This window comes from Gossypium hirsutum, chromosome A05, assembly GCF_007990345.1.
Source record: "Gossypium hirsutum isolate 1008001.06 chromosome A05, Gossypium_hirsutum_v2.1, whole genome shotgun sequence".
Classification (NCBI taxonomy): Eukaryota; Viridiplantae; Streptophyta; class Magnoliopsida; order Malvales; family Malvaceae; genus Gossypium; species Gossypium hirsutum.
The window spans coordinates 5,184,743-5,249,006 of NC_053428.1; the positions used below are offsets into that span (position 1 = coordinate 5,184,743).

General features: G+C 32.7%; 5 protein-coding genes, 2 long non-coding RNA genes and 1 pseudogene across 10 annotated transcripts; 4 read left to right on the forward strand and 4 right to left on the reverse strand.

The window, feature by feature from the left end:
- Positions 1-11,670: 11,670 nt before the first annotated feature.
- LOC107958918 (two-component response regulator ORR24) lies at positions 11,671-15,384 on the forward strand. The gene is made up of 6 exons (XM_016894833.2): positions 11,671-12,309; positions 12,624-12,776; positions 12,983-13,366; positions 13,474-13,550; positions 13,776-15,032; positions 15,119-15,384. Exons 1-6 carry the CDS (start codon positions 12,162-12,164, stop codon positions 15,191-15,193), a joined length of 2,094 nt encoding a protein of 697 aa, XP_016750322.1. The 5' UTR covers positions 11,671-12,161; the 3' UTR covers positions 15,194-15,384.
- Positions 15,385-15,585: 201 nt separating this feature from the next.
- LOC107958919 (uncharacterized) lies at positions 15,586-17,318 on the reverse strand (annotated as a pseudogene).
- A 123-nt stretch (positions 17,319-17,441) lies between these two features.
- LOC107958921 (lysosomal Pro-X carboxypeptidase) lies at positions 17,442-25,788 on the reverse strand. 3 transcript variants are annotated; one of them, XM_041112965.1, is made up of 10 exons: positions 25,280-25,788; positions 19,835-20,015; positions 19,474-19,607; positions 19,263-19,375; positions 18,802-18,925; positions 18,536-18,691; positions 18,210-18,362; positions 18,006-18,085; positions 17,841-17,846; positions 17,442-17,764 (listed from the first exon to the last, which is right to left on the reverse strand). In XM_041112965.1, exons 1-10 carry the CDS (start codon positions 25,661-25,663, stop codon positions 17,749-17,751), a joined length of 1,347 nt encoding a protein of 448 aa, XP_040968899.1. In that variant the 5' UTR covers positions 25,664-25,788; the 3' UTR covers positions 17,442-17,748. The 3 variants fall into 3 exon arrangements, with proteins under 3 accessions (XP_040968899.1, XP_016750323.1, XP_016750324.1); XM_016894834.2 differs by having other exon boundaries at positions 17,841-17,890; positions 25,280-25,785; XM_016894835.2 differs by lacking the exon at positions 17,841-17,846 and having other exon boundaries at positions 25,280-25,783.
- A 3,113-nt stretch (positions 25,789-28,901) lies between these two features.
- On the forward strand, positions 28,902-30,078 carry LOC107961369 (uncharacterized). Its single transcript, XR_001701272.2, has 2 exons — positions 28,902-29,359; positions 29,663-30,078. It is a non-coding gene; the product is annotated as an uncharacterized lncRNA (long non-coding RNA).
- On the reverse strand, positions 29,151-29,729 carry LOC107961370 (uncharacterized). The gene is made up of 2 exons (XR_001701273.2): positions 29,592-29,729; positions 29,151-29,404 (listed from the first exon to the last, which is right to left on the reverse strand). It is a non-coding gene; the product is annotated as an uncharacterized lncRNA (long non-coding RNA).
- A 3,395-nt stretch (positions 30,079-33,473) lies between the features above and the next one.
- Positions 33,474-34,652, forward strand: LOC107958923 (temperature-induced lipocalin-1). The gene is made up of 2 exons (XM_016894838.2): positions 33,474-34,195; positions 34,317-34,652. Exons 1-2 carry the CDS (start codon positions 33,824-33,826, stop codon positions 34,500-34,502), a joined length of 558 nt encoding a protein of 185 aa, XP_016750327.1. The 5' UTR covers positions 33,474-33,823; the 3' UTR covers positions 34,503-34,652.
- A 319-nt stretch (positions 34,653-34,971) lies between these two features.
- On the reverse strand, positions 34,972-39,547 carry LOC107958922 (VAMP-like protein YKT61). Its single transcript, XM_016894836.2, has 6 exons — positions 39,119-39,547; positions 37,444-37,541; positions 36,797-36,901; positions 36,603-36,668; positions 35,601-35,687; positions 34,972-35,222 (listed from the first exon to the last, which is right to left on the reverse strand). Exons 1-6 carry the CDS (start codon positions 39,309-39,311, stop codon positions 35,172-35,174), a joined length of 600 nt encoding a protein of 199 aa, XP_016750325.2. The 5' UTR covers positions 39,312-39,547; the 3' UTR covers positions 34,972-35,171.
- Positions 39,548-43,334: 3,787 nt separating this feature from the next.
- Positions 43,335-47,050, forward strand: LOC107958924 (glycerophosphodiester phosphodiesterase GDPDL6). Of its 2 annotated transcripts, XM_016894839.2 has the most exons (10): positions 43,336-43,498; positions 43,723-43,895; positions 43,978-44,274; positions 44,366-44,475; positions 44,556-45,054; positions 45,147-45,179; positions 45,263-45,544; positions 45,631-45,770; positions 45,850-46,321; positions 46,394-47,050. In XM_016894839.2, exons 2-10 carry the CDS (start codon positions 43,724-43,726, stop codon positions 46,702-46,704), a joined length of 2,316 nt encoding a protein of 771 aa, XP_016750328.1. In that variant the 5' UTR covers positions 43,336-43,498; position 43,723; the 3' UTR covers positions 46,705-47,050. The 2 variants fall into 2 exon arrangements, with proteins under 2 accessions (XP_016750329.1, XP_016750328.1); XM_016894840.2 differs by having other exon boundaries at positions 43,335-43,895.
- The last annotated feature ends 17,214 nt before the right edge of the window (positions 47,051-64,264 follow it).

The window sequence follows — 64,264 nt, forward strand, 5'->3', positions numbered from 1 at the left end:
ATCATCGAGGGACTGGCAGCCATGGTTCCTTGAGCTTTGATGTTGATCGGCTTCTATGAGACATTTTAAGCTGATAGGAACCATAGATATATGTAGTCTCTTTGATTTTGAACCATTTATGGCCGCCCAAGTGTTCCATCAGAAAAATCTATCACGGAGAACATATGGTTCTTGGTCTAGGGTTTCGTGTACAATTTTAAAGTGAAATATAAATGCTCCTCGAAATTTCACTGGACTAAGGTCCAAACCTCCGTTGAAGAGGACCCAATATGTGCATAAATTATTGTCTTCTATTTATACCCAATTCCACAAAATCGGGGACCGACCCATCATTTCTATCTTTGGAACAAACTCAGGTTTGAAGACCAAACGAGCAAAAATTAATGATTATAATGGTAAGCGAGCAAAGATTGAGTGCTATCTCAGCAACTCGAGAGGAGAAGTGGCTAAAGAATTAAGATTTCGGACTTTTTTTTTTCTCTAATATGATATGATTACTATTTTTGATTAAACAATAGTGAAGATTGCGCTGCATGGCTGGAACCGAGCTAGTTTATTGGCAAATTGGATAATGATTTGTAAACATGTCGCCCACAAATCAGCCACTATATACACTAGAAAGAGACGGCTATAAAGCAAACTAGTAAATTAAACATTTAGAGAAGGTTTGCTTGAAATCGATGATTTACAACTATAATCATTAGGGGAAAAAACCCTCTTTCTCAACCATGGATTTATACATGACCACATTAAAACAAATTTCGAATAAAATAAATTATTTGATTTATTAAATTTAAAAATAAAAATAATTTTAGAATTAAGTTCAAATAATAATTGGAATGAACTCAAATTTATTGGTATCAAAATAAGATAAGTTTAGGGTTACTGGACTAAAATTTATTTAATTAATTTTTTTAATTGTAAATGGATCACGGTCTTCCGTTTCTATCATTTCAGTGTTTGATGTCGGAACAACAAATGACAGCTAGCTAAGCTAGATTTGCGATATCTACAACCAAGAAGATATACGTGCCAATTAATGTTTCAATAATTTTAAGCAAATTTTTTGTTACCATTCTTTAATCAACATCTTAGCACTTCACCTCCACCCCACACCCCCCCCAAAAAAAAAAAACAAAACAAATTATTCATTAATAATTTGTATCAGTCATTATTAGCTCCTAACTCTAAGATTTAAGATAATGTTTAGAGTACTACAATTAAATAAATAATTTATCCTTAGGTATTAGTTAAATATTTCTTTTTATTGAATTCGTCATTTTTATACTTGTTAAATATTATGTGACCTGACTCTCGTTACTTATTAAAGAAATAAATACAGTAGTAAAATAAGAGGATTTGTGGGAGCGGGAGTGTGGACTATTAAGCACAAAACTGGATCAAGGTTGCGAGTGGAGGTAGGGGTGGAGCCCTCGCGGTACGGACCATACCGCACAAGTTGAGTCCATATAAAACTATACTTCTACTATTTTACTTTGATTAGAACTGAGTTTTTCAACCCTTAAAATGATCGATATAGTTAAAATCTGCCAGTGATTTTTTCCCAAAAATATTTTCATGTAAAACCTGTGTTCTTATTTTTTTTTATTGCTTTGCAATCGTACTACTGTCATTATCGTCTTTAATTATAATAATATTAATTAGAAAGATAATAATTTAGTTGATTAAGTCTTAACTTCATTAACATTGATGTTATTGTAATATATTGAAGGACATAAAATTAAACACGTTTAAGCATATAACATCTTCAATTTAGAGATTCTAAAAAATATATTAATAATTTAAAAAGTTATATAAAAATATTAATTACATTTTTATAATAATATATGATTAACACTTCTATTAAATAAACAAACTGCCAACTTCCCCACCTTTTAAGGATTCCAAAATACTTTTAGTGAAATGCTACATCTGTATTTTGTTTTTAAACTCCTCACATGGGTAAGGCTAAGTTACATTAATTACTTAAATATAAAGTTTATAAACAGTTATGCATTAAAATGGAAGCTCCTAGGAAGCCCACTTCTCACCATGCCATTAATTATAATGTAGCAATAGAGAATATTCTTGTGAAAGACACTGACAACATTAGGGCAATTTCTATTTTCAATTTTTTTTTATAATTAACTCCAATGCTTAGAATCATTAATCAACAAGGTTAGTAATATTTATTATTAAATGGACTTCATTTTTGAAATTTACAAACATCATTGTAACTATTATAACCACATTATTTATTTATTTAGACCAAAATATTATACAGTTACATTTTTAAAAAAATAATGGTGAAAACTTGTCGTAAATTAAATTTAAATATATCACAGAAATAGAAATAGAAAAAAAAAATACATCATGTACCCGTGAGTCCAATGCATGTCAAAAAGAAAAAGCATGTAGTGTACGAGAAATTCCTACACCAGGGAACATGAAAGTTTTTGGAAGACATGCAGACAAAACAGCATAGATTCTTTGACGCCAATGGCAATGAATACCAAACAAGTGAAAGTCATAACCAACAGAAGATATCATCATAAAAGGAAGGTAACGTGAATTCTTTTTTCTTTTTATATCAATTTATATTTGATAATTGATTGTGTATAAATTTATACATTAATGATGAAATTAATAGATTTATCCCGATCTTATCAAAAAAAAAATATTCTTATTTTTTTTTTAAATTTTATTAAAAATATTTAGTTTAATGTAAGTTACGTGGATATACTACCTTTAATATTATATCATTTATGGCTTAATCATTTATATTATGGCATGAGTTCGAATCATGTTACTTCTATCCCTACTTTCATATTATAGATAAGTTATATAAATTGTCACTCAATTATGCCTGCGTCTTTGTTTTAGTCTCTTAATTTTAAATTTTTTTAATTTGGACACTAAAGTTTGAATTTGTTACTGTTTTGGTTACTCAATGTTAAATTGATAATGGAATGTCTTTTTCTAATTGGTATAATAACACATTTAGTCTTTATACTTTCATATTCTATCAATTTGATCCTAATTCTAAACAATTCAATAAATTAATCCTTCACATTTACAAATTCTATCAATTTAGTCCTTAAACTTCCTAACTAAAGCTTTCAAACTTTTAAAACAGAGCATTCCACTTCTATTAATTATTTTATTTATGGTTGAAATTATCCAATTCGATACATAACTCTTTTTGTTTATATTTCTATAAAGTTAGTGTTAGAAATTAACTAAACACCATTAAAAATAATAGAAAATAAAAATTTTAAAAATATAATATATATAATAAAATTATATAGATAATTTAATATTTGTAAAATATATATATATTTTTTACTCTGGCTAGCATAATTTTAAAGAAAAAAATAGAGAAAATCGGTTCAATCGTCAAATTAATGAATTTTTTAGGCCGACTCAATTGGTTCGCGGGTTGATTGGCTCAATCTTTTATTTCGAATCAGTACCTTGATAGGTTCTAGATCCAACTTCTTAAAAGACATTTTTAAAATTATGCTAGTCAAAGTGAAAATTATTTTTTAAAAAAATAATAAATTATTTATATAATTTTATTATATATTATATTTTTAGAATTTGTATTTTCTATTATTTCTAATGGTGTTTAGTTAATTTCTAACACTAGCTTCTTAAAAATATAAAAAAAGGGTTATATGTCGAATTGGATAATTTCAACCATAAATAAAAAATAATAATAGATGTGGAATGCCTCTGTTTTAAAAGCTAAAAACTTTGGTTAAGAAGTTTGTAGATCAAATTGATACAATTTGTAAATGTGAAGGGTTAAATTTATTGAATTATTTAGAATTAGGATCAAATTGATAAAAAAATATAAGTATTGAGGACTAAATGTGTTATTGTACCAGTTAGAATAAGGCTTCCCATTGTCAATTTAACCATGAGTGATTAAAACATGAACAAATTCAAAAGTTAAAAGCCTAATTAAAAAATTTTAAACCAAACATAATTGTGTAACCATTTGTAGAATTTACTCTTATATTTTTGTTCCCACTATCAAATTTGATTTTTATTTTCACAACTTTGAAAGCGTAAATTACAACTAAGCACACTTAAAAAGTGAGCTATGCCTTTAAAATTTGTTTTATTTTAAATATTTTATTTTTTAATATTATGTATATTTATTTTGCAATTTATATTCAGAGTTCGTGAGCATTCTTATATTTAAAATCGTAACCACATTTTCTCTTTGGTATCATTCCAAATATTATTGATTAATTGCGTGTTAATCTATTCCTTGTACATTAATGACATTCACATTAGTTACTTTCTAAAAAAACAGGAACATGTGATCCAACCCGTTATGTAGTATACTAACTATTACTTAAAAAAGGACATCCACTTTGAAAAAGTGTTACTTTTAATAGAAAAAAGTAATATTTATTAATAGCAAGCACGTTAGAAAGGATGGCTTACAACAAGCAGCAACAAATTGGAAAAAGAAAAGGGAAGATACCCCAAGCCTAGAACTGATACAAGCTTCTTTCAAATAAATAATATACATGATAGTATATGAGTTTCACATTTTTTTATATAATATTTATGTATTTATATTTTATAAAAGTTATATATTTTAATACTTTAATGTCTAATTTAGATTTTAGAGTTAATTTGATGAAAATATCTTAAAGATTGTATTTTGACAAATTAAACATAAAATTAAAACAAATTCATAATTAGTAACTAAATTTATTTTATTAACAAATAATGAAAAATTCAAACTTAATAATATTAGCAATCAATTTTCAATAAATTAATCTTAACACCTGAATTAAATACTAAAAATTACTATTTTTATCTTTAATTAACAGAACATATAATTTTTATTAAATAACTGATTTGTCATTTCTGATCATCGCGTTTTCGTGTGACATATCAAAATGAAAAGTCATCCTTCATGTTGTTTAAAAGAGTAGATTTTTTATTCTCGCTCCCTTATATTGAGCTTAGCTCTTATGGTTTGTAAATATTGACTTTCACTTCAAACCAAATGGATTCCGTTTCTTCAATAAAAGAGCTTCCCTGCATAAAATAAAATAATAAGTCATCCACAATCACATGATCCACTTTGCTTTTCTTTTCTTTTTTAGAAATTCACCAAACAAGTTGTTTGAATGTTTAATTACGATTCCATTCTCAAGTCATAAATTTATTTTAAAGATATAACACTTAATATTTTAATTACTGTTTTATAATATTTATCCTATTTTTAAATCTATATATATATAAGTTAAAAGACAAACTGAAGATTAAATTAGCCATATATTTTTAAAAAATTATCGATCAAATAAGTCGATTTTTTAAAATTTAGATAAATATGTTATTTTTAAAGTGTGTGAAAGCATGTTCAGTTGGACGATTTTTCTTTGTAATTATCGGAAAATGCATTTAACTAGACACATTTTCCTTGACATGTCAATAGAAAAGCTTGTTCAACAAGACACACTTTCACACCTCTCTTAAAACGGTCTATTTCAGTTAATTATTATTATTTAATATACTCAACTGATTTAGCGAAAACTGGATTTTGGAATATACCATTCTTTTCAAAGAGACATTGAACTTTTATTAGACGGAGTGAAAATGTAGATTGTGATTAGTAACACATCCAACTATGAATTATGATCTTAATTAATGAGAAAAAAACACTAATATTTTCTATATAAAACTGAAAATTTTAACTGAAAAAAGGTTGTAATCATTAAGATAATTTTATATGATCCACAATTAAGGGGAGAATGGAGTAAAAAAAGTGATAAATTACATGATTCAGATTCAAAGGAGAAAATGGAAATTCTGATAAAATTATAAAGCTTGCGAGGAATTTAATTTCAATAAAAAAGGATAACCAAACTTTTTTATTTGGGATTAATTATGATAGTTTCATGGATCTGTTTAATGTTTCCATGAAGTGCATCACCACTCATGTGGACCAATATTAGTAAGCTTTACTTTTGTTGTTGTATTACTTAAAGTGAATTGAAAAATCAAAATCTCACTCAAATGTTTTTCTTTATTAATTTTATCATTAATCTCACAACCTTCCATCAGTTCATTGAAAAATTTGGAATTATATCCATGTTTGTTGCACATCTATGATAAAAAGATGGCCAGATTGTTCGATGAAATTGAGTCTGCCCTACAGCCCTAGTGTGATTGTTACCCCTCAGATCCCATCATAAATTTTTGGCTACAGCTGGACCAATTTGAATTTGATCAAATTTTTTTACAGTAAAATTATTTGTTGAAACTCGTTTTGATCTGTTACGGTTTTTTGCATTCTTTGAGTTTTTGAATTTTAATTCTTGTTTTTTCATCTGATATTTAAAAAAATAAAATTCAATCAATAACTATTTTAATCAACTTTTGATAAGTGCAAATGCATGATATTTTAATTTTTTTAAAATTAAAATTTAATTAATAATAATTTTTCAAAGAATATGAATAAAGCAAAAACTCGAAACAGGTGACCAAGATTATGTGAAAATTGTTGTGGGCATAGATCAACCCTCTTTGTCGGCCTGCATCACCCGTAGCAGCTCCTCCGGCGGGTGTTGAACCAGCTGTAAACCCATTCCTTGTTCAGTGGCTAGTTTAGCCATGAGGTTTGCCACTATAGTAATTTACTTTTTCCAAAAATATTATATTTAAATAAGAGCGAGCCCAGTAACTAATCATTCACATTCTATAGGCCTATTAAGGGGTAAATATTGGCCATGAGTTTTAAAGCTACTTTATACCCAATACAAAGATTGAACCCTCAACCACTAGTTAAGGTAGGAGAGACTTTTACCGTCTTACTTAACTCCCATGATTAATAGAACGACTAATTTTAGTGATGAATTAAATTATATTAGATTAACATTTGTTTATCTAGAGAATAAGTTGTCCCTTTCTTATTAATTTCCTGTAGCTTGCTTTACATTGGTATAACACCACACTTGAAGTTTTCAATTATCAAATCAAACAGCAATGCTGCGTTCCTAAATTAAAGGCTAATCCAACCACCAAATATATTCAATTAGACTAATTGTATCTCAATCCAAATGAAGCCATGGCAAGGACTAATTTGTGAGTTTGAAAGAAAGACTTGACCCGTAGGCTAATAATAATATTATTATCATTCATATTAAAATAAAGAAAGCCAATCAAAGCTTTGCTGTATTTAGCTGGATGGCAACCAAAGTTGTGAAAGATTTGTCATGGCATTAAAGTATTAATTAATCATTAAGCAACTTGCTTCATCACATTATACATTTCCCCCCTTTGTTGGTGTCTATTATGGATTGTTAATTATTATGACATGACCCTTCTTAATCTTTCATTAGCATTTCTAAGCTATGGTTCCTTTTTACATATGCAATATAATATTATTACTTTGAGGTTAAATTGAGGTTCACATGAATAATAACGTCAATCTCAACATATTTTCATTCGCCACTTGTAAGTTGTTGGCATGTAATTAATGGTTGTTTTAAATCTTTAATTAAGAACACTTTATTATATTAAAATTATTGGACCTAAATAAAGAAGAAAACAACTTTATATTCAATCTAAGATCTAAAATCAGATTTACAATATCCCTCTCTCTATAAATAATAAAACCATTCCAATCTCTAGTTTATAATTCCTTTAATTTCTCTATCTTATATCACTAATTTACTAATTTTATAACTTAGAATTAAGATTTAATTACTATCGCAGATTGAGTTTTAGCTCGATTGGTATTAATATAATTGTCATTGTAGAAAGAAGTGTGTTTGAATGTGCTGAAATGCAGAGGCGTAGCCAGGGGGTTGGCATGGGCCCCGGCCCCTCCTAAAATGAAAAATTATAAAAATTTAATTTAATCCTTTATAAATTATAGAAATATAAACTATAAAAAATTAAAATTTCAACCGACCCACCCTAAAAAAATTTTCTGACTTTACCCTTGCTAAAATGTATTATCCCCTTATCTAAGAGTTGAAGAAGAACTATTGATAATTCAAAACATTATATAAAAATAATAATAAATAGAGACTGACATCAAATCTAATACGGTATATACGTATTGTAATACTATACACATACGAGTAGTGTGGAGACTGAGGGTTCCAAATTCCCAGCAAACTTTAAGTCTCTGATATCCTGCGACCGATGTGTCATTATCAAAAAAGGCTGCAACAAGCATAGCATTTCATTCTGAGGGTGGGTCCCACCTATAGGCGGTTTAAGCCAATAAATTGTAAACGTGAGTGATAGCAGGGCAAGGGAATGGGGGGGCGACCACCCTGTCTTACACAAAAAATAAAGTGTACTTTTTTGTGGTACTTTTGGTTTGAGGGCATGCTGACCTATTCCCCCAAGAACACTAGGGTAGGGTCTCTCTTCTTTTCTTATTGCCTGGGAATTGCCCCAAAATAATTTTGACTAATTTATAATCATAACCATAATTATTTGGTATGGTAACGGTGATAGAAGTAAATCTGTAGTGTATCTTGTCTAAATATCTAAAAGAATTTATTAAATATATTGTTATTGAAAGTAAAAAAATTAAAATAAGATTAAAATGATGATGAGTGTCTTAACTATTTATTTTTTTAAATATATTTTATTTGAAAATTAACTATTTATTTACAAAATAAATTATATTATTATATGAATGTTTTTAGTTTTTACATAAAATTTAATAAAAACTCACACGATAATGTTAGAACGTAACACCATAGTTTTTAAAATTTTAACTTTATAATTTCATCAAAGTTTTCATAGATTATAATAAAAATATTTTTATATGATTTTTTTTTCATGTTGAAAGTATATCACTATTTAATAGTCCTAAAAAAATTAAATAAATGAAAAAATATATATAAGTTTTTAAAATCCACTCGTACAATTGAAATAAATTTCATATTTAAGATGTTAGGTAATAATCTTAAGGATAAAATATATTATAAGTTTATGTACTTTTTAAAAATTAAAAATTTAATTTTTATATTTTTATTTTTAAGAATTTAGTTTATGTAATTTTTATATTTTAAAGTTTAAGTTTTACTATTAATATTATTAATTTTATTGTTAAATTTGTCGTTGTGACTTTTAAAAAATAAACTCACTTGATAATTATGTAATGAAAAAATGACGTTGAAATAAACTTAAATTTAAGGACAAAAATTAACAATATTTAACAGTTGAACCTGAATTTTAAAATCTGAAAAGTTGAGTGACTAAATTCCTAGAAATGATAGCATATTTTTGCATAATCCCTTTTTCTATTTATATAATGTTTATAATTACTCATAAATTATTTTTCTTTTTGTTAAATTTGTTAGTATTACATTTAAAAAAAAAACTCATTTGATAGTAATGTAACTCAAAAAATGACAGCATAGCATAATTGAATTTAACAAAATAATTTTAACAGTAGTAACAAGTAGACCTTAATTTTGAAATATAAGTAGAAGAACTAAATTCATAGAAATAAAAATACAAATATCAAATATCAAAATTTATGAAGAGTAAAAAGATTTATGACATATCTTAACCAGAATATTACATGTTGAATTGATGTAAAAAAAAAAGCAATTCACTTTAGTATATTTATTTGATATTTAGATAATAAACATGAATAATTGTAATTCATTAACTTAGATCAAGAAATTACATTACATAGAAATGGAATTAAAAATATAATAACGAAATAAAAAATTTTGGTCAAATAAATTGATTCTTTTATGGGTAAGATAAGATTTGAAAAGTTTTAGATGGGTATATTATGAAATATTAGAATATTTATTTGATAGTAATATAATTAAAAAATAATATTATAATAAACTTAAATTTAATAATTGAATAAAAATTTTGAAATATGAGTAGAGAGATTGATTTAATAAAAATAAAAATAAAAATATTAAATTTTAAAATTTATAAAGAGTATAAAAATTTATAGCATATCTTAATTAAAACGAATAGTTTTTTCTAAAAAACAAATTACATTATAATAAATTTAATATTTAGAAAACGAAATATTTATTAACTCGGATCCAGAAATTACATTACATAGAAATGGAATTAAAATTATAAAAAGGAATCAAAAGAATTTGGTCAAATAGTTTGATTCTTTTACGGGTAAGAGAAGATTTGAAAAGTTTTAGACGAGTATATTGCAACTTTTTGCTGCGAAAAAAAATAATATTTTGAATTTAATAAAATTAAATAATTTTTTAAATTATAATAAATTTGGGTTAGTATTTGATATGGTGTATTTTCTCTACAATAAATTTAAAAAAATTATCATGTGTTTTTTCTTTAATATTTATATTTTTAATATTTTATTACATCATTAATATTTGTCAATTTCTTGACTCAGCTTGTGAAATCGAAAAATTATATTAATAGTGTACAAAATGTTATTCAAACAAAGTAATGCATTTGGGTGTATATTACTCGAACTAAAATACAAGTTCAAGCAGCAATTCTAATTACGTACAACATTTCTTGTGATAGTTGAAGACTCAATTTAATTTATTTAATTTTATTATTTTTAATTATATAAACCTGTTTTTTTATAATTTGTAATTCTATTAGTTACCAACAGTTTTTCTTTAAAAATAGATTGCCTTTCATCAGCTTCTTAATTTGTTTATGTTTAAGACCTATGTTGTTTTAAGTTTCATATGTTTTTTTTGTCTGTTTTCCATTGTTTAATAAGTTTTTATTTTTAGAAGTATTTATCTACTCTTATAGTATGTTTTTTTAGTATTACTTATACATGCAATATTACTTTTGCAAGTGATTTTAGAGGTAATTTTGCCATCGTCTTCTTAAAGTTGGTGGATATTTGGTTTTTTTTGTTGATTTTTACTTGTCGCTTTGAAATATATGGGGCTGATTTCTTTATTGTATTAAGTACTTACAGTCACTCTAAATATATTGTGCTTTAGTTGTGACAGAGCCGATGAGTGTTGGTTGTAATTTTTTCCTTAATTGTATAGTCCAATCCATAAAATGAATTAATAAATTTTCTTTAAAAAATTAAATTGTAGGGTGAAATATCATATTGGAAAACAATATAAAAAATTAAAAATTGTTGCAATTACGGAAATGCAATTACTTGATTAATAATTACACGTGATAAATTTATCAATTAAGCAGCTTGAATTTAAACAAGGTAATTCTCAGAATTGTGAAAAGAAATTGATGTGGGAGGCTATAATTAGCTTCCCAGAATAATGGTAATTAGCAATAAACATCAAATTAGTTACCATAATTGGTTTAGCTTTTAGCGCTAATCTTTTATAATAAAAGCATTTAAGTAATTTAAATTTTAAAATTCGAAATATTTAATGTAAAGGCAGCGATGTTAATACACACTTAAAAACTATATAATAAGGAAAGCGTGCCTTTAAAAGAAGTTTATATTAATTGAAAAATATTTATAAAACCGTTAAACTTGTATAGGATTAACCCAAGCCGACGGTCAAGATTATATAATTGATGGAGTAATGCGGCAGAGATAGTAAGGTCCATTTATAGTAGCTTAGTAACGTTTCTACAGAATCATTAGCGGGTGAAAATACAGTAGAGAAATAATAAAGAATATGTAAATGTCGCAAAAAAAAAAAAGAATGGAAGGTTTTGAAGAAAAAAAATATATATAAACAAGCTCAATTACCAAAATAATTCCTCAAAAAAGAATAAATAAAATAAAGAAAAGATGCTCTGTTCTGTTGACATGAAAAAGCTGAAGACAAATACAGAGTAGAAAGAGGGAGAGAAAAAAAACCTGAGACAGAGAAAGAGCGGAGAATTGCTTTGCATCCAAAAGTTCAAAGGAGGAAAATAAAAATAAAAATAAAAAGAAAGATTTCTGTTGTTTCTGGGAGTTGAGGCATTTTGGCCATCAACATCATCATTGTCTCTTTGTACAGCTTTTACTTGCAAAGCTTTTCTTTCTCCCACAGTTTTATCTTCCAATTCACTCCCACTTTCAATTCTTGTCTTTCTACTATCTGGGATTTATTTTATAAGTTTAAAAAAGGCAGTGGATAAACTTGAAAAGATTGAAACTTTGGGTTTCTGATCTCTGTTGTTGCTTTGTTTTCTCATCTGGTTGTTTGGATTGTTTATTTTTATCGATGACTATGGAGGAGAAACTGGGTGGTTCCAATGGTGAAGATGGTGGCAGGGGCAGGTTTCCAATTGGTATGCGTGTTTTAGCAGTTGATGATGATCCTATTTGTCTCAAAGTTTTGGAAAATCTCCTTCGTAAATGCCAATATCATGGTTAGTGGTACTTTATCTTTTGAATTCTGCTGAAAATTTTCTTCCAACTTGAAATTTGCTTCTAGATTCTGCTGACAAGTTACGTGTTTACTGTTCTGTTTATTCTCAATCCTTAATTCAAAATTTCATTCATTGTTCTAAAAATGTTAAATAAGTATTCTTAATGTGTTTCTGTCAGGAAGATCTGTGTGTTGTGCTTAGCATGCGTTTAGAATTAGGTCTTTGTAATTGTAGTATGCAAGGTTTGACTTTTAACAATGTTGAGACAGTGGGCTTCTGTTTGACATATCATATATGCTTTCTTTTTCCTGCAGTTACCACAACCAATCAGGCAATCACGGCCCTCAAAATGTTGAGGGAAAACAGGAACAGATATGACTTGGTTATTAGTGATGTTAATATGCCAGATATGGATGGCTTTAAGCTTCTTGAACTTGTGGGGCTTGAAATGGACCTACCTGTAATTAGTAAGCATTAACCCTTTTTTCCATTTTATTGCCTGAATTTTACTTTTTTTTCCTTTTCCCCTTTTGTCTTTTGATTTCTTTGTGAAATGAATGAAAATTTCTATTTTTTTGGGTGAAGCTCGTTCCCCATAATTTTCTGGATCTAAATTTGATTAATAGAGCAGAAAGTGACGATATTGTCTTTTTTTTTCATGATGAAATTTCAGTGTTGTCAGCTCATAGTGATACCAAGCTTGTAATGAAGGGGATTACTCATGGTGCTTGTGACTACTTATTGAAGCCGGTTCGCATTGAGGAGCTAAAAAACATATGGCAACACGTCGTGAGAAAAAAGAAACCTGACTCTAAGGATCAAATTAATGCATCAAATCAAGATAAATCTCGGGGAGGAACCGGAGAAACTGGTCCAACATCTAGCAGTTCTGACCAAAAGGTCAGTAAGAAGAGGAAGGACCAAAGTGAAGATGAGGATGAAGAGGGTGACGATAATGGACATGAGGACCCTTCAACCCAAAAGAAGCCTCGAGTTGTTTGGTCTGTAGAGCTGCATAGGAAGTTTGTTTCAGCTGTCAACCAATTGGGTCTTGAGAGTGAGTTTTATGCTGTTGAGATTAATGTCTCTTATTATGATCTAGTGATTCTCATGCAACTTGCATTTTAGTTCTAACCTTTTTGTTTCCTCTTTGTTTAAATGCAGAGGCTGTTCCGAAGAAAATTCTTGACCTCATGAATGTCGAAGGCCTTACAAGGGAAAATGTAGCAAGCCATCTACAGGTAACCTCCTTAAGAATGTTGAGGGCCCACAAGGGAAAATTTAACAAGCGATCTGCTAGTTTCATGTTACAATTAGCACATCGTTAATGAAGTTTTACAACTTCAATTCAAGCTTTTGTAAGAGTTAGGCTGGGCCGTAGGCATGGGAGAAGTGCATATACTTGAATTATGAGCTTTTATAAAAGTGTGCAGTATTTAAGCTTACTATCTTATGCTGTCTTGCAGAAATATAGGCTTTACCTAAAAAGACTCAGCAGTGTTGCAACTCAACAAGCTAACATGGTTGCTGCATTAGGAAGTAAAGATCCGTCTTACTTGCGCATGGGTTCACTGGACGGCTTTGGAGATTTTCGCACATTGACTGGACCTGGAAGGATTTCAAGTGCCTCTCTGTCATCTTATCAGCCAGGTGGATTGTTTGGGAGACTGAACTCCTCTGCTGCTTTAAGCCTACGTGGGATTTCTTCTGGTGTGATTCAGTCGGGACATTCTCAAACATTGAGCAATCCGATCAATGGTTTTGGAAAGATCCAGCCAGCCGTGGTACCTGCAAACCAGAATCAAAATGGAACTTTGTTTCAAGGGATCCCAACATCAATCAATCAACTGTCGCAGAACAAGCCCACCAACCACTTTGGAGAATTTAATCGCGGTAATGATCCAAATGCTTTTGGTGTTGCTACGAACTTCCAAGATGCGAGAGTCACGGTTGGTGGCTCAAGTAATACTCTACCTGTTTCCTCGGGCAACCCTTTGTTGTTACAGTCAAACACACAACAGACACAACATAGTGGTGCATTTGGAAATCAATCATCATCCCTTGGTGTGACATCACTGAATCAGGAACCATTTGACATGAACGTTCGTGGTTCTTCTAATTTTCTTGATCATGGTAGATGCAGCGAAAATTGGCAAAGCGCTGTTCAATTATCCAGTTTTCCTTCAAATGCATTGTCAACAAGTGAAGCTTTCAGTCATGAGCAATTGCCGAATAATAATTTGCAAGAAAGTATTTCTTGGACGAGCTCTCACCTTAGTAGCAGCCCTCTTGATCTTTCTTCTTCCATGGCAAATCCAGCAAATTTGGAGGACTCTAGAGGAAACATCTCCCAAGTCAGTCTAAATAATAATGTCATTCAGAATATTGATTACACAACAAAGCAACAATGGGGAGATAGCAGACATGATTACAACGGCAATATGAATAATTCATTCAGCCGAGGAGACTCCCTGGTCCCTGCAAGTGGACCTATGATGGACCAAAGCAATCTCATCAGTGATAAAATGAATGATGTTTCTTTGTTCAGCCAATTTAGTGGTGACAGTACTTATGTTGTTCCACACCTTGATGGTGAGAAATCAGCTTTCGACACAAAACCAAGATCCAATGAGGACTTCCTATTTGAGACAAAGCCACAAAACGGCTTCAATCAAAATAGTTTTGAACCTTTGGAGAATATAATGATGTCCATGATCAAATCGGTATGAAAAGAAAACTTCCATTGTTGCTCTTAATTTTGAACCCTTGTGAGCATAGTGGCTTAAAATGACTAAACTTTTTTATGCAGGATCAAAATAATGAGACCCCATTGATGGATGGGGAATTCGGATTCGACGCGTACTCTCTTGGATCTTGTATATGAGATGGTTGATGCTGATTCTGAGATAAAAGACAATACAAAGGCATAAGTCTACTCTTTTTATGGGAATCTCTGTTGCTTCATTTAATATATTGAAATTGATGGCAACATCCTCCTTTTTACAATTTCTTTCTTTCATGTCCTTTCGAACACATTGATTGAATTGTAGTTTGAGAAATTTATAGTTTCTCCTAGTTTTAGTTTCATTTGTATTTTGTTTTTCCTAGTTTCATTGAAGGTAACACAAGAACTTGGAGTTTCAGTATTTCCACAGCTGAAAACATAGCTTTTAGATGGAACATGAAAAGCCCTTCATGTGTGCATAACAACAGTGACTGAATATAGTTCTGAATTCGCAATTGCTGTGTGGCTGATGGGTTTTTTTTTCTTCTTAATTTCAAGGTTAATTGAAATAGCCTTCTTTCTGGTATTGGAAGTTCATAGTCCTAACAATGAATAAATAAATGATCAAGGTGATATGCTTCAAGTAGTAGACTATGTGATATTTGACTGAATTAAACAGAGAGTTGTTCTTATTCTCCTTCCCAACCCATTTCCCTAGCTCTATGTTCCCATGTTGTAGTGAGTTTCCTCTCTTTGATCAGCAAAGCCTCAGCCTTTTCTCTAGCCCCCTCACAGGTTTCCGTGGCAGCAATACATTTTTCAGCTTCTCTTTGGTACTGGGAAGCCACCCTTTTCGCTTCACCAAAGGTGATGTTCATATGGCGAGCATGCTCTTCAGCAACAGCCTCTTGCAACTTCAATTCCTCTGTCAGAAGGTCTATAAATTGCTTCTCCATCTCTTGCTTCAGATCAGGGTCATTGCGTCCACAATCTGTGTCATCACGCTAACATGATATTGGATGAATTTTTAAAGAAATATAACCAATTTGAGTTTATCTAAAAAAGGAAAAAAAATCTCCAACCTGTATCTGAGAGATTGGCCAACCCTGTTAAAATAATAACAGTTAGAAATATATGAACTCAAATTTAGTTTTTACTTAATTCAAATGTATGCAGGATAATGACCAAGGAAATATGCACCACAATAATTAGCAGCAAATTGAAGGACCATGGATTTCCAGAATCAAATGTCAAACAAACATGAATTTTATGCAAAATTAGCAGCAAAAAACAGATCAAGATCTCAAATGTCTTAAATGGATATTCCTTAACTACACTCCAATGAACAAACAACCAATCAGAATCAAAATTTGAGAACAACTCAGAGTTACAAAGGAAATTAAAAAAAAAACATGAAATTTGAATAATAGTAATAAAATGGCGTAAAGAGGGAGGGAGTAAGTACAAGGGGCAATCTTGACAAGGGAAAGAGGTTGGGGGCAATCACAGATGCAAGGAGGGCAAGAGAATTTGGAATCAGCAAATCTGAGAGTTCTCTTGAATCTCCAATAAAGAGCAGGTCCACACACTCCCAATGCTGAAACTAGTGCAATATCACTAAACACGACCTTAAACATGTTCCTGATCGGCGTAACATGTTTCTTTCTTGTCTCTCTTTTTACTTGTTGATTCTCTCACTGTCAGTGTTCTATGGAAACCAGGGATTCATTGATTGATGGCTCAGCGAATATATGAATCTACTGCTTCAAGCTTCACCTATCTTTTCAATGTTTGCTGCATCTCATGTTTGGTTCTTGACTTCTTTCATTGCATCTCAGTTTTTCCCCCCAAATCTAAAAGGCTTGGATTAGATACGAAGGAAAGCTCTCCAGGCCCAACCTAATCCAAGTTGGCGTTGGGCTTGGTTTATTCATTTTATTTGGGATAACTCAACATTTAGTCCCTGAACTTGGTAATGTTTCCTAATTTGGTCACTGAATCTTTTTTGGTCCACAACTTGACAATCTTTCTCAAATTTGATCCCTATGATGATTTGGAATTTTGAGATCATCCCACATCATCACCTAAATTTTTTTTAGAAAAGAATTATATTTTTATATGATGATATGGTACAGTATACATGGACCAAATTTTGGAAAACTTGCCAAGTTCCAAGACTAATGTGAGAGAAATTGTCAAGTTTCATGACTAGCGTGGAGAAAAAAAAGTTCAAGGACTAAGTTGAGAAAAGTTTCCAAGTTCTGGGACTAAGTGATGCTTTATCCCATTTTTGTGTTATAAATAGAAGAAGCAAAAGCCTGGATTAATCTGGACCACTAATCTTGTTGGTAAAATGTTAAAGCTTCATGTTAGCCTTGGACGATAAATATTCATTCATGCCAGCACATTTATGAAATGTAAATTATGTAATAGTATTTTAAGACAGTGGACATAGTTTGTCATACAAGTAATGAAAATGGTACATTCCTGTATCAGCCTAAACAATTAGATTAGAGGATTTCTGCAAATTTGAGTTTCAAAACATTCATTCAATCCAAATAATCTAGTTTTGCCAACACAGCTTCTGTCAGTCCTTAATTTAAGCATGTCTGAGATCCACATAGTACTCATCTAACCATCTTTGGATGATTTCAACTTCTTGCCGCCTTTGTTGTATAAGCCAGTCCGGATCGTCTTTTGTGGCGGCTCGGAAATCAACATGGTGAGCTCCTAATACATACCAATGAGAGAACTTGTTTAAGTTGATGACAACTAAACAAAAATGCTTAATCATAAATTTACATACCTTTTTCTGTGACAAGAGCAATGATAGTGGCGGATATATTTCTCAGCACACTGTATATATTTCATACCATAAACCAGTTTCATTGTGATTGAAATTGATTATAATTTTGGCTCATGTTAATTCTAATCTAAGAAGCTAACCAGCATACTGTTTCTAACATCTTACCCTCCTCTGCTCCATGGATCCTGCATTCCATTGGAAAATATGATGTTGCTACCGAATCTCTTCAATACTTTCTCGATTCTCTGCATACGAAAGAGACATTAATAGTTCAAATCGAGTATGGGACCGCCATATTTCTCGAAAACGGTACATCTATATAGAAAGAACCAACAAGGAGAAGCGATGAAGAAACAAAAATTAACTCACTTCGCCACCGAATTCAGTTGTGATCCAGTGTGGCCGAGGCAAAACCCCGTATTTCATTCGGCATTGTTCTGCAAACCTTTTATAATCAAAGCCAGATGGAGGAAACATGCTCTCATTAGAACAAGTCATTGGCATAACCATCTCCGTGCATGTCTGCATAATCATTTAGAGAATTACTTTCCGAACACTACGATGCATTAGGGGAGTAATCAAACTCTACTTTTAGCTTTTTATATTATTCCAGTCAACATTCGATCAAATGATACCGATTATCGTTCATCAGTTTGCTCCAGCATGTATATACACTGATATGATAGCAAGTTTACCTGCCAGTGCCAACCATGAAGACCATGCGGATCAACTTCATATTCTACCTCGAAGCAATTTTCCGTCTGAGAATAGTTGTAATATAAGCTTGCTGCTGCAAAAGCACGACTAAGCTTCGTTTCCCCCGATGGAGATTTATCAATTATCTTGCACATCTACGTGTAAAAGGATGGTTTAAGTGTCGAAAAATGAAATCAATAAGAGGATCTTCGAAAATGTTAAAATTTAGAGCTTGATGCAAAACAGCTTTATTTACACGTCTTACCTGCTGCACAGGATAAGCAGGTAATGGCTTTAGGAAATTTGCCTCAGTTGGATAGTTAACCATGGCTGTATAAACAAAAGCAGTCCATAGCCACTCTAGAACAGAAGCTGTTGAATGAAGGCTCCTGAAATTTGAACAAATAAATATGATTAATTATAAGGAAAAGAAAAAAAAAAGTAAAACATGCACGGTAAAAATCGGTTCATAACATTAGAAATGCTAAATTTCTTGTGTGATTGCTGGTTATCAGCTTGGATGAAGGTAGAAAGATTTTTACGGAAAAACTAAATAAACAATTGCTTAAATGAAAGTTGATGTAACAAGATTCCCAGAATTCTAGGAAAAGACTTTGAGAATGTTTACAACACGAAAATAGTGCCTCATGCATAAATAAGCAGCTTGCACAACAATCTAACTCAGCAGACAAGTTTACTTAATATACTTCCATTTCCATGACTCACTTGCAGGTCCTGAAAGCTTTGCTTAGTTCAGCCAAGGCTTGTTTCCGAGTTGAAATTGCCACCAGTTCTGCCCAGCTCCCCTTTATCACTTCATAGCAATTCTGGCTTACATCCTGAATCCCCCATTTTAGTTTTAGTTGTAAAGGAGAACTCAGAGATATATACAGTTTAAGCACAAATTCATCCATATGTGAGAACTAAAAAATGGAACCTTGAAATCCAGGGAGACAGCATCGTAGAAGCTTGACCATGGGATTATCTTATCGAACTGTAATATAGGGGCTGAAGAAGCCAATGCACCAATTGCTATATGAGGGTATTTAAGTCTAAACCATGCTGCCAACACTGTGAGAAAGAGAATGTTTTTCATAATCATAACAAAATGGCAGTTTTCTTTAATGAAATATTTCCATGAAAATTCTTTAATATCATCAGAAAGTTCCATTCAACTAGCAGAAAAGGATGTTCTAGCTAATTATTAGTACCAGTATTGTCATATTAATCCATAAATCAGATCATTAACTTCTTGAAAAAACACTAAGAAAATGGAGGGCCATATGGTTTGAACTTACATCCTCCATAAGATCCACCGAAGACCACCACTGGGGATGCTTCAGATGACAGGTTCTGCTTCAAGCTTCTTATCAGAACTGCTAAATCAGCCAAGGCTTGCTGTGAATTTAAGTACCCCAGGGTCTTTGCTGACTGGTATGAGTCTTTCCCAAATGGCATTGACTCCCCACAAAATCTATGCTGAAAAGTTCCCAATAGAAACAAACCCATTAACATTGATTACAAAAAGAAAAAAAAGAAAAATCATGTTTTGGAAAAAGATTTGGGTTTTAGGATGTGCTCTCAGTCTTAGAAAACACCCACAGAGTTAAAACAGAGCAATGTATTTTCTGTGTTATTACAAAAACCAAGAAACTATTTTTGAGTAATGTGAGCTATTCCTCGACTAAAACTTCTTTTTGTTACAACTGTTGGTGCAAGAGGCAGCAGCAAGCTGTTTCTAGTCTTGCTTGAGTAGTAAGGCTCGAGGCTTGGTGAAGAAGCAAACTCGGAAGCAGGAAAAACAGAAAGATGAAGCTAGCAAGTGAAAACAGAAAAGAGAGAAAAGAGATTGAATGAAAATGAGCTGATATTTTTCATTAACACATGAACAAGGCATTAAGCCATTACATATATCAGTCAATAAGTAAAACAAACAAGTAATCACCTACTAACATACCTAACACCACTAAAATGCCTAGTAACTTGGTAAACTTGATTGAAAAACAAAAAAGCTTCTACCTAAGCTTGTCATTCAGCACCTAATTACATCAAAATGCAGCTACCAACTAAGTTTGATCCTAACTAAATACAAAACATTCAATTAAGGAAACCAAATGAATAGCTTCAGCTTGCTGCATCAATTTGCTGCTGAAGCACGTTCCTTGCATGGCCACCTTTGCTGCTATATGGGAGCTGACTTCAACACTCCTCCTCAGCTTCTATGCAGCAGACTCCTAGCTTCCTCTTCAGGCTTAGATATCTTGATACACCAAGAGGCTTTGTGAAGATATCGGCAATCTGATTTTCAGAACTGCAATGGATTAGCTCAATTTCTCGAGCTTGTTCCATTTCTCTTATCACATGGAGTTTGATGTTGAAATGTTTTGTCCTGCCATGAAAGACAGGATTTTTAGCAATAGCAACTGCTGACTTGTTGTCACAATGTATCACAGTTGCTTCATTCTGCTGTAGATTCAAGTCACTCAAAATTTTTCTCAGCCACATGGCTTGATTAACAGCATTGGCAGCTGCTACATACTCTGCTTCTGCTGTCGATTGAGCCACCATTGTTTGTTTTCTTGAGCTCCAACAAATCATAGCTGAGCCAAGTGTAAAAGCATAGCCAGAAGTGCTCTTCATGTCATCCTTTGAACCAGCCCAATCGCTATCAGTGTAGCCAATCAGTTTCAACTCTTCAGCCCTTCTAAACTGTATTCCATGGTTTAAGGTACCTTTAATGTATCTTAGCACCCTTTTCCCAGCCTTGTAATGTTGCTGGTTACAGCAGTGCATGAACCTTGATAGCATGCTTACAGCAAACAAAATGTCAGGTCTTGTTGCTGTCAAATACAATAAACACCCAACAAGGCTTCTGTAATCTGTTTCACAGACAGATTCATGTTCCTCCTGGCTTGATAGCTTTATGCCAATAGCCATTGGTGTGCTCACTGGTTTACAATTCTCCATTGAGAATTTAGCCAGCACTTTCAAGGCAAATGTCTTTTGTTTCAAGAAGATTCCTCCTTCTATTTGATTGACTTCCATTCCTAGGAAGTATGTCATCAATCCCAGGTCTGACATCTCAAACATTTTCTTCATTCTTGCTTTGAAATCAACCATCATAAGCTTGTCTCCTCCAGTCACGAGAAGATCATCAACATATAGTGACACAATAAGCTGTGTTTCAGCTCCATTCTTCTTAACATAGAGTGTTGGCTCACTAGCACTCCTTTCAAATCCCAAACTGACCAAATATGAGTCAATCCGAGCATACCAGGCTCGAGGGGCCTGTTTTAGGCCATACAAGGCCTTTCTTAGCCTATACACCAATTGTTCCTTACCAGGCACTATAAAACCTGGGGGTTGCTCGATGTATATCTCTTCTTCTAGAAATCCATTGAGGAATGCAGACTTGACATCCATTTGGTGGATTGTCCACTGGTTCTGAGCAGCAACTGCAATCAGCAATCTGATTGTATCGAGTCTGGCTACTGGAGCAAATGTTTCCATGTAGTCCAGACCACACCTTTGACTGAAGCCCTTTACAACTAGCCTGGCCTTTAGCTTGTTTAAGCTTCCATCTGCATTGTGCTTCACTCGATAGACCCATTTTACACCGATAGTCTTTCTGTTGGCAGGCTTTTCAACCAACTCCCATGTCTGATTCTTTACAATCATGTTGATTTCATCAACCATAGCTTGTTTCCAACCTTCATCTGCCTCAGCCTCTTCAAAACTGCTAGGTTCTGCTAATGCAACCTGTGCCCTTTCATAAATATCTTCTAGGGGCCTTGTGCCTCTCACAGGCACATCATCAACATCCATTTCAGGTTCTAGCTGCTCAAGTTCAGCTTGATTAGGCACTAGGTCTTCTGAAATTGCTTCTGGCTCATTTTTCTCCCAATTCCAGCAGGCTTTTTCATCAAAGATGACATCTCTGCTCACTTGGACTTTGTTTGTCAAGGGATCCAAAACCCTGTAGCCCTTTTTGACTGAGCTGTAGCCTACTAGAACACCTGGTTGAGCCCTTTTAGAGAGCTTATCTCTCTTTGCTGCTGGTATTTGTGCATAACACAGGCAACCAAACACCTTCAGGTGTGCCAAGGAAGGCTTGAAACCAAACCAAGCCTCGAAAGGTGTCTCGGATGCAAGAGCTTTAGTGGGAAGCCTGTTCTGAAGGTAAACAGCAGTGTTTACTGCCTCAGCCCACATGGTTTTGGGCAGTTTCTTCTCAAACAGCAGACATCTGGCCATATCCATCAGACTTCTATTTTTTCTTTCAGCTACCCCATTCTGCTGAGGTGTGTAGACATTTGTAAGCTGATGTTTGATACCAGCATCATTGCAAATGGCTTGAAACTGAGCTGAAGTGTACTCAGTGCCATTGTCTGTCCTTATCGATTTCAGCTTGCAACCTATTTCTGTTTCTACAGCATTTTTAAACTTCACAAACACTTGAGCTACCTCAGACTTGTGTTTTAAAAAGAAAATCCAGCAAAACCTTGTAAGATCATCAATGAAGAGGATGAAATACCTGTTTTTGCTGAGTGATTCAGTCCTCATCGGGCCACATACATCAGAGTGCACCAGCTGCAGTCTTTCAGTAGCTCTCCAAGCTGAATTTGTAGGAAATGGCAGTCTTGCCTGTTTCCCCATTTGGCAGACTTCACACACATCATCATGCTCCGCTGAGCTGGTGAAGTTCTCTGCCATGCCCTCTTTGGCCAATCGAGCCATTGATCTGAAGTTGGCATGTCCAAGCCTTTGATGCCAAAGCTTGGAGTCTTCAACAGAGGCTGTGTATGCTGAGTTTGAGTCATTTGCCCAGTGAACCTCAAAGCATTTATCAGTCATTGTGACTGTCATAAGGCTTGATCCACTTGGATCAGTAATATGGCATTGTTTATCCTTGAACACAACAGAATAACCTTTCTCGAGCAGTTGAGCTATGCTGAGAAGGTTTCTGTCAATCTGTGGTACCAACAGCACATTTGGAATGATCTTGTTGCCTGTGGGAGTAGATATCAGCACTTCTCCTCTTCCTTCAGCCCTTATAAACTGACCATTTCCAACCTTGACCTTGGTTTTATAACTTCTGTCCAAGGTTTTAAACAAGGAGGCATCTGGTGACATGTGGTTAGTGCAACCACTGTCCAGCAGCCAGCCTTTGGAGCATTTCTTCTCTGAAGCTACACAGGAGACAGCAAAGACCTGTTCTTCTTGGTCACTACTGTCCTCAGCTACTCGAGCTTCAACCTTTGACTGCTGAAATTGATTCTGCCTTGGCTTACTTCTGTTTTTGCAGACCCTTTCAACATGGCCCTTCTTCTTGCAGTGTTGGCATACTGCATCTGGCCTAAACCAGCATCTGTCTTCTGGATGGCCAGGCTTCTTGCAATATCTGCAGGGCTGGTCATTGCTCCTTGCAGCATCAGGCTTAGGCCTGTTTTTCCAAGGCCTTTTGCCTCTTTGAGCATTAGTGCTCGAGGTTTCTCTGGCCTTGGCTTGAAATGCACCTTCTTGGTGATCTTCAGCTCTGCTAGCTCTTCTTTGTTCCTGAGCATAAAAGGTATTGATTAGCTCAGTCAAAGAGATGCTAGCAAGATCTCTTGAGTCCTCTAGAGAGGATATCTTGGCCTCATATCTCTCAGGCAAAGTGGAGAGGACTTTCTCCACAATTCTTGCCTCATCAAAGTGCTCACCTAGGAGCCTTATGCTGTTAACCACTGCCATAATTCTATCTGAGTACTGCTTCACTGTTTCTTCTTCCTTCATCTTCAAATTCTCGAAATCCCTTCTCAAGTTTAGCAGCTGCTGTTGCCTTGTTCTCTCAGTGCCTTGAAACTCCTCCTTAAGTTTATCCCAGGCCTGTTTTGGAGTCTCACAGGCCATGATTCTGGTGAAGATGACATCTGACACACAGTTCTGGATGCAGGACATGGCTTTGTGCCTTTTGGTCCTCTCATCAGCATGTTGCCTAATCTGAGCTACTGTGGGATTAGCCCTCAGTGGTGCTGGCTCAGTATCTGTGTTGACAACTTCCCACAGATCAAAAGCCTGTAGGTAAGTCTTCATCTTGACCAGCCATATATGAAAGCCTTCTCCATTGAAGACTGGTGGGGCTGCTAGTGAAAATCCTGAAGAAGCCATCAAGATCTTTGTTTTGAAGCAACAGGTCCACTAAGACAAGAGCTCTCGATACCAATTGTTGGTGCAAGAGGCAGCAGCAAGCTGTTTCTAGTCTTGCTTGAGTAGTAAGGCTCGAGGCTTGGTGAAGAAGCAAACTCGGAAGAAGGAAAAACAGAAAGATGAAGCTAGCAAGTGAAAACAGAAAAGAGAGAAAAGAGATTGAATGAAAATGAGCTGATATTTTTCATTAACACATGAACAAGGCATTAAGCCATTACATATATCAGTCAATAAGTAAAACAAACAAGTAATCACCTACTAACATACCTAACACCACTAAAATGCCTAGTAACTTGGTAAACTTGATTGAAAAACAAAAAAGCTTCTACCTAAGCTTGTCATTCAGCACCTAATTACATCAAAATGCAGCTACCAACTAAGTTTGATCCTAACTAAATACAAAACATTCAATTAAGGAAACCAAATGAATAGCTTCAGCTTGCTGCATCAATTTGCTGCTGAAGCACGTTCCTTGCATGGCCACCTTTGCTGCTATATGGGAGCTGACTTCAACAACAACTCAGATAAAAAAATCCTGAGAAAGTGAACATTACCTCAATGAAGAGAAGGAGAGCTCTGAACTTGGGAGCAATGTCAAGCATGAACCCTGTGTTAGCAGCAAACCACTCAATATCTCCTTCATTCCCGGTGTAGACAAAGATAGGAGAGCCTTTGTGCCAGTATTGAGTGTTAATTAGGTACTTTTGGTAGAATATTTTAGAGCTCTTGGGGTGGAAACTGAAATGGTCTAAAGTCTGAGGGAAATAACGAGTCTTAAATGGAAGCTTTGGTTTTCGAGTCTTGGCATGTTTGATTAAAGATTGATAGGCAGGTCGAGGGAAAAATGTTTGCAATGAAAAATGCCCTGCTGCTGCTGCTGTTAGTGTTACACAAAATGTGATGATGAATAGAAAGAAAATAGATAGGGAAGGAGCCATTGGTGGTTCTACTGGGATTGCTGCTTTTCTGGAATTCAGCAGCTTCACTCTTTTTATAAGTTAGAACAGTGGGGGAAAACTAAAAGGAAAAGTTGATGATTCTATATGTACATGGATGATGGTTATGGCATATCTGACATGGAGCATGATGAACCATGAAGTAGGCTAAACATTTTTATTTGAGTTAAACAATAATTTGTCACCTACCTGTCAACTGCCAGCTAAGGCAAACAAACAATAGCAGATTAGCAGCAGGTTATTGGATGAAAAACTGTCATAAATAAGCATCAATAAGATAAACTGATGTCATTGATTCCAAGCTTCCAACAATCAAACTGTTAGTGTTATCTCTATTTTACCCATCACAGTATCACACAGAGTAAATCAACGTATTGGAGACACTGTTTAGACCTTAGAGAAATTGGCGTCTTAATCATCAAAGACTATATATTAAGAAAAAAAGGAGGTAGTTTCAGGGTTGGCTTCAGAGGACTAGGCCTAGAATTTGAGTCAATGACCCTAGAGAAACTAGGGTCCAATACATAAATTATTTGTTTACTTATCAGAGCTTCAAGAGGCAAAGATACGACATGCCCTCTCTGCATCCCACTGAGCACCTTGGATTAGTATTAGAATCTTCAATGAAATTCTCTGGCATCAACATTGTTCTAAATTTTTGGTAATTACTGATTTGCTTAAAGGACAACTAGGTGGCATTCAATATCAGGTTTAAGTGATAAGCAGAAAAAAGATTAATTATGTTAGGTCATTTGCTTTGAATTTATGATACCCTAAAACCAAGACCCTCGTTTGCATGTAGCAATAATTAGAAAAAGCCAACTGCAATGGTGGGGGCCCACAGGATCACTGCCCTGATCCCCTAAGAGCTTGTCCACTGAGGTCTTTTTGTCTTAGGATAGAAGCATATTGTAAGATGAAAGATATGAAGACAGAACAAAAGAATATCTCAGTTTTGATGTGATTTAATGGTGTTGCAGTATCTTATTTATAGTAATAACATTATATTCATCAGTTTAGTCAAATAGTAATTTTTTTAAAACAAATTTCTTAAATTTTCAATTCAATTAGAGACTGAAGTTTGGCAAGGACAGTAAACCTTGGTACCTTACACCATTAATTGGATGGGATACCAATTTAACTTTCTTTGATATTAAGAGCTTCAACCATACATTTCAAGGTTAGATGTTGATGAAATATTATCAAAACCAAAAGAAGAAATATAGCATTTAAAGTTAAAAAATCACAATAACAGGCATTTATTTTCTGGATTGATGCACCAACATAATTGAATTCTAGTTTGCCCCTAACCCAACCTACATATCTTACTCCATTAATGGTTTCCCTTTAATTGGGTGAAATATCAATTTTTTTTAAGAGCTTCAATCATATAGAGAAAGAAAAGAAAGTTAAATATATTTAGCAAAATATTACTAAAATCCACGTATGATGATTTGTGGGATATAAAGACTTACACATAAAGTTGTGCATGATAGATCATGTTTACTGATTGATTAAGACATCATTAGCTAAATAATGATTTTGAAAATCAATTGATACCTTATAATCCAACTGTATAACATAATTTTCTTGACAAGGCTAATGAGGGGAAATACCTTAAAAGAGAGCCAAAAGCAATGCTTTTATAACAGTAGTCTTTTGAATTTCTTGGCCAGCCTAGCAGGCATTATCTTTGGGTTTATGATAGTAGTATGTCGAAACCATTTTTAAAGAGTTTTGAAAAAAATGAGAATCGACTTTTAAAACGAAAGTTTGGAGTCACTACTAATTTTTTTTTATTTAGGTGTGATCAGACCATCTTGAGGTTGATCATTTTAATAAAACATTTGATTTATTAAAATAATAATTTTAAGTCTATAAAAGTTGAGAAAAAGGGTTCGAGAGTCAGTTACGCACAAGGAAGGGTTAGCACCCTCGTAGCGCCCAAAATTGGTACCAATTAATTATTTAATGTCCTATCGTTGAAAACTTAAGGAAAAATTGCCAAAATACGATTCCTTTAAAAATGTGTGATCACTCGAATTGAATTTCAAGATTCACTCGTTTCAAAGAAATAAAATACCACATCCAGCACGTTAGGACATGATATTTTAAGCCTCCAAAAATTGGGATCGCCTCAAAATTTCCCAAATAAGCAATTATAAAATCAGCTCAAAATATATTCACTTGGGTTACTTTAGGTAAAAAAGTAGTAATATGACATGGATAGATAATGAGAAACATACAAAGGATTAGGATACATGTAAAAGCGACATACCATATATTAAAAAAAACAATATTCACATTTGAAGGCTAATGAATTAAAAGCAAATTTAAAGAAGTTTCAAGCAAATTAACACAGACAATATGTGGCAAGTTTTAAAACTAACAAACAAATAAGTGACATAGAAGAAATGCAATTTGGAATTATCAATATGCAAACAACCAAACATATATACAAATCTTAAAGTAGCATACATGAAAGTTCGAAATAGATAAAAATAATTAAATAAAAATCATATATGAAATAATAATATTTGAATGAAATTTCAAAAGACATAATGTATATATAAAGAAAAGTGAATAACAAATAACATAGTATTTGTCAATCTAAATAAATAATATACATTAAAATGAAAATTTTATATATAAAAACAAAGATACTAGCATATGAAAATATTCAAAATAGATATAATATACCATTTAAAATAGGATCCTTGGAAGAAGATATACATACATAAAATAATATAAAATCAATAATATATATATGCATATAAAGAGAAAATATAAAAAAAATTAAAGGAAATATTTACATAAAATAATAGGAAATCAATAATGCATACTTAGAGTAAAAAAATATATAAGTTATGTATATACATGTATAATGGTATTGGATTGGACATCTATAGATCTTTAAATATAGGAATATATGAAATAAAGAAAACTTAATATAAATAAAATAATAAACACTAATAATATATGAAAGTGTTTGGGATAAACGTATATATATGTATATTAAGGTAGAAAAATAAATGTCATATAAATCCCTAAGGTATAAAACTATATAAAAGAATTTTAAATCCAATAATTCATATAATAAATTAAAGTAAAAAAAATCTTACCTAAATAAAATTAATTAAAAACAGTACATAATAAAATAATATATGAAAAAGATGAATAGTAAAATAAAAAAAATAAAAAAAAGTAAACTTAATTGAAAAAAATTAAAATCAAAGGATAATTAATAAATAAAATAAACCATGGAAAATGAAATAAGGATCGTAGCACAATGCGCTCAAATGCGCAGGGACTAAAAACGAAATTATTCCCAGCTTCAAAACGCAACATTTGCGCCAATTTCAGGGGAAAAATTTAAAAAAACAAAGAACATAGGGAAAGATCAAATTGAATGCAAGCGCGAAAGGAGAGGGACTGATTGCGCCAATTCCCCATTTTGAGCCAAAAGGGATGGGTACAGCACCAAACGGTGCTGTTTTATTTTGCTGTTAAAATCACTTTTTTGTTTTAAACATCATTTTCACCTTTGCATCTTTAAAAAAAAAAAAAAAAACTAAAAACTTTCAAAGGCTCTCTCATTTCTCTTCCCATTTTTGTCAGACGACGCCTCCATCAAAGATCCCACGTGCCATGGTCGCCGACGGCACGAGCACGACTCCGGTAAGACCCCTCCTCCCTCTCTTATACTTCATATTTGTATTAAATCTGAATGAAAAGAGGAGAAAGAAATAAAAAAAATAAAGACAAAAATAGAGTACAAGAAATAATCACCTTTCCAGTATTTTCTTGTGTGCTTTCTATTAATTTTTTTTCAATGTATTTTGTATGCAACTTGTGTTCTACCTCTTTGAGAAAAAGGAAAAAGAAAGGAAAAGAAAAACCCCCCACCCACCATCATTATTCGGGCTCTTTATAGCTAAAAATACAACCAACTTCTCTACTGTTTTTGCTATCTCCTCACAGGTATGGCGACGTGAGGTAGTCGTGGGCGTGCCAACGTAGAGAGTAGCGCACGAGTCTGAGGGACAACGTATGGCGCTTGGAAACTGACTTGGCTGCAGTGGCTGAAGCATTTAGGACTAAGGTTTTCTGCTTGGGTAGTGTTTTTTTAATTTGGGCTTGATTGAATTGGGTTTGAGGGTTGATATTTGGGATTGGGCCTGTGTAGTATTTGGGCTGGGCAAAATTTGGGCCCTACAGTAGTCTTTCATTGTATATAGTTTGAGTATAAAAAGATGGTTTATGGAGTAGTAGGAGGGGTTTTTTTTAAATAAACTGGGTTTGATTATTTGTCTCAGTTTTCTTACTGTTGTGTTGCTTTTATAGATATCATGTAAATAGTATCGATGATGATTTTGTATACACAAGCAGTTGGTACACATGACTAAAGTTGAGGGTTATGATGTTACCAAATTAAACAACAATACTCTACCAACAGGAATTCCTTTTATTTTTTTAATATTCAATAGGATTGCAATACGTAAATCTTAATAATGGTAAAAATTAATTTTTTTTATATTCTATATAAAACTCAATGCCATTAAATGGCATTTATCATTTCTTGACTGTATTTATTTGTTATAAATATAAATTAAAATTTGAGTATAATTTTTCTTCTTCTTCCATTCATATACATTTCATACTTCACATTTATCACATATATTATATGGTATATGGAGTTAGATAAAAAAATAATTTGTGATTCGATAAACAAAATAGAAATTCAATTCCATCATTATTAGATCGATTTGTATGATTCGATGAAAAATAAAATTTTTTGAGAAATGAGTTTTAGGATGAAAATGGAAAAATGTCTACGATACTTAAGTTGAAACAGATATAATTTAAGAGATTTTGTGAGTTCATTAATTGAGGCTTAATAGAAGAACTTTATAAATTTCCAACAATAAATCATCATGAAAATCTAACAACATTCGTAATGTATTTATAGTATATTTTTTTAAAACTTTTGCCTATAACAAAAAGCAAATTATAATGTATGCTACACCAAACCAAAATCTCTCTCTTCTTAACAATTTAAAACCAAAAAACCAAAACAACAATGGAAGTGGTGAAGAATTTGGACATGGGTGGTACGAGATAGCTTCATCCCCATCATGATCTCTATGTATAAAAATATCACCAATTTTACGTTGACTTGCATATTACAAGAATCTCTATGTTGAGCAGTGCACTTACAGTGAAGGAGGAAAATTATTTTATTTCTTTCGAGAAGGTACTTGATGACTTATATTCAAAAGAAATTAATTTGGTTATTATTTAATATCGATATATTCAAATAAATTTATGGATAAATTCTATTTTAATATATAAATGCCTTCAATATCATATAATTGTTTTACCAGTATCATAAAATCATGAAATTTATTTCCATACTTGCATCCAATGATATGCAACGTGCAGTTCTAACATATTTTGATGAACTCTTTTTTAAGAAATAATTGGCTTATATATAGTCGTTTTATTTATTTCCGCCAACAATTATTATTATTATTTTTGGAATTATCCACCACCAATTTGCTGTTTGTTAATCAAAGAAATTACCAAATGAGCAAAAACACTGACCAGAAAAAACAAATGAAAATATATCAGAAAGTGGGTAACATGTGAGGCAGCAGCAATGGTTGAACCCAAGTTGCGGATAGAAACTCCCTTGTATGATACAGATGTGAAATCTGTGAATACCCTCCTCCTTCCCTCTTATACACTTGGTATTTCTCATTGTCAAGAAACATGGACATCTGAACTGTGTTTTTTTTCTTCTGTTCCTTTCCTTGTACTACCAGACATGTGGTTTGGCTCAATTACGTAATCTCTTTCTCCAATCTTTTGAGCGGAACCCTTTTATCAAGCTTAACCACATGTGTGCCCCTTCCCTGATCCACAAACACCGATATCTGCTCCTCTTCATACCAAATCTACAACCTTCGTCGCGATTTCCCCAAGTAGCGAGATGCTGAACATTCAATATGCCAAGCAATGTGTTTATAGCCTTCATCGTCTGTGAAAAATTTGAAACATATGACAGATCCATTTCCCCCCAAATAATATAAGGAGTCACCGTCAGATACTGGGTTGGTAAAAGAAGGATTTGGGAATGTGGCAGAATGAACTGTGATCACAATCCAGTTCTTGTCACCTTGACCCAAATACCTACATTTATTACCCTTAGCTGTAAATGTCGGATACCAAATATTTTCCGGTTTGGGGAAGTGGGTGTACACTGTACCCGGAAAGCAAACGCTTCTATTTGCCTCAAATCAGGAACTTGAATCCTTGTTCTCGTGAAAGGTTGGAAAAATACGACTGAAGTTGGAGACTTTGTGACGAGAAGCCAACCTTTATTAGAGAACCTAATCTCACATCCTTCAAATTCCGGAATATTAATGCTATACGTCAAGTTGGTAACAGGATCATATAAATTATACCTTGCTCCCTTTTCTCCTCCTTGCCGAAACAAAAGCCATGGATATTTGTATGGAACACCTTCTTTATTCACCCTCCACTCCAGGGGATGGATCAAAATTCCCCAAATTTTGGATGCTGCTCGAAAATTGATTTGAGCGGCTAATGTGGGAAGATGTTGAAAGATTTATATTTGTAAGTGTGCCGGTAACCGAAACCATATGCATTCACTCCCACTCCCATTATTTGGATGGATCTTTTCACGTCCCATTATATGAAAATCTTTGTGCAACACCTGTATCTGACAATTGGATCTTGTATAAAGAACCACAACCCCCAACATTGAAACATTAGCAGTAAAGCCACTGTTAATAATTTGACAATTTGTAAGAACCATTCAAGTATTAATGTTGCATGTATAGGTCACACATGTTCCATAGTAACAATCTTTCATAGTCATTTCTTCACGAGGCACCACATTGTCTCTGGAAGAAGAATTACAATCTTGAGCATGGCTACAAGAAACAGAAATAACATGAAGTTTGTAATTAAACTAGATTAGTTTACCTACTAGTATCTTCAAGTACCTCCAGATCAAATGCATCCAACTCAAAGCACACAGGTCGAGTAATCGAGAAAGAAGCTGATCGCAGGGCCTCCTTTTTTGCTCTATTTTTTTCTCTAACCACAAATTCATTTATCTTAATCACCACCTCTTGGCAGCTATCGTCATAAAAATGATATTCAACCCTTTTGGAGTATATTATGACAACACCAAGGTAGAGATATGCTAATAATATGCCAGAATATCAAGCTGGTTTTGCAAAGTATTATCTGCAACACCATAAAAACCGTGATTTATGGAGTATAAAAAGATGATTTATGGAGTAGTAGGAGTTTTTTTTTTAAATGGGTACCTACTTATTTGGCCAATTGATCTGGATTTCACTTTGATTTGATTCTGTCTCACTTTTGTTACCGTTGTGTTGCTTTTATAGATTTTATGCAGAGAGCAAGCAATTGGTACAGACTTCACATGATTAAAGTTGAAGGCTATGATGTTAGCAAATTTAAACAGCAATACCCAAGAGCAAAACCATCATGAAAATCTAAACATCATTCTTATTCGTAGTATTTTCGATTTTCTACAAAATGGTTACACCCAAGTTTTAGTTTGGGCTTATAATAAGCAGGCCCATCGCAAGCCTTGCCATAGATTATTTAATTCTCTGCTCAACTGAATTAACGGTAGTATAGCTTCGGAATTGAACTCGGGAAAAAGCCCAAAGCTGCTGCTGTTAAACTGTGTCTTTAAAATTTCAAATATTGTTTGATTGTAAGTTAACTGAAAATTCAGCTGAAATGGACTAATTATTGGACTGTTCTTACCATTATTTTGCTTTACTTCTTCCTTAAGTTTGCTTCTAATATGATCCATAACCCTTTCTATCTCCATAGACGGCCCAGAAGCTTTCATGTGCATCTGGTAATCTCAACCATTCACATATTTACATACATACACATGAAAGGCCCTTAGTCCTCCACGTCTGACTTTAGAACTTTCTTTGCATCGCCCCATTTTCCTTTTAAAGTTTTGCCAATATTATCAGGAATCGGCAAAAAGCAGATTACAGGCTATCCTAAAACCCCATCCAAAATCTTCTTCTTAACTATCTAAAAGCGAAAAACCCAAAACAAATGTCCCAGAAAACAATGGAAGTGGTGAAGAATTTGGACATCAAAAGATACATGGGAAGGTGGTACGAGATAGCTTCATTCCCATCAAGGTTTCAGCCAAGGAATGGGGTGAATACAAGGGCTACCTATACTTTGAATGAAGACGGAACAGTGCATGTGCTTAACGAGACTTTCACTGATGGCAAAAGAGGGTTTATAGAAGGCACTGCGTACAAGGCGGATCCCCAGAGTGATGAGGCAAAGCTGAAGGTGAAATTCTATGTTCCTCCTTTCTTGCCCATCATTCCCATCGTTGGAGATTACTGGGTTTTGCACCTTGATGATGATTATCAGTATGCTCTCATTGGTCAGCCTAGCAGGAATTATCTTTGGGTATGCCTTTTATCCTCTCGTATCTCCGTTGTAGCCATTGGAGCCCTTGATTCTTCAAATGGATTTACACTCAATTTGCTAAGACAAAGTGTTGGGTTTTTTTGTTCTTTCTTTTTTGTAGGTATTGTGCAGGCAAACACATATGGATGATGAAATCTACAATCAGCTGGTGCAGAAGGCTAAAGATGAGGGCTATGATGTGAGTAAATTGCACAAGACCCCACAAAGCGATCCTCCACCTGAAGGAGATGACACTCCCAAGGACACCAAAGGCATTTGGTGGATCAAATCCCTTTTAGGCATGTAGGAAATTAAGAAAATGTTTGTATTCATGGTTTCGTGGGACGCATGAAAATATATATTCCATATCTTGTCTTTGCTTTGGAAAGATATAGGTCGGTTTTCATGCTTTATCCATTTAAAAGGTCACCTAATTCCATATCTTATTCAAGCGTAACACTTTGTTCTGGCATGGATCATATAATGGTTCAGACAAGCGCTTAGCATGAACATATTTACTTTGCCATTGCCTGGCCCTAGGCTGGGTAGAAAATGAATTGATTGCCATTTCAGTCTTTGTTAGTGGTACTGAGTTGACATCCATCATTTGGGATCTTGCAAGCCATCCTAGTAAGGCTAACATCTGCAATCAGTGAACCCAAGACCCGACCAAACATCTAGACATCCTTTGAATCTTGGAAGAGTATTCTGTTAGCATTTTCCAAATACAACCATGAAGATTGATATGACACACCCCCCCCCAAAAAAAAAAGAGATTTGAGCAAATAAGAAATAAAATTTACTAGTACTTAGAAGGCACGTTGCAAGTGTTATATAATACATATATGTATGTATGTATATGAAAATCATCCTTTTGAATGTTTTGGTTTCACTTCCCTTTTCGTACAGTACCATTAGAGCTTTCAGTCACCAGAACAGGTGAAAGCATCATAGCACATCTGCTTTCTCTGGAAGGTTACAGTAAGGTACAGCATTGATTGGTTCTCTTGGCCTGCTTGTAGAACATCTGTTTTAACAAGCATACGTAGATTAAGATGATAAACTGTTAACAAAATCGAAATGCCACATGCCTACCATGTTCCGGAGCATTTGAAGACAAAATATGGGTATACTGACTTGCCATACAGTATACATAACAAAAAGTTCCAAAAGGACATGATAAGAAAGAAGCAGGAGGGGACAGAATAACTAATACTAGAAGGGCGACTACTAATAAATATTATATCTTTAGAAAAGAGTCCTGAACCCTTGGTTTCAAGGACAAGTTTCAATCCCAGGCAACTATATATATATTGATGAACGGGATAGAAAGAAAGGCCTCCCGATGCATATGCAAAATTGCAAATTGGTGAATGTATAGTGGAATTAAGTCTTGCACATGTACCTGAGATGCCGCACTCAGATCTGAACTCTTCTCAACTAAACTGTCCAGCTTCTCACCTCGTTCAAGTACACTATCAATAGTTTTATGCTGCATCATTTCAATCAATGAGAGAGGAATAAATAATCAATCATATGCTCACACAACATTAAACTTCTTTCCACATTTCATCTTCAAGGTACATATTAAGCAGCAGAAGATAACAGAAAATCACACAGGACTTGAAGAAAATACAAGGAAAGAATATATTAAACTGCTTGAAGTTTCAAACAAACCACTAGCTAGCAAATATTCCTTGACAATCCTTAAGTTGAGAAAACAGACAGCACTTATTAGCTGCTTGGTGTGCCAAACAATCGAAACTGTGATGGATATATAATCAATTTTGCAAGGAGTTACAGCCAGGTATTAGAAAATAATTGCAAGAACTAATTTTCACAAACCACAAATAAAGAATGGAACCTAGGTTCACCTCATTTGGCAGTAAGCATAGACTTTTTCTTCTATTCTAAAAAGCCACTTGGCAGTTCATATGACCTAAACTTACAACACCTCTCTTTCCACCAAATGACAATAGCCTAGAAGAATAATTTTAGCAAACTCATTTAGGCACTTTTCCAGTCATTTCCCTGACAAGAATATGGAGGGGGGGAACAGCTTGAAACCAATAGACTTGCAAGTTGCATTCTTATAATCCAACTGAAAAAGCACACCGTTCTTAATATCACTCCACTTAAACAAAATCAATGATAACCTGAACTAGTTAGCTATTTATAAACAAATCTTTCTGTGACACCTTATCATTTCATCAGAAAAAGAGAAAAAGCATTCATGATAAAGCATGTGTTTTGCATGTTACAGTACAAAGTAAACATTCACAACGAATATGAAACTGCCAACAAAATGATAATTAGAAGCTGAAGATTAAATGGTATGATAGCTGAAAGCTAAAGGTATAGCACAAAAAAAAATCAAATCCATGCAAGAACAACTCGAAATTCTTACAAGGATGATTTTAGTTTCATCCAACTCCCTCTGTATTTTCAATAATTTATCTGCCTCTGCAGGGTCCTGAAGATGGAAAGACGGTTAAAAAAAAGTTATCTTCAACAAATGGTTTCCGATATGAATTTGAAAAGTATAATTCCACATCCCAAGTTAAAACTCAAGAATGAGAAATTGAGGAGGAAAACAGATACCTGAAATTTAACCAGAGCTTCTTCCAGGTAGGGCCAAGATTGAGTACTATCAGCTTGCACGGTTCTCCATGATTCCCCAAAATTTTTCAGATATTCATCTAGCACCTGCAAAACATTATCATTTGAAATTTATTAAAGAAACCACAGAAGCTACAAACTCGCAGATAAACTTCACAACAAAATTAGATGCATAACAAATGTGATAATATGTGATCCAAAGACTCTTGACATCATCTTAAACTCTTACTCCAATATCTTCCTCCACCCATTATCTAGTTATCACTATCAGATGCAAAGAGAAGAGGCAACAACCTTCATCTATCTATCCACAATACAAAGAGCCTAACCATATCCAACATATGAGCCAAGTATCAGCATAAACATACATGAGTCACTAGTGAACATCAATCAAAAACTAATAGTATTTAAAAGAAATTTTGTAATCGTTACTGATACTAGTTATATAATCTTGAAACAAGACAGTTCATATGAAAAAGTAGTAAGAACCCAGTAAATTTGAACTTAGTTCTCACTTCTCAGTACAACTAAAAGCAAAACACCAATATTGCAATTAATAAGATTAGATGATATTGAAGCTTAAAGAAAATCATTAAGACAAAGAAAAAATAAAGCTGCAGCTCGTTTACCTGGTTGAGAAGCGAAAAAGCACTTCGAACAGGATAGTGGTCATCCATAAATCCCAAGGCAACAAGTCCATTTCTGTTGTAAGCGTGTACCTTGTACTCTAAATTAACAACGCCAAACAAAAAAATTGGAATGAAGAAAAAAATACACCATAATATTTACTCATACTCAACCAGATCATCTTTTCAAACCCAAAACAGAAATGAAGTCCACAAAAATAAAAGAGAGGCTCATCCATATAAAGTCAAATACTAAAATCTTTACTAATTGTGAGAAAACACATTGGAATGACAATTTTTTACTACCAAAATTGCAATTTTAGAACATATAGAAAAATTCAAAATCTAGAAGAAGAGAGAACACAATAACTCCAGATGCAGATGCTGAAAAGAATATTTGGTCATATCTCCAGGAACTCCACGAGTAAGACAGCAGATGCTGCTAAGATTTTGCTTCCTAAGGAAGGGGTCCCTGTATCTAAGAATGCAGGGGAATTAACAGAGGAGTCTGGTGATGGAAGTAATAGAGTTCATTCAGGTATCAATAAGGATGACTCTATCAGAAATTCTAAACTTGATAAGGTAGACTAAGCTTGTAGGAAGGATGGTGGTTGCAATAAGGCATGAAAATAGAAAATCCTGGATCATTGAAGAGATTTTCTATACTGAACAACACACTTTCCTTTAATGACACAGACCAGCTCTAATCCTGGACAGAGCAGTATCAATAATCAATGCCTGGATGATCCGGATCATGTTAGTGGGGGAAAGAAGTGATCTTCAAATCACCAATAAAACATAGGACAGCAGCAACAGTAATTAAAGGTTGAAAGGAATCCTTAAAGAACAAAGAGAGTAGGCAGTTTGGAAGGGGGGGAAAGCAGGTTAAGGCAGTTTAACCTGCCTTAGGGATTGTTCCTTCTCCTCCTACATGAAATATATTTTCTCGAGAGTCAGAGGACTTAGTTACCCTCCGAAGCAGAAAAGAAGAACATATAGAATAAGATGTTTAAAATTTGAACAACTTTTTCCCCCCTTGAGTCAAGGGTGAAATAGCACAAAAATTTGCAACCGTGAAGAGGGTATTTTAGGGATGAAAAATACATCACAACTATTTAGATGCTTAAAATGGAAGAATATGGTTACTGTAGACGGATAATTTGCAGGTTGACTAGGTGGGCAGTTACTTATCAAGGTATCACTTGCTTTGATTAATTTTCAAAAATTGTGCATTTCATCAAGCTATGATAGAAGAAAGCTTTAGAAGCATCATCTTTGCTATGTGAAGGTTCTTTTGCCGATGTTCCTAGGTTATTGGAAGGACTATGGAGACAAGGAAATATTGGAAGTATCTAGTGGCACAGATGAAACCGATATTTATGAAAAGAAACATATACTAGCAAAGTGTTTTTTTCTTTCTTGAATTCAATAAAGTAAGGCAGTAAATGCCAAAAAAAAAAAACCTTAAATTAGTAATTAAATGATCCTTTAAACTTGTGCCTATAACCTAACTGCATACTCTATGAAAGTTCAGATTTTAAAGCGTATAAATTGCTTCTTGGATAAATATAATCAAGTACTTGTTAAAAAGAAATCCAAACGCGGTGTAATTTAATCTAATCGCCACAAAAATCGATAATCATCAAAACAAATACAAAATTAAGTAAGTTAAACGGACCTTCGTGCTGGACGGACTGGCGCTGGCCGGGAGGTGTACGTTTGGCGACGGTTCGAGCAACAAAGACGATAAACTCCCTCACGCTTGACCTTTGGAAGTAACCGAAATGGCTCACATCAGTTGCGTTCGCTAATATGATCGGATCAGATCCTTCTGGGTTGCACTTCAACACCAATAACGACGTGATCTTCATCTTTCCCTTTCTCCCTTAATTTTCCACACAAAAAGAAATGATAATATTAATAATAAAATTTCTTTCTTTTCTTCTTCTCTATCTGCTATAAATTCTTGTTCTTTGTTCAACCGTTTTTTGCCTCTTGAGATTCGAGGTAAGGGAGAGTAGGGAATAAGTATCTGGTGAAGTCGAGCTTTTTCTCAATTCTTTGCAATCGCTTTGGCTAGCTCGCATCTAATTATGTGCCGACAAAAATAAAAGGTCAAATTCTACTTGTACCTGATAAATTATAGTAATTTTTTAATTTTAAATTTAATTCTGTAATAATTAATTTTGTTTAGTTAAATTATGGTATTAGTTTTGTATTATGCTTAAAGTTATAAATTTGTCTATATTTTCTTATTGGATCATTTTTTATTACAATATTTTTTAATTTTAATTTAAATACAAATGACAATCACTAAATCTATTTTTTTTTTTTTGAAAATAACGGAACTTATCTTAATAAATTTAATACGTACCATTAGGTCAGATTAAATTTTGCAAATTCTAAAAGCACAGAGACTGTATATGACTAAATTAAAGTATAGATACTAAATTCACAATTTATACAAAATATAGGGCTTAATACCAAAATTTCACCAAAAGAAAATGCGATTTTCCGAAGTTGAATACATTACGGCCGTTGATCTGTATGGTCCTATTAGAATCTAGTGTTATAGGCCGTTTGATTTTTTTCATTAAGTGTAAGTACTTTTCGAGCTAGACCCGTCCGGTCCCAACTAACTTAAAAAGCTTGGGCTTAATTAGCCCGCTTGGAAGCTAACCGGCATAGCCCAATTTAAGAAGTAAGGTTTTGTTTTTGATTTTCACAATTAAGGGGTTTTTAATAAGAAAATGAAATAAATAAAACTAAGAGGTTAAAATCAATTATTTAAACCGATGGTTTGACGACTGTTGTTTTGTTGTACCGATGGTGTATGGTTAATTCATATGTATGGTTAAAATCAAGTATTCCATAATTTTTATAGAATATATATTAATTCATTAATTATATTTAATGGTGTATAGTTAACCAAGGTAGTTGTTATCGCATCGACGGATACATCATTTTTCTACTAGAATTTATATGTATTATTAGTCTACAATTAAAACATTATTTGGCTATATAAAATATTTATCAATAAACTTCACAAATAAAATTTCATCATTTAACAAATTTAAAATAAAAACAAAAAAACATTTCAACATTAAACAACAAAATTATCCACAACATTATTTTAAAAAATCTACAATATGATCACCCTATACTAAATATGTAAAATGAAAATCAAATTAAAACATACACATAAAGTTAGATAAAAAAACACTTTTGAGGTAAAAAGCACTATTTAGATAAAAAAATATTGTTAAACGAGATGTTTTTGAGTTTATTTTTTGGTGAATTACATTAATAGGGCAAAACTCAAACAACAAATGCAACTAGCATAACTCAAACTCAAGCCACACTTAAGATGATGAACACCCTTGGCCATTAGGCCATCACATGGGGTTCATGCTTGTGAGTTTTTTAAAAGTGTTTTGGGGGCAAAAAAAGTCTTTGCAAGAGCACTTTTTAAACCAAAAGCAAGAAATAAAAAACTTTAGTTTTAGCTCAAACTTTTTGACTCAAAAACACTTTAAAAAAAATAATTTTTGAAAAGTAATGGTAAACTAAGTATAATTTTAATTAATAAAAAAACATTTAAAAATTTTGATAAAAAATAAAAAAATATATTTATTTTTAGTATTATTTATCATTGATATGTGCCTAATATTTCGACCAATTCAACCAGAACTGTCTGAAACAAATTGATACAATTTATACAAACTAAAATTAATATAAAGAAAATATCGTGTTATGACCTGATAGGTAAGCTAGAGTATTCGCCTCCCCAAATTTGACTTAAGTTTAATGCTAGTACTTTACCCTCTTTTAAAAAAAATTAACACCAACGTACAGTGAGCAATGCGGAAGAGATTGCATTGCAGTTAACTCCATTATATCTTTGAAAATGTCGAAGGGATTGCATTTTGTTCTCTGCTACTAAAAATATATGTAAATTAGTTCATGTTTGTTAGATCAAAGAGTAAACTTATCAACTTGATTAACTAAAAATATCTATTCGATTAAGATGTCAGTGCGTGTATGTGTATATGCTATATTATACGTCGATAACGGCAATAGAAATGATTTGCAAAGCAATAAAAAAGAAAAATAAGAACACACAGATTTTACGTGGAAAACCCTTATCGGGAAAAACCATGGGCAAAGGAGGAGAAATTTACTAATATTCAAAAATCACAAATATAAGAGCAATTCGATTACACCTATTTTATGGGTTAAACAACATTGTTATAATCAATGTCTAATAGAAGAAGTATAGTACTATATTGATTCAACTTATGCTGCATGACCCATATCTATTTTTTTCTCTAACAAGTGATGAAATCCGAGTCACACAACTCTAACCCCATATATGGGTATATTTCAATTCTTTAAACATGTTATTTGTGTGTATATAAATTTTTTATAATTTTAAAAAATTATTATTTATAGTGTCTTATATTTCTTAATAATTTTCAAATAGTTTTTAATAATATTTAATAATTATTTAAAAAACAATCTAGAATGAACCTAGATAAATGATTGCCCAAGTTCATTCGAAGTTGAACAACTATTTGTCCAAGATCATTTTTAGATATTGTTTTTAATAATTTTAAAATATTTTATAATTCTTAATAAATTTTAATCAATTCTCCATGTTTTATAATTTTTGAAAAACCCTGTCTAGGATGAAATGAACAGGGATAATTATTTGTCTAGGTTCATCTTAAAAGTGGATTTTTAAATAATTATAAAAATTTATTTATTTTTAAAATATTATCATGTCAGCATAAGGTACGAGAGGTTTAAATTAAAAAGATTTTAAACATAATAATTTGTTTACTCTTTCATCTAGCATGTTGGGATTAATTTACTCGCATTTTAAATATGGCTAGCTATTACCATTTAAATTTATTATAATTACAAAATTTATATCTGCTGGGAAAATTTGAAGGTATTGCTTTAAAAAATCCGTAACTTAAAAAGTTAAAAAAAAGTAATTTATAATTGATAACTGGAAAAACTAGACATTATCATCAATTAGTCCATTACAAAAACGTTACCACAATTAGTCCGAATGATATATTTTAAAGGAATAAATTTAAAAAGATTTAATGTAGGATTGTATACATAAATTTTAATTTGGTATAATTATATATGTGAAACTCTAATAATGGTTCAAATGTATACTTGAAACTTTAATATTAATTTAATCATGCATATTTAAAGAAATAAATACATCAATTTATTTTTATATTTGATAAATATAATTATTGATGTATGCAATAAATCAAAATTTTCATGTATAAATTTGTATAAAATCAAGGTTTTATTGATATGACTAACAAATCAATTGAGCGACGACACACAGTAGCACTATGTACATTATGCTGATGTGGCAAAATACTATGTTAGTAAATATTTAAAAAATAAAATTCCAAAAAAATACATATTTTTAATTTCATCTGTAAGGGCTTGGGTGCAAATAAATTTTTTTTTACCAGGTGATATGAGTGAAATCAAATGGTATGCGGTCGATATTGATTAAAATTTGCACCGAAACAAAATTTAAAGTTTGTTATTTTATTTTATTACCGGGATGACAGGTAGTATGGGAACGAAATTGCCTAGCATGAATTATATTTGTGAAGGTTATTGAAAAATATTTTATATTAAAAAAAAGCATAAATGATGTAGCAATACAAATGAAAAGACAGTAGCTGTAGGGTACAACAATACTAAGTAGTTGGTGTTAAGCCGTGATTTGCCGGTTATTAAGTCATATTGTTGTCTAAAAATGAGGAACAAGAATAGGAAATAAACAAAAGGCCAATTCCAAAAGGTGGTTCACTAAAATAAATTGTGACCAGCTATCAATGCGAAAAACTTGTAATGGAGTTGTCAAAAACAAAATTTTAAACCAGTTAATCTCTCTCTACCTCATCCTTTTTTGTTCCTTTTTATTGCATTGCATTGCATTCCCTTGGAGAGTTTCTTTCATAGTTTATTAGAAACTTGAGGGGGGAATGTTTATATAATTAGTGAATTGTAAGTTCAGGTAAGTTGATTTCTCTTCATATGTATATTAATGTTGAATGATGATGATGTTTTTTTTTTCTTTTTAATGGTTTTGTTGTTATGTGTGATCTTAGATTTATGCGTTTTGAGAGAGGTGTTTTCAGATGAAACGAAATAAATATTTTAAGGGAAAGAAAAATAACGTATGGGGCTGTTATATTTTGGCTAGTGCATTTAGGTATAATCTTGAAAGCAAAATTGCAGGATGTTTGGTGGCAAAATGATCAGGTTTTTGGTTTTAATTTCCCTGTTGGTCCAAGTCACTTGGGCTCAAAAGGGTGGCCAACCTGCAGTCGGAGGCGGTGGTGGTGGAGGGCAAGAAATGGCGCCTCCTCCTAAGCCTCTGGCTCTTATGAAGAAATGGCCAACATTAAGCGGTAACGTAACAGTTGCTCTAGTTTTAGCAGTAGAACCTTGCCTTTCTTTTCTAAGCAAATAATAAAAATGGTGGGTTTCCAGGTTACCCGCCCCTTGTAATTGCTCGAGGAGGATTTACAGGGCTTTTCCCAGAATCGTGCCCAACCGCAATCGACATGGCCTTGAGTTCAGCAGCTACAGATTTGGCTTTGCTCTGCAATCTGCAGTTAACGAAAGACAACGTTGGCTTATGCGTGACGAGTATCAACCTTGAAAACACTACAAACATCGAAGACTCCTTTCCAAATGCTTCCAAAACTTACAAAATCAATGGAGAAGATGTTAAGGGCTATTTTGCTATGGATTACCCATTTAAAGCATTAAGGGATAAGGTCACAAGTAAGTGTCTCAAATTCTTCTTGTCCCCCAAGAATATATGTTTTGCTAAGGATTACCCATCTAAACAGCTTCTTTTTTTTTTCGCCAACAGTTGTCCAAAATATATTGTCTCGAACAGATGCGTTCGACAATACAAGTCCGCTGTCTACTGTTGAGGAGGTTTTGCAGGCTAGGCCGCCGTTGTTTTGGTTGAATGTTCAGGTTTCAAATTTCTCCCCGACCGACCTGTTCTCTTGTCAGCAGCTAATAATATGGTCTCACCACCTGTTTCTGTATTGCAGTACGACAGTTTCTATGATGAACACAAACTCAGTATGTCGGACTATATTGAAAACACTATTGGATTTCACAGCATACAATACCTTTCATGTACCGAGATTGGTTTCTTGAAGAAAATGGCGAAGAAGGTAACCAATGACACAAGACTGGTCTTGACGTTCCTCAGTCCCGATGCAATCGAGCCCACGGAGAAAAAAAAATATAGCGACATATTGAAGAATCTCAAGGCCGTCAGAGCCTTCGCATCTGGAATTCTTGTTCCAAAGGAATATATATGGCCCCTTAATGCAAATGGCTACTTGGCACAGCCCACTACCCTTGTGGCTGATGCTCACAAGCATGACCTAGAAGTCTTTGCTGCTGCTTTTGCAAATGATATTCCAGGAAGTTACAATTACTCTTATGATCCCACAGCTGAGTACTTGCAGTTCATTAGTGATCCAAACAACACGGTCGATGGGTTCGTTACGGATTTCAGCCAGACAGCTGGAAACGCCATTGGTGAGCTTATTAACTGCTGTTTGAATCCAAGCTAGTTGTTATATGCTCGCTCGTTATTAACATTTATATAATAAATCGTCTTTTTGATGCAGGATGCCTTGCAGGTAATGACACCGACAAGAAAGGTAAATGCGTGCTAAGTTTGAATCCTTCAAATAAGCACCATACCATTATATATCGATACACTAATGATTTTGTGGCTTTACAGTGAATGCTTTGATTATAACACACAATGGAGCAAGTGGGACATATCCTGGTTGCACTGATCTGGCTTATGAGCAAGCTGTGAAGGATGGAGCCGACATAATAGACTGCTCAGTCCAGATGTCGAAAGATGGAGTTGCCTTCTGTTTAGATTCGCCTGATTTGACAAGGGACACTACAGCAATGTCTACCTTCCTCACTCGTGCTGTCTCCATCCCTGAAATTCAGAAGGAGAAGGGAATTTTTTCGTTTGATCTTACATGGACCGAGATCCAGAGCTTGAAACGTAAAACTCATTTTTTAACACAAACACATAAGTTAAACGTCCTGTTAGCAGTGTGACTAATGTATATGTTGGTTTTTATTCTTCAGCTAAAATGTTTAGCCCTTTTTTACAACACTCTGGGTTAGAGAGAAACCCTGAGGCCAAAAACAAAGGAAAACTCATCTCACTTAGTGACTTTTTGGGGTTTGCTAAAACAAAACCAGTTGGAGTTTTGATCAGCATAGAAGTAAGATATATTATAATCAATTGACCAATACGCAAAAAAATATATCTGCAAATCCTGACACTGATCGCTTCCTCACCAGAATGCTCGTTACTTGGCATCGAAGAAGCATCTTGACGTTGTAGATGCAGTGACCAAAACCTTGAAAAATGCAAGCTTAGAAAATAAGCAAGTCATGATTCAATCAGACGACAGTGCGGTGCTATCAAAGTTTAAAGGTGAGTCTGGTTACAAAAGATTGTTCCGGTTCGAGGAGATCAGCGGGGTATCTAAACAGGCAGCCGAAGAGATCAAGAAATACGCTGATGGAGCTGTGTTATCCAGACGTTCCTTGATAGACATCGACCTTGACTACACCACGCAACAAACCAATGCTGTCAAGGAACTGCACGACCACAACGTCTCGGTTTACGTCTATGTTATGAGGAATGAATTTGTTCATATCCCTTTAGATTACTATGCAGATCCCACAATAGAGATTGCCACTTATGTTATAGACGTAAAAGTTGATGGGATTGTAACCGAGTTCCCTAAAACTGCTAGCAGATATTTGAGTGAGTGCAAAAAAAAAATACAATTGTTTCCATGCTATGCTATTTATCTAACTCGGTTTTTGGTGGTTGCAGGGAGCACGTGTTCGGACATTGATGCAGAGTACTGCATCTTAGCATCTCAACCAGGCGGACTCCTAAAGATACTTCCTAAGAGTTTACCGGCAACAGCGTTCCCATCAAGTCCCCCACTTGAGATTAAAGATATTGTTGACCCTCCACTACCCCCGGTAGGCGCTGTCCCTGTTCTTGATTCCAAACCTCCGCCGCAGGGTCCCCCTGGTGCACAAGCGCCAGCTCCTTCAAGTGGCATGGCGGTTGCGGCCAACTTTGGTTTTAGTCTGGCTGCATTTATGGCACTCGGCTTGCTATATATGGGGCACTGAACTTTATAACTCTAATTTCGTGATCCATTTATATCCCCTGGTTTGTACAATTCTGCACCTAACAGCTGAATTCACCTTGAATATATGTACATGTACACCAAAATGTTGAGAAAAATAATTTTAAAATAAATAAAATCTTATCGGATATTACAAATTTAGGTAAATAACTTACTCAGTTAGATAAGTTGTAAGCTGTACAGTTAAATACCATTAGTAATGAAACAAAATGCTGACTTTGTCATCTTTGATTACAGAAATAATAAGGCATAATTGTAAAAAAAATACCCTCAACATTTAGGGGTTTTTGATTTTGTGCCATCGACTTTTTCACAGTTTGGCAATTAAAGTTTTTTTTTTTTGAGATTCCACAGTTTAGAGTTTTTTTTCAGATTATTTATTTATTTATTTTATATTTAATTCTTTTTTGACACGTCATCGTCAACCTTACATGCCACATAGGCAGCTCTATTAACCGATATTTGACTAACATTCAACTGACGTTTCCCATTAAAAATGGACTGATTTGTGGAAAAATCGTTATATTGGGGGCCTCAATGTAACACTTTTAACCCGTCTCCGATGCTGAATTAAGGTTACAAAGTATTACGGTGCATATCGGAACATTTAACATCATTTAATCATACAAATATTGAATTTTAAATCAAAAATCCATATCTAACATCATTCATAAAATACATACATTTACGAGTTTTATATCAAGTATACGAGACCTAAAAATGACTTTGAAAATAACTAAGAAGCAATCTGAATCAAATCAAAAATCGTGAAAAATTTTGAAAACAGGGTCATAAGGCCATGTGGTCATGTCGTGTGATAGAGCCCATGTAACTGTCCAATTTTTAGTGGTGTCGAAAACAGTGATCCGAGATCACTAAATCTGACGAATGAGTTCGAAAATTTTATTAATTATTATTTATGAGTCAAGTGTGATTTTAGAAATATTTTGAATTGGTGATTTATGTTTTAGAATAAGTTATTAGGTAAATGGTTTCGAAAATGAGGAATCGAGACCTCGATTTCATAAACCGAGCCTTAAATATTTTTTTAAATATTTAAGGAGTGTCATTGATTTAGTATTAAATTTTCGTTAGAAAATTTTAACATTTTGATAGTTAATTAATTAAAAAGAACTAAATTGAAAAAAGTGTAAAACTTGCTAAAATGATTAAATAGCTCAAGTGTTAAATGAGAGAGGACTTAAAAGGAAAATTATCCTAAAGATGATGACTTGGGCGGAATAGGCAGAAAAAAAAATCAAAGAATCAGGTGAAATAAGGGCAAAATTGAGAAAATCAAAATATTTAGCTTACAAATTGAAATAAAAAGAGAATTCTAGAGAATTTCTTCATAATTCTCAGCCAAAAACACCATTGAAGAACCCTTAAGAATCTGGTTTTCATATTTTGCTACATGTGAGTTCAATTCTTGCTCTTTTCTTAAAATTTACTTTTGCAATTAGGTCCAACTATCTAATTCATTAGTTTTTTATTTTATGGGTAATTTTGAAAGTTACCATTGATGAGTGCTGGATGTTTATGATGAATTAACATGGAATTGAAGCTTTAATTTTATTATATGATGATTTTATCAAGTAATTTTAATAGAAATTGATTTTAGGACTAGATTGTAAAAAAGATTAAATCTTAGGATTTGATATTAGATTCAGTTTATCAAAGGCTGTAAGATAGTCTAGAATAGTTAGATAAAGTATTAATTGAGAAAGATTAGCTCATTTGATGGGTTAATTGATGAGGGACTAAATTATAAAAATTGTAAAAGATGGAGTAATTGTGTAATTTTAAAATTTGAAGGGTATAAATTGTAAAGTGGACTGAAATTGAAATGTATGCAAATGAATGAAAAATTTTACATTTTAGATCAAGAGACTGTAGACCAACGAGAAAAAGGAAAATTAGCCGAATACTCTCTGAACTACTACAAATTTCACAATTGAGCCCAGGTAAGTTCGTATGGTTAAAATTTAATTTTAAATGTTAAATTTATTAATGGTATTTTAAATGTTAAATTGATGAATGTAATATGTATTTATTCATATTATTTATTGAAAATAAAATTATTGTTAAAGTTATGAAATTGAAATGAATGTTCAAAATGAATGGAATGCGGGATTGAGTACAAAATCATTCAGTGCAAAGGAAGAATTGACGAAAAATTACCCAAGTAAACTAAGGTTCAGCATTTGTTGCGAACTTCCGTGCTTGCTTTCCGTTTAGCTCTCATGAGTTTCAGTTAACTCATATGAGTTTCAGTTTAACCCTTCTGGGTTTCAATTTAGCTCTTCTGAGCTTCAAATTAACCTTATGGGTTTTTGTTCAGCTCTTATGAGCTTCCGTTTAACCCTTACGGGTTTCTCTTTAACACTTATATGCTTCTGTGCAGCCTTCGGGGTTCTGTTTACGATGTACTAAAATCCGTAAGACGTTTTCTGATTTGAAAAGGATTGGTAAGTGCCATAGGGAATTAATGTGGAAGAATATAAGTTATTATTGATATTGAGCTCAAATAAGTGAATTCATCAATCGAAGTTGTGATTGACAAGAAATGTTTGTGAAATGATTTACCTAAATGAATTATTATAGTATGTTTGGTAAGATTTATATTTAAAGCCAACAAACTTACTAAGCTTCATTAAGCTTACTTGTGTAATTTAATGTTCCTTGTAGATTTTCAAGAAGTTCCGAGGATAAGATTAACACATCGGGCCACACTATCCAGTTTGCTATGGTAGATTTTGTTATACATTTTATAGTTTATATGGCATATATAGGGCTATATTAGAAAAGAGTTAAATTTGAAGTATGGTTGTGAATGACATATATATATGTTTGTATGCATGCATTTAGTAGCAAAGTTTGGTAAATCAATGAATGGAGTTATTTTGGTAAGTTTAGGCAATTGAGTTTTGTGATGATATATTATGTTAAAAACATGATTTTTGGCTTGTGTTGATTACTTGATTGGGGCTATTTAATGTAGTGAAATATTGTATATAGGTTGGTATAAAAAAGGATGAGAAAAGTGGCCTATTTTCGTCCACACGGGCAGAGACATGGGTGTGTGTCTCAATTGTCTGTGACACACGGCCTGGCACATAGGCGTGTGGTTTGGCCGTGTGTCCCCTGCACCTTAAAATTTTAAAACAGAATGCCAGGTTTTTACACACGGCCTAGCACACGGGCATGTGACGTGGCCATGTAACCCCTGCATCTTGCACACGGCCTAGTACACGGGCGTGTGGATGGCTGTGTGACCCAAGTTAGAGAGTTACACCGGTAAGGACACGGACTAGGACATGGCTGTGTGCCTCATATTGATTACCCACACGGCCCAAGACACGGGCTGTAACGCCCTTAACCTAAATCCTTCACCAGAATAGAGTTACGGAGCATTATCGGAGTTACCGATTTATTTATCAGATATTTCATTTCATCTAACGTTCATATTTGGAACCAATTAAAATCAATCATATTGTCCTTTAAACATACTTATTTTTTTCTCGACATGTTTTACTTGAATTTATTACTCGTCTCAATATACTTAATTTCCTTGTATCAACGTATCAAAGATAATCACATATTGACATATCATGATAAATATCATTCTCTTGTCATTTCTTCATAAACATAAATCAGGTAATTCATTATATCGATATTTCATGCATTTAAAAATACAATTCAAGTTACACTAACTTACCTAGTTGCTTGTTCATGTTTATAATTTCATTAATCCGATATCTTTTCTTTTCCACGTTCAAGTCTCGTATTCGAGTCATCCGGATCTTTATAAATAAATTTGATGTCGTTTTCATTTATTTCGTGTTCTAATACATTCAATTAATGCTCTAAACAAAATTATCATTTTACCCCTAAACTTTTAATCAATGACGATTTCATCCTTAGGCTAAAAAAATAAAATTCTTACAATTTAATCCTTATTTCCAGTCGCTATTCTCATACAAATTGATAACAACCCATGAATTCTATAAAATATCAGAATTTTCCATAATTTTAACACTTTCCAATTTAATCCTTAAAACATGTTTTTTATTTATTTTTTATCTTGAGCTAAATTAATAATTTCATTCAATTTTGCAATTTTAAATAATAAAATAATTCACTTCATGCAAGTTGGTCATCTCTAACATTTTTACAAAATTACGCATAAAGTTTTACTTTTATTCAATTTAGTCCATGAGCTTAAAACATGCAAATTAGCTATGCTAGCTGAATATTCATACATATTTTCCTCCTCCCCCTCTCTATTCCATATCCTTAATTTATATAATATGATTATAAGTAACATTATCAATAATTTCACTCTTTACATATATGTATATTCAAAATTGTCCATTTGCGTCATAGTTACTAAATTATTTACATATTGAGATACAGAACTCGAAATTAAGATCCGCCAATTTTCCATGAAACTAGACTTACGTATATTCTTACACTAAAATTTTCAGAATTTTTGGTTTAGCCAATAAGTACAGTTTATTCTTTAAAGTCACCCTTATTCTGCTGTCTGATAGTTCCGACCCTTCTTTACTAAAAATTAATTATCTCATTGAAAATAGACTCATTTAAGATTTTAAACATATAACTTTAAGAACCTAATTTTTTTCTCCAGTTTTATATGATTTTCCAAAGTCAGAACAGGGGAACTCGAAATCATTCTGACCTTGTCTCACAAAATTTGTTATATCTCATTATTCACAATTCCATTGCTTACACGGTTTCTTCTATAAGAAACTAGACTTAATAATATTTAATTTAATATTTTATTCATTCTCTAATTCGATTTCTACAATTTTTGGTGATTTTTTAAAGTCAGACTACGGCTATTGTCCAAAACTATTTTAGTGCAAAATGTTAATTATTAAGTTTATAACACCCTTATTTCCTTTCTCTACAATATTTCCCACCACTTTCTCTTATTTCTCTTCACTAATATATCAAGAACATAGAACCATATATAAGAAAACTCTACTTTAGCTTCATTTCCATGCTTTTTCAATAATATCAAACTTAAAAATACATGGAAATCTTGATGTTCTTACCTTGTCTTATTGTTTCCAATCTTTAACTTGATTTTCTGTAACGCCCCGTACCCGAGACCGTCGCCGGAGTCGAACACGAGGTGTTAACGGACTTAATTCATTAATTAAACAACTTAAACAACTTATTACCAACCATGCATATGCACATCACCAATATCAAACATAACATAAATAGCTGATTTATAAGTCAGAATCATTAGCTCACTAAAGACCAATATATTTGGCCAAATTATAATAATACATGTTATAAAACTAGGTCCCTATACATGCCACTCACTTAATAATTCTAGCATATGTGTTTATACTGTCAAGGTGTTGACTTGATAGTGTAATGCTGCCTCCGACGATCTCCAACCCTGAGCTAACCTGACAACACTAAAAGCAATGGAAAGGAGGGGGTAAGCTTTATGCTTAGTAATCTCACATGAAATAATAATAAGCAATTTACTAACATGCTTTCCACAGTAAAACTAACCCAATTGTACATTTACACATATTCTGGTTAAGTTGCTTTCTTGAGTAACAGTCACTAAATCATTTATATCTAGAGTTACAGAACTTCAAATTAAGATCCGTAAATTTTCCCAGAACCTAGACTCATATATATTTCCATCATAAAATTTTCAGAATTTTTGGTCCAGCCAATAAGTACAGTTTATTATTCAATGTCTCCCCTGTTTTGTTGTTTAACAGCTTCGACCTTTCTTCACTAAAATTTATTTATCTCATAGTACGAGACTCAGATAATGTTTCCATTTGTTTCTATTAAAATTAGACTCATCAAATATTCTAAGAATATAGATTATAACCCATAATTAGTTTTCTACAATTTTTAACAATTTTTCCAAGTCAGAACAGGGGATCTCGAATTCATTCTGACACTGTCTCACAAAAATTAGAATATCACATAATATACAACTCTTTTGCTCCCCCTGTTTCCTTTATATGAAAATAGACTCATTAAAATTTAATTCCATAATTTATTTGAAATTTAATTCAATTTACACAATTTTTGGTAAATTTTCAAATTCACACAACTGCTACTGTCCAACACTGTTTTACTACTAAAATTCACTCTTACATAATTTCACTTTATCCATTTTGTCTTATCGAAGTTCACTCAAATATCGAGCATATTGCTCAAAATTTTCTTAAACATTTACCTGCACTTATTCATCATATAATCATGTTCACATGTATTTTTCACTTAATCGATTTTCCTGTTGAACTCTTCGGAATAATAACTGATACTCAGATGCCTGCACATATTTTCACACTTATAGCCAAAGCTATCTAGTACGCATAGTAGCCTGCACTTAGTACTACACATGCGACCAATTATCCAGTACACGTAGTAGCCTGCACTTAGTACTACACACGTGACCTAACCATCTGATACACATAGTAGCCTGCACTTAGTAGTAGTCTGCCCTTAGTACTACACACGTGATCGAAGTTATCGGGTACGCATAATAGCCTGCACTTAGTACTACACATGCGACCTCACAATAGATCATTCGTATCGTTTCTATTCCGAAGGCTCAACCGGGAAATTCCTCACTTTCCAACATGTTACAAATTTATTCATAGTCCTTTTTCAATTTTTACAACAAATAGTCATTCTATAAGCAGCCATATTTCATATGATAACAAAATATAATAAATAAAAAGAATCGATAAATTATTTACATACAAACTTGTTGAAATCTCATCAGGTACAACCGTGTAGCAATTCATACAACCCAGGTAATAGTAATTTAACACTCAACTCATGTAACAATAATTTGCCATTCAATTTCACATGTCACAACAAGCATTACATTTTTTGTAACACCCCTTACCCGAGACCGTCTCCGGAATCGAGTACGAGATGTCATCCAATTTAACTTACCGATTCGGAGCATAAAAATTTGCTTTTAAAATTAAATTCACTGTTCATAACAACACTGTCCACCTGCGCAACTGTCACTAATTTAATTATAACTTGAGTTACGAAACTCAAAATTTAAATCCGTAAATTTTCCGTGAAACTAGACTCATATTCCTACTTACCATAAAATTTTCAGAATTTTTGACTTAGTACATTAGTACAGTTTATTCATTAAAGTATCCCCTGTTTCACAGCTCGACAGATCTGACCTCTTGGCGCTAAAAATAAAATATCTAATTGTACAGAATTCATATAAGGTTACCATTAATTTATTTTGAAAATAGACTCACTAAGGAATCTAAACATATAAATTATGACCTATAATTATTTCTGTACAATTTATAATGATTTTCTAAAGTTAGAACAGGGGACTTCAAAAACCATTCTGACCCTGTCTCACTAAAATTTAAATATCTCAAAATATAAAATTTCTTTGCCTACACCGTTTCTTTCATGTAAAAATAGGCTTGATAAGCTTTAATTATATATATCATTCACCCTCTAATTCCATTTCTAATATTTATGGTGATTTTTCACATTCACGTCACTGCTGCTGTCAAAGAAACTGCTTCTTTGAATTAGTTACCATTTAAACATACATAACTCCAAAACATATTCTTTAATAACTACTTCAATAGCTAACATTAGCCATATCATTTGGACATGCTCAAAATGATTAAGACTCTATACATGCCATAGTTTAAACATTTTGAAAAGCACATAATACCGAGATGGTTATGATAGTGTGATACGAGCTCCGACGGTCCACTATTCGATCAAGTTCAAATCACTATAAAACAAAGGAAAGAAAGAGATGTGTAAGCTATAAATAGCTTAGTAAGTTACATGTAAACAATAATTACTCAATTAATAATTAACACTTAACATATAACTAATCAAAACATTTCTTAGCAATTTCAATCACTTACACATACACAATCTTACCAATTCACTTGCATATACATTTTCACACTTAACATTTCATATTCACTTTAATTCATTATTAATCCCGTTGAACACTTGGAATATACACGGATACGTAGAGATTTAGCACATAAGTGCCACACTGATATGTAGCCGAAGCTACCACTGATATGTAGCCGAAGCTACCACTGGATGTAGCCAAAGCTACCACTGAAATGTAGCCGAAGCTACCACTGATCAATAACACTAGAAATGTCCACGGGTCTGCTCACACAAGCTGTCAGGTGTCTGCAACACATGCCAGATCACCCAGCACCCGGGACTCACTGTAACACTGTAACACTGGTCTCTAGTGACATGTCACTTGTATCCAATTCTATTCCTAAGTTCAACCGGGAATTTACACTTAACACTTTATTTTCAACACTTTATCACTTGAATAATTCATGAACAACTTTCCTTCCACATTCAATATTAATTCACATATCAAATATAATTCACAATTTATACAAATATAACTATTATTTACATATAACTTACCTCGGATGCAAAACGACTATTTTTGTAATTTAGTCGATAACTTTCTCTTTTCCCCGATCACTTGCACTATTTCTTCTTTCTTGATCTATATTAACACAATTTAATACATTTCATCAATATTCCATTCAAATACAATTCATACACAACATTTTGACACATTTACATTTTTCCCCATAACTTTTCAAAAATTCCACTTTTGTCCCTAAGCTCGTAAAAATAAAATTCTCTAAATTCTTAAATTTCAAACTTCACTAAATCATATTTCATGCTCATAATGGGCCTCAATTTCACAAAATCACAACTTTATGCACACTTTACCATCTTTCACAATTTAGCCCTTTTTCAACATTTTTCATTGAAATTCATCTAGTAAAACTTGTAATTAACACTTCAAACATTCATTATCTAACATCACTAATCAATTTACAATTATATCATGAATGGGTCAATTTTTAAACTTTAATTTCATTTAAATTAAATGGTAGAAACATGAAATTCAAGCTTCAATAAGCATAAAAATACGAAAATAATTAAAAACGGGGCAAGAAATCACTTACAATTGAGCTTAGGAAAATCAAAACCCTTAACTATGGTAACCTGAAACTTTCGGCAGCAAGCTTCTGATTTTTTTGAAGAAGATGGACACTTATTTTCTCTTTATTTTGTCTTTTACCCAATTTGGACAAAAATGCCCTTGACCCATTACTTAGATATTTTTTCTAGAAATACCCTTTTGTGTCCATAACACTAATTTATGGTCTAATTGCCACATAAACACTTCCAATTTCATGCAATAATTCAATTAAGTCATTTAATCACTAATTAGACACACTTTGCATTTTTCTCAATTTAGTCCTAAAAATTCAATTAAGCACTAAAGCATTAAAATTTCCTATCCATACTTTCACACAATATTTCAATCAATCAGTAACTAATAAAAATTTATAAAATTAAACTATTTCACTTCGGATTTGTGGTTACGAAACCACTATTCCGATTAGGCCCTATTTCGGGCTATCACATTTTTCCATATCATACATACCATCCATCAACTTCTCTTAAACATACTAACTCAATATAGAGAATTACAATTCATGTATAATATTTCATTATTATTAACACACAAACTTACCTCGATCCAGAAACGGCAATTTACCATTTTAGTCCATAACCTTGTATTTTCCCGATTTAAGCTTGAACCTCGATTTCCTTCATCTATAATATCACATTTAGCCTAACAATTAGTCACATTATTCATACGGGTCCAAAAATCATATTTTTATAAATTTTTATTTTGACCCCTAAACTTTTGCATATTTGCACTTTTGCCCGAAGGTTTGGAAATTAAACTTCATCCTATTTTCTTATGCTTTATGACATGCTGACCATTTTCCCCTTCTGTGGCAACATCAAATTCTCACTCTAACATGTACTTATGAACATTAGGTATTTTTACCGATTATGTCGTTTTACTCGTTTGCACGTAAAATCACTTAGCAAAAGTTGTTTAACACAATTTCAAGCTTCATATTATACCATTAAACATCAAAATACATGCATATCATTCATGGGTAAATTTTTAAACACAAACCCTAACTCAAAATAATGGTAGAAATAGCTAGAACATGTTACCGGGACTTAAAAAATGTAAAGAACATTAAAAACGGGGCTCGGGATCACTTACAAATGAGTTTGGAAAGCTTGAAAACCCTAGCCATGGTGTTTTTCATGAAAAATTCGGCCATGAGGAAGAAGATGAGCAAATTTGGCTTATTTTGGCATTTTAATTCATTTTAATTACTAATTTACTAAAATGCCCTTAATGAAAAACTTTTAAAAACCTATCATACCATGTCCATTTTTGTCTACAAACTTCAAAATGGTCTCATTACCATTTAAGGACCTTTAATTTAAAAAATCATAACAATTAGACACATCTAACATGTAGAACTCAACTTTTGTACTTTTTACAATTTAGTCCTTTTGACCAAATTGAGTGCCCAAACGTCGAAATTTTTGAACGAAAATTTCACAAAATCATTTTGTGAAATCTTAGACCATAAAAATATAATAAAAATGAATTTTTCCTCATCGGATTTGTGGTCCCAAAATCACTGTTTCGACTAGGCCCAAAAATCAGGATTTTACATTTTCTCTCTCCTCCAGCTTCTATTTCTTGAATTTAACTTGATGTTCTAGCTCCCCATAGTCTTCTTGTCATCTTTCTCTCTTGATGGATATGGAAATTCTTTTGATTTCTAAGTGAAAATGGTAGATTTTTTATGAAAGGACCAAATTGTAAAGAAAAGAAAGTTTCTTTCTTTCTTTTCTCTTCAAACGTTTAGGTGCATGGGAAAAATGATGACGATTCTTCATCTTTTTTTCCTTATATATACTAAATAAAATAATTAATAAAATAATAAAATATCATTTAAAAATTAAATTAAAATATTAATAAACTAATATTTATTTATTTATTTAATCTAAAATATCTCCAACATTATCATTGCTTTCTAAATTTCTCTCTCTTCCAATTGACCATTTTGCCCTTTGTGATCTTTTAAAATTCCATTCTTGAGTCATCACTTAATTTGGTAAAATTACAATTTAGTCCCTTATAATTCTTCATCTATTCAATTTGGTCCTAATTCATCAATTTTCCTTAGTTTCTAGATCATTCCACCCTTAAAATATTTGCACTATTGGTCCTTCAACTTTTTCATATTTACACTTCAACCCCTTAAATTTTAAGTATTTACTCTTGGGCAGCAAAACTTTTCTCACTTTTACAATTTAGTCATTTCTTGAAATAATATGTCACAATATACTTCCCAATTACATAATTCAAATTTCATTTTCTTGTTACTTTATTTCCTTATTTTACTATATAAAGGATAATATCTTATTGTAGAAATTTTCGGGGTGTTACACGGGCGTGTCTCCTGGCTATGTGAGCCACACGGTTGGCCACAAGTGTAACTCCCCCACGCCCGAGACCGTCGCCGGAGTCGAGCACGAGGCATTACTAAACTTATTTGAGCACTTAAACAAAATCGGACAAGCTGTCCAACTGCGTCACAGTTACTTAAAAATTCATATCTCGAGTTCTGAAACTCGAAATCCAATTCCGTAAATTTTTCCTTAAACTAGACTCATATATCTATCTACTAAATTTTTTTTCTATAATTTTTATTCGGGCCAATTAGTACAGTTTATTAGTTAAAGTCTCCCCTGTTTCAGGGTTCAACTGCTCTGACCTTTGTGTATTACAAATCATATATCTCCCTGTACAGAGTTTCAATAACTATTCCGTTTGTTTCTCCTGAAACTAGACTCAATAAGGATTCTAAGAATGTAAAATACACCACCTAATTATTTTGGTACAATTTATGGTGAATTTCTAAAGTCAGAATAGGGGATCCAGAAATTACTCTGGCCCTGTTTCACAAAAATTCAAATATCTCATAAAATATAATTCATATACCTGTTTTGTTCAATCCATATGAAAATAGACTCATTAAGATTAAATTTCATAACTTACTCATCATTTAATTCCATTTCTACCATTTTTAGTGATTTTTCAAATTTACATCACTGCTGCTGTCAGATTCTGTTTTATGGCAGATTTCACTTTACTAAGGATTTTCATGGACTAAATAGCATTTTAAACATACATAACATCAAATATGACTTAGATTGGTCATTCCAATGGCTAATCATTTACAAACCCTTTTCTTTCCAAACCATAGCCATATCATAAGATCATTTACACAAAGTGAGCATTTTGCCATACATGCCACATTCAAAGGAATGGCCAATCATTTACAAACCCTTTTCTTTCCAAACCATAGCCATATCATAAGATCATTTACACAAAGTGAGCATTTTGCCATACATGCCACATTCAAAACACACAAGCCATTTTACCAATTTAGGCCTTCAGATAGTGTGAACGAGTCTTCGACCTATCCCAATTCTCAAGCCGGCTTGTTAAAACTACAATGAACGAAAAGGAGGGAGTAAGCATAAATGCTTAGTAAGTTCATATGCAAATAACAAGTAACATAACCATACAATTATACCAAACAACCTTAGCATGGTATCACGAAAACATATATCACATTTTTAAACATACATTCATCATCTTACGACCTTATCGTTGTTGTATCTATTTTCAACCCGAGGGTTAAGTAAATTCCTGTCCAAAGTGTCCATTTCACAACACTTACCAAAACGTCACTTGCATCTTAAGTATTCTTCCATTTCACTAGAAATTTTTACCCGTTGAACACATCGGAATATAATTTGGATACATGGATAATTTGCACATAAGTGCCACATTTGTAGCCAAGCTACCCTGTAACCCGCCCATAAGTGAACTCGGACTCAACTCAACGAGCTCGGGCGTTCGCATCCATAAGTGAACTCGGACTCAACTCAACGAGTTCGGATGCCTAGTTACATCTCACGAACTCGGACTCAACTCAACGAGTTCGGACATTCCACATCCATAAGTGAACTCGGACTCAACTCAACGAGTTCGGATGCTCAACCATTCTAGTAACATGTCACTTGTATCCTAATCTATTCCTAAGGTTCAAACGGGATTTTCCTCGAACACATCTCCTTGCCATCTTCCGTAATATACCGAAACCAATACTCGGTAGCACTTTATATTTAACAAATAATACACTTAATTTGCATTTTATTCGAAAATAACCACAAAGCATATATTTCATGATAAAAATCAGCATATCATATATTTAACATCAATAACTAAAAAATAACAATTATGCTACCTTATTTACACATGAACTTACCTCGGTACAAAATTTTTAACAATCGAGCCTATTCCTCGTAAACTTTATTTTTCCCTCGATCACGACTTGAATCTCGTTTCTCTTGATCTATAATACCAAATTAATCTTATTTAATACATACATTCATTAAAACAGTCCTTAATACGAACTTTGGCAAAATTACCATTTTACCCCTAAACTTTTGCATAATTACACTTTTGCCCCTAGGCTCAGGAATTAAACTTCATCCCTTATTATTATGTTTTATGACATGCTGATCATTTTTCCCTTCTATGGCAACATCAAATTCTCACTCTAACATGTATTTATGACTACTAAATATTTTTTTATCGATTAAGCCTTTTTACTCGTTTTCACTCAAAACCGAGTAGCACAAGTTGTCTAACAAAATTTAAAACCTCATATTCTGTCATAAAACACCAAAATACACAAATTTCACTTATGGGTATTTTTCCAAATATGAACCATAGGTTGAATTATTGTTAACATAAGCTAAATCGAGCTACCGGGATTTCAAAAACATAAAAATCATTAAAAACGGGGCTTGAAATCACTTACTATGAAGTTTGAAAGTTGAAGAAACCCCAGCTATGGAGGAGACCAAAAATCGGCAGAACAATATGGAGAAGATGATCATTTTGGGTTATTTTTCCTATTTTTATTTCATTTAATATCCAAATGACCAAAATGCCCTTACTACTAAACTTTCCAAAAATTCCTTCCATGTCCTAATTTTGTCCATGAACTTAAAATTGGTCAAATTACCATTTAAGACCTCCTAATTAATATTTCAAAGCAATTTCATACTAAAAACTTCTAGAATGCAAGTTTTGCAACTTATTCGATTTAGTCCCTAATCTCAACTTAAGCACTTTATGCATAGAATTTCATCACGAAATTTTCACACAATCATGCAATCATATCATAAACCTCAAAATAATTTTAAAATAATTATTTTTATCTTGGATTTGTGGTCACGAAACTACTATTCCGATTAGGCCTTAATTCGGGATATTACAACAAGGGTGTATGTTCCCTGCTCCTAAGAAAATTTTTGAGATTTTGGAAAAAATTCCCTTAGTATCCGGTTTAGTCCCGGTCCACTTCTAAGATGTATATTTGGCCTCGAGGGCCCATCTAAAGGACGATATGAATTTTAAATAAATGATTCTTGATATGTATATTAAAAGTTGTGAAATGTTCGAATTTAATCTATAAAGTCCGCTAATGCTTCGTAACCCTATTCCGGCAACAGATAAGGGTTAGGGTTGTTATAGCCAGACCGTGTACAATTCGAAATATAGGTCATATTGTCGTGTCTCAGCCATTGTGCCCGCCCATGTGGATATTCGAAATAAGGTCACATGGTTGTGTAACTTTCTGAGACCGTGTGAACAATCCTACACCTAAAATTCAAAATAGACACACGACTGTGTGAGGAGGTTGTGTGTGGAACAAGATCATGTGACAGCCCGTGTCCAAGGTCATGTGTAGCTAATGACTTTATTTTCAAATCAAAACAACCACTCTTACTTTACATCAAGCCATCCCATCTTCCACCAATATCACCCATTCAAAAATACATATGACACTCCTAGAACATACCAAATTCATACAACTTATGTGTATAACCAATGTTATGCATAAACAACAACAATAATTTGCTTAAGATATCACCTCCATATACATGTTATTCAATCAACAACAATGTTCTCAAATACTATATACCAAAACACAAGCCAAAAGCATATCATACATGTCCATTATTATACATTGCCTATTATAACTTACATAGTTTCAAGAAGCATATACCAAACGACCAAAACATTTATAAATGGATATATACAAGCCAAAACCAAAGATATATACACAAATAAGCTAGAATCAAACTTAAACAACATCATTTTAGCAAATTAACATAAAGGTTTCTAATACATGTCATTTATAACCAACATCAAAATGATCAAAATTTCTACCGAAATAAAGGATGGATAATGTGTATGTGCTCCAACTTGATTCCAATTGATCTAACTTTTTGGTGATCTATAGAAAAAAAATATATCGTAAGCAACTAGTGCTTAGTAAGTTTATATAAATCATAAACATGAACTTACCAAATGGGCACAATTCATACAATTGATGCTTAATTTCATTGAAGGCTCATAAATGCATTCGAATCCTATATACATCACAAGTCCCACAAGTTAATAAGCTCAACAATGAAACATATACAAGTAAACACATTTGATATACCATTCACTCAACATTTATTCATTTAACAATTCACATTTCCATTTTAAGTTTTAAATTCAAATGACCCTTTTTACATATCATATAATTATTTCCATATAACTGATTCATATAGCCATTTCATATAGTCATTTCAAAGTGTTGACCTTCACACCACATGATTCAACAATTCCCAGTAAGTAACTATTTAAATATATGCATACTCAGAGTTCATAATTTGTTTACTTCAAACAAACAATTCCGTATCAAATAACCTTTATTCTTTCGATGGATCTTTGTAAAAGTATTCAATACATAAGTCTGGAAACAGAAAATGCTTGTATGAGCTAATCAGATACAAAGCAAGTGTGTCAGGTTATCCCTCCAAGCTAAACCGTTAAAACGACAATGAATTACCAGTTTAAGCTAAATCCGAGTCGCATGTATATCCGAGTCCGCAACACATGCAAGAGCTCGGTCCATAACATAAATTTAGTCAAAAATATCATGTATGAAACTTTTGTTCAATCCATCGAAATCATTTTAGAAATTCAATGTATTTCACATAGACCAATTTCATTTCAACATTTTTAAAATATATAAATATCATTAATAGCATTTAATAATGAATTATAACAAAAAAAAATAACCGTATGAACTTACCTAAACTGATTCTACAGCAAAAACAACTCCAACATGTAATCGATAATCTTTTTTCCTTTCTCTCATTTATCAATCAACTCATCCGATTGATATGCAAAATTTTTCTTGGCCGAATGTTTTAAGTATTGATCAATGGGGTTTCGATCACAAGCAAGAAGAAATATGAAATGATGATAGTGTGGGTTTCTTTGTTTTTTGTTTTTATGTTTTATCACTTTTAAACTTTAATTAATTTAATTATGGCATAAAATTTAGATAAAATAAAGCATCAACAGTCCATATGGACTTATTATGGTCTAATTACCATATAAGTCCTCCCCATTTCACTAATTAACTCATTTAATCATTAAAATTCAAAAAAGATCAGATTTTGTATCTTTTACGATTTAGTTCTTTTTATTTAATTAACTAACCAAATAATAAAATTTCTGACCTGAACTTTCACATATTAATATAATAACTTGAAGCTCGGTTTATAGAAACAACGTCCCGATACCTTATTTTTCAAAATCACTTGATTTTTGAGACATACCACTTACCTTTACTATTTGTTCAATAAACTAAAATTTATCGAGGTCAAAATTCAATATAAAACTTTAGTTGACTCATATGAATTAAATAATGATTATTACAGACTTACTAGTGAAGTTTGTGATCCCGAAACTACTGTTTCCGATACCACTGAAAAAAGGATTGTTACACTCAATAATAAATAATAATAAAACCAAAAACCCTTAACATTAAGAGTAATTTTTTTCAATTATGCGAAATAATAAATTTAATCCTTAACATTTTAAATATTCTATCAATTTAATTGTGATTTTAAAATTTTAATAAAATTTACCACATCGTGCACATGCTGATTCTAAAAATTAAAAAGTTATAATTTTAAAACTTTACTAAATTAAAAATTATTATAAAAGTACATAAAATTTAAAAATTTGTTCTAAGTGAAAATACTCATCTACAGCATCAGATTAGTCATATTTGACTTGTCCAAAATAAATAAATAAACATAGTCTACCATGTCTTTAGTTCCCGTTAACCCTCCCAGAGAGGATCTTCTTTCATTTTCCTTCACTTTCCCATCAACTAAACAAAACAGAAAATCAAAATCCAAAACCAAAAACGCTTTTTAATTTAAGTTTACCTAAGAAAACATATTCGCAGTTAATAAATAGCCCATGAAGTAAACACTCTTCGTTAAAACGGGCGACAACTTCACTATTCTTAAATTTCACTCAACAAAACCCACCTTCCCAAACAAAGAATTGAAAAGGGAAGACGAGATCTCGTATTCTCTTACTCTCCGTACAATATTTGAGAATATATTGTGTTTTTAATTTAAATTTTATG

Coding starts and splice junctions, on each gene's coding strand:
- LOC107958918 (XM_016894833.2), top strand. CDS start 12,162: ATGACTATGGAGGAGAAACTGGGTGGTTCCAATGGTGAAGATGGTGGC. Junction 12,777..12,982: donor AATGGACCTACCTGTAATTA/GTAAGCATTAAC, acceptor ATGAAATTTCAG/TGTTGTCAGCTCATAGTGAT. Junction 15,033..15,118: donor TGATGTCCATGATCAAATCG/GTATGAAAAGAA, acceptor TTTTTTATGCAG/GATCAAAATAATGAGACCCC.
- LOC107958921 (XM_016894834.2), bottom strand. CDS start 25,663: ATGGCTCCTTCCCTATCTATTTTCTTTCTATTCATCATCACATTTTGT. Junction 18,692..18,801: donor CTGCTTATCCTGTGCAGCAG/GTAAGACGTGTA, acceptor TTTTACACGTAG/ATGTGCAAGATAATTGATAA. Junction 18,086..18,209: donor CAACTGAATTCGGTGGCGAA/GTGAGTTAATTT, acceptor TTTCGTATGCAG/AGAATCGAGAAAGTATTGAA.
- LOC107958923 (XM_016894838.2), top strand. CDS start 33,824: ATGTCCCAGAAAACAATGGAAGTGGTGAAGAATTTGGACATCAAAAGA. Junction 34,196..34,316: donor CTAGCAGGAATTATCTTTGG/GTATGCCTTTTA, acceptor TCTTTTTTGTAG/GTATTGTGCAGGCAAACACA.
- LOC107958922 (XM_016894836.2), bottom strand. CDS start 39,311: ATGAAGATCACGTCGTTATTGGTGTTGAAGTGCAACCCAGAAGGATCT. Junction 36,902..37,443: donor CTTTTTCGCTTCTCAACCAG/GTAAACGAGCTG, acceptor AATGTTTTGCAG/GTGCTAGATGAATATCTGAA. Junction 36,669..36,796: donor AAGCTCTGGTTAAATTTCAG/GTATCTGTTTTC, acceptor TTCCATCTTCAG/GACCCTGCAGAGGCAGATAA.
- LOC107958924 (XM_016894840.2), top strand. CDS start 43,724: ATGTTTGGTGGCAAAATGATCAGGTTTTTGGTTTTAATTTCCCTGTTG. Junction 44,476..44,555: donor TGTTTTGGTTGAATGTTCAG/GTTTCAAATTTC, acceptor TCTGTATTGCAG/TACGACAGTTTCTATGATGA. Junction 45,055..45,146: donor GACAGCTGGAAACGCCATTG/GTGAGCTTATTA, acceptor TTTTTGATGCAG/GATGCCTTGCAGGTAATGAC.